The sequence below is a fragment of the Silurus aristotelis genome (assembly GCF_946808225.1).
Source record: "Silurus aristotelis genome assembly, chromosome: 3".
Taxonomy (NCBI): domain Eukaryota; kingdom Metazoa; phylum Chordata; class Actinopteri; order Siluriformes; family Siluridae; genus Silurus; species Silurus aristotelis.
Window position 1 is genome coordinate 10,691,457 of NC_139576.1, and position 66,135 is coordinate 10,757,591.

Here is a 66,135-nt window from a genome sequence, read left to right on the forward strand (position 1 = left end):
CATTCAGGTATTTACAGTTGATTATTAATAAAAAGCCAGTCTTCGTCTTCACCGTCTTGACCCAGTGTTTCCACCTACAGAATTTAAAATAGCATAACATTTGTAATTTATAATAAAATACACTCACAGTGATCAAATCAGCCAATCATGTTGCAGCAATGAAATGCAAGATATGATGCAGGTACACGTCAAGAGCTTCAGTTAACGTTCATATCAAACATCAGAATTAAGGAAAAGGTGTGACCCATGTGACTTTGTGACAGCTCTGTGTACCAGAAAGGCTGGTTTGGGTATTTTAGAAATCTCCTGATGTATTTCACAAATAGTCTCTAGAGAAGTAATGCCAAAACACCTGAATGAGCAGTGCTGTGGGTATAAACCCAATGGTCAATGAAACAAGTTCTAGCAAAATGATCAGACTGATTCCAGTGGCCCAGGATGATATCTCATTTCAATCTCTCATGATAACGATAATGAGCAGAAAAGTGTCTTGGACCAAACATAAAACCTTGAGGTGGATGTGCTACAACAGTAGAACACCACAATAGATAAAGTTCAAACCCATCTGGTAAATCTCTTCTTTTCAGAAGGAGTTTTAGTCTGAAGGCCCTCTGGCCACGAGATGATTTTTGCACTGCTATTTGTAAATTCTAGAAAGTGTTGAGTTTTATAATCCCAGGAGATAACTAGTTTAGAAAATACTCCAGAATGCAACATCCATGACACATTTAAAGTCACAGTGATCATGCGTTTCATTCTGATGTTTGCTCTGATCTAATGTGCCTTGTATCTGCTTTTTATTTCACTATTTCACTGCTGCTACATGATTAGCTGCATTAATTTGTAGGTGTTCATAATAAAACGGAAGGCGAGTGCATATTGTCACATGAATACTTGGATCAATACTTATATTAATAAGAAAATGTAGCAAATGGTTTATTTATATGCACGTATGTTACCTTAAGAGGAAGCGATGCACTGACGGCACTTGTAGAGTTTTGGATTATGCGTCCTTATGTGGTTTCTCACATTTTTCTGTCTGAAGAATGTTTTACTGCACAACTGTAAGAAATGAATAGAAAGAAATGTCATGAGAGCATACAATCATGCCGATTTTGCATGTCGATTTGTTAAGCTTGCAACGACCTTAAGAGAACTCACTAAAAACAAAGGTGCAGTAATGCTGAAGGGCTGAGTAAGGTACTGATACAGCACTGCTAACAGAGAGGGTACAGCAGAATATTCTTAAAGAACTTACAGGACATGGCCAGTGTTTGCCTTCAATGTGCCTGATTCGGTGCATGATGAGTCCATCGCAGTCTCTGTAAGACGCTCGACACTGCAGGCAGACATGTGGTCCACCAGAGGACTGACCACGAGGACCTTTTTGCTGGTTAGAGCGAGCGCGTCGGATGGATTCCAGCATAACGGTGCGCCGACTGCTCACAGGATACAACTTGTTTACATTCTTCGAAAAGAAAAATTATTTTTATTTTATTGATAATATATACTCACACACCAAAGCTTTCAATGAAAACATGCTGCTTTTACAAAAACAAGCTTGAGGGGGAAAATTTCTTTTATAAATAATTCATTTATTCACAAGTTTCAGTGCACACAATCTCAGCTTTACCTTTGTCTTTGGTGGCTCTCTTTTAACCTTACAGCTCCCTTTGCTGTCTTTGAGCTGTATATAGCTACTGTTAGCTTTTGACTGCTCAGACACATCGATCTTTTCCTCTTCCTTCTTGACTCGCACAAGCACCCTCTGAGAAGAAGTTGTTGACCTGTTGCCAAGCCCAGCCCAGTGAGGTCCATTTAACCCAGATCCTTCTGATGTGATCCGCGCTCTAATCCGATCCCTTCTGACAATGCCAGGTGATGCGTTGCTATGGGAGGCACTACTGTGGGAGACGGAGCGAGTCAAACAGATGTCCACACTCTCCTCCTCCTTCTTGATTCCACCTGATGGTCGGCAAAGGCCGAAAAGAAAACCTTGGTCTAAGAGTTTCACTGGTGGTTTACTCTGACGTTTCCCTAAGTCGGAAGCCTCACTATTTATAAAGGGCTGGGTCAGGGGGAGTGGGTCTGCTGGCTCTTCTTTTATCACTCTATAAAGAGGATTATTGTAGTGCTGGTGGTTTGTATTGGAAAAATCCCAACCTCCTGTACCTTTTAGATCCGTTACCTTGTCTTCTGTTCTCTTTCTGGGTGCCATGTTCTTTTTGTTCTCTCCGACAAGGTTTGCTTTACAAGCTCCACTTCTCAGTTTGGTCTTTTCCTGGACTGACTTGTTTTGTCTTGTTGTTTTGCGCTTGTCTGTGGTTGAACGTCCAGTGTTGTAGCGCAACATACGCTTTGGTTCTGTGGTAGTGATTCGAAGTGAGCGATCTACTGGTGGACATGTTTTAGGAGCTGATACCCTGGCTTTAGAAGGAGCTACTTTGGATCCCAGGCTGCGCCGGATACCACTGTGGGAGGGGGCGGTTTGTGAGATAGCGTACTCATGGGGTTCCGGTTTTGTCCTTTTTGTGACTTTCTTTGGAGGGGCATGCGCTCCTTGTACCGCGAGCCTTTCTCTGCCTGGGGGACGAGGTAACGGTTTGCTTGGGCTGCCAGAACGGTTTCTTAAAAGACGCTCATTATTAGTCCCCCTGGTGTCTGCATTCATTGTTTGGCTGCGTGTGGTCCTAACATTTAAAAGCTCTATTTGACCATCGGTGTCATTTTTCCTTCTGAACTTTTTGTCCATTGTGACCTGGGGTTCTACTTTTATTATTTTCTTCATAAGATCCATTCTGGTCATATCACAGAGGGACATCGAGGAGCTGACTCCCATTAAACCTCCCAGACCAGAAGTAATTCCCCCAAGACTTTGTGCACGGGGTTTTCTGCGAGCTGTGAGACAGTAGTCACTTACTTTCAGCTTCCTAAGTCTCTTTTTTTGCCCCCAGCCTGAGAGCTCTTCGGGGCCAGGTACAAGGGACTTCCTCTGCAAGCCAAGAAAACTAAGTAGTCGATATTTCTCCTGAGCACGAGGACTGTGCACTTCGTCCTGTGGTATTGCACTACAAACTTCTACATCTTCTGTCTCCTGCTTCACCTTCACTGGGGTGACTGGACTCGGCTGAGACCGAGACGGTTCCCCTGAGAGATCACTCTTTACCTTGTATATGCGCTGATAAGAGGAGGACTTGCGCTTCCTCTTGGTAGAGAGGTCAATTTTGGGTAGGAGCCTACGCAAGGCTAATGCAGCTCCTGGTGTGGAGCGAAGCAATCGACGGGATGGAGAGGAGGATCGAGTGGAAGTAGAGGGAGATGTTGGGGTGACTGATGATAAGGGACGAGGGGACAATTTCCTCTTGCTAGATGGAGATTTAAAGTCCATAAGTTTCATCCTGCGAGTTGGGCTGCAAGGAAAGCCATCTGTCTGGAGACTGGAAAGAGCCTGGCTTTGGAACTGGGCAGGTATCATTTGATCATTGCCTTCTTTGTCCGACTCATCAGTCCCTTCTACTATATGTATTCTGCTCTGTGATGTGCTGTTCCAGGATGGACCTGAGGCTCCTTCTTGTTCTTTTTCCCTTTTACTTTTAAACCCTGATGTCCTTCCTGAGAAGGAGCTTTGGTTTCTTAAGGTGTTCGAGGAGGAAAAACCAGGAATGACAGAGGTCACATCTGTGGCGTTTAGCTGTTTGGGGGATTGCTGTCCAACCTCTTGCTCGCTCTGTAGAGCAGAACAGGCCTCCAAGGCTGGCCACATGCGCAGATGGCGAGCCATTGCTGCTACCTCGGTCAGTGTGCCCAAGTTCAGAGTCAGCGTAGATGTATAGGAAAACTCAAGCAAGGCCAGCAAGCTCTCCTCACTGAAATCTGAACAGCATGCACAATACATGATTACAATTAGGAAAACTTAGGAACACTTCATGCATTCTTTACATGTGATGTGAAAAAAAATAAAAATAAAATCAGGCTCTCCTCACTCAATTCCAGGTCAAAATATTGCTAGAATTTTGCGTATTAAGATCCTACATACCATAAGTATATAAATAAATATATATACATAAATAAATTTTTAAAGAAATTGGTTCAAACAGCTAACCTGTGAGGTCAACATGTGGCTGAGGTTCAGTGGTGAAGTCCATTTCACTAAAGAGTTCTTGAAAATACTCGCTCACAGCTGCCAACACGGCCTTGTGGGCAACAAACGAGTGGCCATTACCAGTTTTTAGTGTGATGTCACAGAACAGCCCAGCCTCTCGTTGGCTATTCAGCTTGCTCAAAACTTCGTGACTGTGTGACTTCACTATCTTAGACATGCTCCTCATGTTTGAGCACTGTAGGCACAGAAAAGGGCAAAGCAGACAAATGATGAATATCAAAACCATCATCAAAAATAAGGTCATGTCCCAACCCCAAAAAAATAAATTACCTTTGCTTTTTCAGTCTGCTTTAAATGGCATTCCTCACAACCCAGAACAAAGTCTCTTACCTGAAAGTACATTCCTGAAAAGAACACATGTGATGGATTAACAAAACAAATGACAAAACATTGCAGCAAAAATCTGAACAGAAATATTCCAAAAAAAATGTTTTCCTCTTTTTGACATTTACATAAAACTTAAAACAATACTTTTCATATTGCATTAAACAATGATTACACCACATCAAAAGCCGGCCAATTGTTCTTTTGGATGATGCGGAAACGTACCTCATTCCTGACTAAATGTGCCTATTAAATCATATGTTTGAATTCCTTTTTTTTGAGTTTGGACCATGCAAACTTTTGCACGCTGCTACGTTCACAATAAAGCGTTTTGTCCATCTTTTGCTGAGTAATCAAATTTATGATACTCCTGGAAATGTACCTTCCATCCCCAAAAACACAGGAACTAACACCAATATGAAGGATGTTATGTACTCGCCTCCGCAAACAAAACGGGACCAATCAAAACACTTTTAATGGTCTTAACAACAAACACTGGTCTGGACATGGGCAAGAATTGAATAAAGAGATAAAGTAAAAACTTTGAGACTTTTCTCTTTGATTTCTTTTCATGTTTGAGCCTTGGGTTTATCTTGCCCACAGTTTTTTTTACATAAAACTATTTATAAATCTGTGTTTTCCATTTAATGGTAATGGACTCAAACAGTTGATGAGTTGAATTTTGTGATGAATTTTACATCATCAGGAATTTAACTTGGTGAACAAAAAGACTAGATAATTAAATTTTCCTGTTTCTAGCTTTTTGCTAAAAGTAAAAAAGTTAATATTTCTACAGGAGGTCTCAAGGGTGTGTTTGGTCCATTCTTGCCTATTCACTGAACAATGATGGGTTCTGTAAAAAAATTTATAAAAACGTGATATTTTGCCATCGCAAGCTTTTAAAAGTAAAAAGTAGTTTTTACTTTGTTACTGTACTTAAGTAAATTTTCTCAAGAATCTGTACAGTATCAGAGTATTTTTATTTTGGAAAATGATATCTTCAATTTGTTATCTGGTTTTACGTAACGACTTTCTACTCCTATATATTTCAGAACAACGTGCCAACGTGTCACAAGATCACAACCGTCACCTGACGATTCTAAGAGTACCCTCAATGTGCCTTTAACAATAGAAAACTATGATGCGCAAAAGAATGGAGCACTGAAATGTAAGCATTATTAAAATATCCTTCTCACGGAGCAGTACTTTTACTTTGGATACTGAAGTTCTGTACTGAAGCAGGAATATGGATATGAATTTTCAGGGATTTCAACTTGTGTGGTGAATCTGTTTATTTCTAATTTCCAGGTTGGAGTATGGGACTGTAGTTGAGGAGCATTCAGGGTGCACCAGCGCGTTTCTTCACACATAAGTCAGAAGCCCACCCTTTAAGGCGTGCACATCTGTCTGCCAAGATAACTCCGACAGACGTTCATACGTCAATAACACGGAGCACTCGTAGATCTTGCATCTGAGCGTGAACACTTTGGTGAGATATCCACATCAATCCAGTGACATGCAAGAGGCTCAAGGAGGAGGAGTGAAGTTACTTGAGAAGATCTTTAAATGTCCTGCTAATGTGTGTGCCTGTTTGAGACATTCTAATTTATCCCCACAAATATACAGGTCACAGAAATAGTGAATAGGCTTTTAAATCCAGAGTAATATGGAAATCTACCTTCCCACCAGTAGTGCTCTGCCACTAGCCGGTACGTGTCCTCCAGGGTGTGGTGAGGGCTCCCGGGCGTCCTTGTGTGGAAAGCCAGGATGGAGTGGAGCCTCTTGTCTTCATCCAGCACCTCTCGGTACTGCACGAAACCCTTTTCCAACCTCTTACGGTACAGAAAACCGCCCATGGTCTCGAAAAATGGTGACGAACGGACGTTGGAGGAAGACGAGGCACCACTGAGGGGTCCAAGGAAATGCTCCTGTTTTTCTTTAGGATACAAGCTATCATCATCATCATCATCATCCACAACAACAGCGTGGTCGTGGTTTCCGGCCATTTCCGCCGGCTTCCTGGTTTGAGTCTTCTATTTTTTATTTTTTTTCCTTTTTTGTATTTTTTTTAAACAATACCAGTGCTACACGTGTTTATACACTCCGTCAGCATACAAGCAACACAACATGGGTATGATCAACCCCTGACCAGACCTTTTAAATAAAGGATGCTCAAGAAAAAAAAAAAGCCTCACAAGCGTGTCATTGTGTTAAATAAACTAGCAAAGCTCTAAAGGTGAACTGACGTGAACCACGGTTGATCAAAAATGTCAAGTATAGAGGTTATTAATCCACAGTCTCTCAGTGTGCAACAGGGAACTCCATCCAGGGTCTGGGGCAGAGACTCATGATGAGCAGCACAACTCCATCATGGCATTGCAGGAGCCCAGACAGCAGCACATCAAAACTGAAGTTTCTCAACAACTTTATCCGAGTACTCTTCTTCTAGCAGGAAAGCAGGAACACTAAAACCATAAGAGGATGTCCTGTGATCCACATAATCTGAAATGGATTTTGAGATCAATGTGCATGTTCCCCAGATGCCCCTGGGTGATGACGAGGTATCTTTTGATGACTTGCCCTCAATATAAAGGATTATAACTAGAATAAATTTTTTTTAAAATATATTAAAAATGAGGCCGGTAGATCTCTGTCGGTGTCAAATCCATACACAGCCTAGGTAGCGAGCTAGAACCGCGCACAGCGTCTTCTTGTCTCGTGTTAACTTGTGGTAACTCCGGTAATAGCAACACGCTGCGGCTCTCCGTCGCCCAGCATCGGGACTCCGACGACCTAAAGACACTCCGGGAGACTTGGCAAAAAAAAGTGACGAAAATCTAAACGCGGTCCCACCCTTTCCCAAAGAGTCCCACGAGCCTTTCCACGCCGAAAAGTCCCGCGCGCACGTCCAAATAATCCGATTTTGTCCTTCTTGTATTTAAAATTTTTTATTATTTATTTCAAAACTCGTCACCTTCTGCTGGTTACGGATCCACAACCGAACATCGCTTCGACGCCCAAACGCTTCGCCCCGCCCTCCGCTAATTCCTATTAGTCGACTCTTTAAAGAGCCGCTACAAATCACCTTCCTATTGGTCCGCTCCGTTGTCAATCAACCGCTCTCTTTTACACTCACTTTTTTTTTGCTTTCGAGATCAAGATAGGTTGTTGACGTCAGCGCCGCCTCACCGACTGAACCTGGTTAAGTTCATCATTATGGAAATTAAAGAGAGAGAGAGAAAGAGAAAGAAAGAAAAGAAAACGTCGTCTCGTTTTTAGGTTTTTCATTCGACATTTCCCACTATTTTATAATTCTTTAAGAATCGTGGGCACGAAAGGCCCTCTGTGTAATGCACCATGGCCGGATTGCAAAGCTTCCCTGATTATTTAATTAATATAGATAGCATCGTTCATCTACTCCTTTGTCAAACCCATTCCTTGTCAATTTAACCTGAAAAATCAGGCAATATATTTACCCATCTGATTATAATATGGACTAGGAAAAAATTAATTTCTATTAAGGCTTTATCATTATACCTTACAGTTCAATCCACCTGAAATAGGACATATTCGAGTTTGAGCCTTGTCTCTCTTTTCCTCTCTTTTTTTTAAACGAAACCAGTGCTATATGTGTTTATACACTCCGTCAGCATACAAGCAACACAACATGAATATAAGCAACACCTGACCAGCCCTTGTAAATAAAGAACGCTTCACAAGCCTCACAAAATTGGCATTATGTGTTAAAATAATGGCTAAGCACTAAAAGGGACTGATGCGACCCAATTCCAATGAAGATATCAGGTGAATCCAAAATATCCAGTATATTAATCCACAGTCTGGCAGCATGCAACAGGGAACTCCATCCGGGGGTCTGGGTCTCACGATGAGCAGCACAACTCCATCATGACACTACAGGAGCCTAGACACCAGCACATTTACTTTATCTGTCAATTTATCCTGACAAATCAGCTGATATATTCACCCATCTAACTATTACTTGAATTAGACAACAACAACAACAACAACAACAACAACAACAAAAACTGATTTCTTTTGAGGCTACTTTCTTATAAATGTCAGTTTAAACTATCTGATATATGACATATTACATCATTAGCAATACGAGGACCTGTATCAATCATTTCACTGTAACCTAGAAATACCGATTTTCAAAATGTAATCAGACAAATGTGGCATAAAAAAATAACTATAGAAATAAATTTAACAATCCCCAGGTGTCCTCGTGTGGAAAGCCAGGATGGAGTGGAGCCTCTTGTCTTCATCCAGCACCTCTCGGTACTGCACAAAACACTTTTCCAACTTCTTACGGTATAGAAAACCACCCATGGTCTCGAAAAAGGGTGACGAACGGACGTTGTAGGAAGACGAGGCACCACTAAAGGTTAAATATAATGGCTAAGCACTAAAACAGACTGATGCAAACCAATTTCGATGTAGATATCAGGTGAATCCAAAATATCAAGTATATTAATCCACAGTCTGGCAGCATGCAACAGGGAACTCCATCTGGGGGTCTGGGTCTCATGATGAGCAGCACGTCTCCATCAGGCAATATATATATGTCTATTACATTACAAAAATGTGGCATAAAAAAAAATTACTATAGGAATACATTTAACAATCAAATCAGACTCTACAGACTTTGAAGCCATTGTAAGTGGTCCAAGTAAAATCCCTTTTATGTATTTTAGACTTAGTATAATGTTTAAAGATGTTGAACCACATCTATTTAGGAATTTAGTAGAAAGAGCCGCATTATTATATCATGAACCAGCTACATGTATGTTACAGGGTTTATCTTGATATCTGGATTTTTATTTTCTATAAGCCCGAAAGCTTTTTAAAGAATTTAAAAGGGAGTTCAGTCCCTTTGTTAAGCATCCAAAATGGGATTTAATCAGAAGCCTGAACAACCAAAGGGTTAGAACAAAACAAGACAAAAACATTTCACACGGTTTTATATTTTCGCACTGCTTATCCTTTTTTTTTAACAAACTTAGAGTTTTTATGTTTTATTTTACGGCAAAAGATTATACATATTTTCTTATTTTGTTATGTTTTTATTCAGGTAAAACGTCACAGAATTCTCCATTCTTTACATGATGCCAAAACAAATGCAGTAATAACCAATACTAAAAGATCAAGATATACAGAATGGTGTTATCCTGGCTCCCAAGTTAATTATAGTCTGCAAGTGTTTAGTTAGAAAATAGAATACGCTTCCTTTTTTGTGCCGTTCTTATTTTTTCGTTTTGCAGTAATTTTGAAAAGATGTATTCAAGTAACCTTTTGCTAAATGGTAAAGGCCACATGTAAAGGTCACATTGATTTCTTATTCAGGACTGAGTATTTCTAAATAATAGAGAGAAACAAGTAATTAAGAAGAGTGAATGCATTGGGTTATTCTGCAAAGGCCCTGTTGTCCAGAATAATGTGCAACATTATAGAGGTTAATGTTACAGGTCTGTAATTCATTTAGGGTATAATAATCCTCGCTAGGGCGCGTGGGATCTCTGCAGTAAAGGTCTTGTACTAGTCACTTGCAAACTAGGAGTTTACTTCATATGATTACCAAAACCACCTTTTGTTGTTGTTTAGAGCATAGTCAGAGTTGAAAACGCTATTTGCAAGGATACAATTCAAGGGTTTTTATAAAAATTCAAAATGGCCACAGATTCAGGGAAAGTACATTCAAGTGGTGAAAGAAAATGTAATGTATTTTTTGTATTGTTGTAAAAAAAAATATATATATTATTTTCTTATAATAGCTCAGAGTGCTTTTCCCCTTGATTGGGTGATAAGCTGGGAAAAGGGATTTGGCACAATGATAACAGATTGATGTTGACTAATGCACTAATGCCTCTGACCTTGGTATTACATGTAGCCTCTAAGGAAGAAGACCTAAGTGCCACCATAAATGGATGACATTAGTTTCAAAGAGAGGCCTCTGTATGAGTTTATTTATATTAAGGATTCTGCTATTTCAGTTCAGTGCTAACACTACAACGTCTGGTGTTGATTTTGTTGTCCTGGGCACTAGATTTATTAATTATTATTTATTTATTTTTTTTTACTTTAATGAACTATAGGTGTAGGTGATCTATCCAGCCCTCACCCACAATTTTCTTGGTTTCAGTTGTTACACCTCTGGCATTTACCTAAGCCACTTAGTCATGATAGTGTCTCAAGTAGATGTTCTCTCCCTTTATTAATATTAACCAACATAAATGAGGATCTAATTAAATTCTTAAATTTTGATTGAATTATTTTATTCATTTGTCATTTGACCTTCTACTTGAACCAGATTCACTTAAGCTGTTCACATGTTATGCTCTCTTTGAAAGCATACATGCAACATTGCATCAGAAGAACGTGTTACAGAGCAGGATGAACATTCCTTTGTAATATAAAACTGGTTTATAATTGTATCAGTCAATATTTAAATATTCCTTTCAATGTAGATCTGAACTTGGAATTACATTCAATCAAAAAGAAAGCACTACCCTAAAGCATGATTTTTTTTTGCACAAATTGCTGATAAAACAATTGTAATGTTTACATGTACAGTATGTACTATTTTATGGACTATTCATTTGCACTATTACAAATTCTCTGCTCTGGTAAATTTATGTGGTGTTATGTAGCACCTTGGTCACTGTGTTCTGTAGTGTATATGATTAGAATAACTTTAAAAGCCCACTTGACTTGACTTGACTTGACTTAATATGGACAAAATTCAATCCATAGTAAGATCTATATCTACAAGTTTATTTATAGTAGGGATTCTGCTCCCAGATTTCTTTCATGGTCTAATCAATACTGTTAACACCCAGGGGTTTTAGAGCTGAGTCAGGCAACCTATACGACTAAAGGTTTGTGAATTTGCTAGCTGAACATCCTAGTTTGGATCTTCTCTTAGCCTACACTCTTCTGGGAAGGCTTTCCAATGGATTTGGCATGTCAGGATATACAGTGGTGTGAAAAAGTCCCTGATTTCTTTTTTTTTTGCATGTTTGTTACACTTTAATGTTTCAGATCATTAAACTAATTTAAATATTAGTAAAAGATAACACAAGTGAACACAACATGCAGTTTTTAAATGAAGGTTTTTATTATTAAGGGAAAACAAAATCCAAAACTACATGGCCCTGTGTGAAAAAGGGTTTGCCCCCTAAACCTAATAACTGATTGGGCCACCCTTAGCAGCAACAACTGCAATCAAGCATTTGTGATAACTTGCAATTAGTCTTTTACAGTGCTGTGGAGGAATTTTGGTCCACTCATCTTTTCAGAATTGTTGTAATTCAGCCACATTGGGGGGTTTTCGAGCATAAACCCCCTTTTTGAAGGTCATGCCACAAGATCTCAGTAGGATTCAGGTCAGGACTTTGACTAGGCCACTTCAAAGTATTCATTTTGTTTCTCTTCAGCCATTCAGTGGTGGACTTGCTGGTGTGTTTTGGATCAGAACCCAAAGTTCGCTTCAGCTTGAGGTCACGAACAGATGGCCGGACATTCTCCTTCAGGATTTTTTGATAAACAGCAGAATTTATGGTTCTATTTATCACAGCAAGTCTTCCAGGTCTTGAAGCAGCAAAACAGTCCCCGACCATCACACTACCGCCACCATATTTTACTGTTGGTATGATGTGAATGTGGTGTTATTTTTCACACCTTCCAAAAAGTTTAGCTTTTTTCTCGTCAGTCCACAGAGTATTTTCCTAAAAGTCTTGGGGATCATCAAGATGTTTTCTGGCAAAACTGAGACAAGCTTTTATGTTCTTTTAGCTCAGCAGCGGTTTTGTCTTGAAACTCTGCCGTGCAGATTATTTTTGCCCAGTCTCTTTCTTATGGTGGAGTCATGAACACTGACCTTAACTGAGGCAAGTGAGGCCTGCAGTTCTTTGGATGTTGTTGTGGGGTCTTTTGTGACCTCTTGGATGAGTCATTGCTGTGCTCTTGCGGTAATTTTGGTCGGCCGGCCACTTCTGGGAAGGGTCTCCACCGTTCCATGTTTTTGCCATTTGTGAATAATGGCTCTCACTGTGGTTCGCTGGAAACCCAAAGCTTTAGAGATGGCTTTATAACCTTTTCCAGACTGATAGATCACAATTACTTTCTCACTTGTTTTTGAATTTCATTAGATCTCGGCATGATGTCTAGCTTTTGAGGATCTTTTGGTGTTATTATAACACCCAGTCTTATAGTTTTTTTTAAAGTGGCCTTGGCAAATGTCTTTATGAAGCTCACTTTGTGCATATGCACATTGTCATGTTAAAACAGGTTTGGGCCCTCTAATTCCAGTTAAGAAACATTCTTTGTTTAACCACAAACATTTGCTGTCCACATACATTTAGTCACATATTGTAGAATAGAGTACTGTATATTGTATACTATATACTGCAAAAAGCCTACAACATAGTCGTATGACAAGCAATTAGCTAAGTTCATATCAAAGACAGAGATATCTAAAAAATCAGAGACGTCTTATTTAATGCAGTTTTTTTAAATACTTTATATTGTATAAAATGTGTTAATGTTTGCTTTTAAAGGCATCTATGATAATGATCGGGATGACAGGGAACGCTTTAATGCAATACAAGTCTTAACCTTTAAAGTGCAGGGTAAAAGTGCATTAAAGGTACAACTAGATTACGAGCATAACCTAATATAAGTATTAAGCTGAGATAGCTCAGATATTAGAGCTTCAGGCAATGTTCACATCAAACATCAGATTGATGAAAAAAGTTCGATCCCTGTGGTTTTGATCCTTGCATGATTGCTGGCATGGGTTGATATAAATATTTCAGAAATCACTGATCTCCAGGGATTTTTACTCACAACAATCTCCATAGCTGGAGCATTCATCCCTCTGGTGAATAAGAGCTTCCTGAAGTGATACAATAATCGAGAGTTGTTTGATATACTCAAAATATATTTTATTATAAAAATATAATAATGATGTTTATCCAAAAATGAATTATGGAAAATTATCAGCCACATATACACCATATATATATATATATATATATATATATATATATATATATATATATATATATATATATACAGTATATACAGTATATATATGGTGTATATGTGGCTGATAATATAAAGTATATTTCTTTTATTATTTAAATTAAAAATAAAAAAATGTTTAAATGACTATATTTAATGTTTTTGAATGAATTGTTGCAAGAATCTTTTAAATAATTTTTTTTCTCAATTGATCTAAAAAAAGGATTGAGGCAATTTATTGGATGTACTTGGCAGGCAATTCACAGACATGCCCACAGGCACCATGTAAGAGACCACTGATCTAGAGTTTACATAAAATGATGCAAAAAACATAAACCTTCGAGTGAGCGTCAGTTCTATGGGTGAAAATGCCTTGTCAATTACAGAGGTCGAAGATAATGTTCCAGATTGTTTTGAGCTGTCATGAAGGACAAAATAACTCATACAAACACTTTTTACAACCCGTTATGAGCAGAAAAATATCTTAGCCCAGGCTTACCCAAACTGAATAGATTAGACTGGTCTTTTTCTAGTTTTCAACTGTCCAGATTGGGTGAGTCTGATAACCTTAGATTTCTGTTCTTGTTTGGCAGGAGTGGAACCCAGTGCAGCCTTCTGCTGTTGTAGCCCATCCAATTCCTGTTTCAGTGTTTTTTTGTCTTCTGTGATGCTTTTTTTTCTAAAACCACAGTAGGAAATAGAGCTCTACCCAGAGCTACTGGTCTTCTCCTCTAATCTCTAATCAACCAGATATTCATCCTGCAAACTCTCCACTCTCAGAAAGTTTTTATTTACTTATTTATTTTACACAATTCTCTGTAAACTCTACAGACTGTTGTGTGTGAACATTCCGAGAAGGTTGAATAAAACCTCAATTGATCAAGTGGAGATCCCATTTGTTCCTGTTCTGTTTGATGTGAATATTAACTGAAATGTATGACCTGTATCCTCACAAATGTATGCATTGTGCTGCAGTCATGTGACTGAAGGATTTGATAACTGTATGAATATTCAAGTATGTAGGTGTTCCTAATAAAGTGAATGGTATAAAGATGTATATTGAATGCGGGAACATATCTAACTCCCCACTAGCCTGATTTTGACCCTCACTAAAATAGATAATATGACAAAATATTGATTCCTAGTGCAAGAGATGCTCATATCCGATTACATAGATCCTTATGTGCTCATTTTAGACTCTCTACTGGAAACCCACATAGGCTAGTGTTTGGCCTTGTTCTTTTCTACTTGTATCTGTTCATATACAATTGATTACACACAACTCTTATCTTCCCACCCTCAGACACCCTCATATATTGATTCATATCTCAGTATGTTTTGCTGTTATCTGAAATCTACGTTCGTCATCTTCATTAAGAACTCTTTAAAAATACCATCCGACAATACTCAAAACCTTTGGATATTTTCGATGAATGTGCGATCTCATTGTTTAGCATGCTAGCCTATAATCTTGAAGGTTTTTTCCTTTTCAGGATCAAGATGATTGCTATTTGAAGAAACTGGTTTATGTTTATATTACCTTTGAGCCACTGAACTCGACCCACTATCTCTCAAGATACATAAAAATATACTGATTTGTAAAGTCTGGAAATTTTTCATATAAAAACTCCAAATCAGACTGTATTCGGGCAGAGTTCAGTAAATGTGGTGTGCATGTGTCGTAATTTCTTGAGAAATCCTGATTCATAGCCTGTCATGAACATTTCCTGTTTGTTTCCTGTGTGCATTATTGCTCCAGCTAATCTGTATCTTCATTTTGTTGCTAATATATTTTATGTCACCTGGGTCATATAATCCTCTTGTAATCCAAGGATGGTGTTTAATACTGGTTTGTGTGTGAAGTTTCTTGGCAACACCTTGTTTCTATAAAAACCACAGCAGACCTCGGTCTACATTAACCTTGTATGCACATAATTCGACTATAGCAACTCTATGCTATATCCACATTCATTGGAAAAGGCAGAATGAAGTGAACATCTTCTTGCCCCAGACACCTCAATAATACAGCGTGCAAGCAGTGACAGCATGACAGCACTATCCAAATGTTTTGACATATTGTTGCTCAGCAGGAACATTGAGAATTGAGACAGGAAGACTGGCATAGCATAGATTACTATCTACACTACTGACAATAGTAGACACTTTCCCATTGCATATGTGGTGATAATATGCATCATTTCAATAATAATGTAAAACGCAGAACACTTTTTTAAATTATGCATAATAATCCACCACACCGCACCACAGGGATACTGATAGGAAGCATGAGGAAAGTGACAAATGCACTCCAATGATAACAGTGTTACATCTCAGCCAGATTTATTTCTGATATGTTAGTACAGAATGATCAGGATATTTACATGAGTTGGTCTCACCATTTTAATAAATGCACATAGAAAGACTTATTTTTATAGTTATCTTTATAGCCCAAATTTAATCAGATAGAAATAAATAGAAAACTGTGTTTCATTGTTGTGTCTAAAACACAAGTTCTGCTGCATGTGACAAGTGTACACAAGCAATGGATATGATTATTATGGGATGTCATATAGTTATTTAATTACTTAAATACTAATTACGACTGAAAGAGTCAACTGAAATTGCCACATTAAATGGGTAATAATACAATAAATAAAAAATACAGATGGCATAAAACCTGCAAGAACAGCATAAGACTATGCTGTACTGCTATACTGACCAACAACTTAAACCATGAATGTTAATGATCTTATTCACTTTATTGAACTTTTTATTTATTGCTTTTTTTTTTTGTTAAAACCTCCTTAATAACACAGTTAAAGCATTTCTATTCCACTTGTGATGGTAAGTACTTAGTGATTGTTTTTCATTCCCTTTTAGGTCCGGGCAATCCTGAAATAATGTCTTTAAGATTTACAGCAAGGTTAATTATCTTGATTTTGCTCTAGATGGAAGACATTTGAGATTGAGATTAACAGAAATGACAGATGAGAATGTTATCTTACATTTTCTGATAGTTACATCTAGTTGTGTAAGTATTTGGAAAATTACGCTTTTTATTTGAATCTTTTGAACGAAATGTGTTGTTTGAACTGATATTTTTGTTAAGTTAACCAGAAATACTGGAACATGCGAATAATAGGTGTTTCTTACTTCAAACATTTGTTGAATTAAGCTCTGGGTTTCACATATAGGAAAGCTATACATGACATATGAGATATATAAAATATGAGATATGCAACCAAAAATTGTTACAATGGCCACCTTTTAAAGTAAGATTTTAACATCCCAAGGTAAAAATCTAGAAATTACAAACTGAAGGAAATCCCAGATGTCTTAATTGCATTGCATTGCAAAACCAAAAAGAAATGCTCTTGCTGTTCCAATACTTCCAGAGGTAACTTAAGGTTAATTGACAGTGAAGGTCATGGCATTTTATGCAGTTTATCCATTTATTAGGTCTGTCTAAAATCATGGTGGTAACTCTGTGTTTTCAGGATAAGCTACAGATCAACCATGAGCCTGACATGGACAAAGCAATTGCTTAAAGATGAATGAACAAACACCTTTAAATTAAACTGTCTTTAAGATCATGAACATGTACCTGCGGCTGGAAAGGTTACTATGTGATTATACGATACACAATTAAAGGTTCTTTTATTGCCAAACAGGGGTGATTAATTAAGTTTGGACAGCTCAACAATACACTAAACATTAAAGTGCAAAGATGGGACAATACATGCAAAATGTATATTAATATTTGGCTACTGACTGCAAATTTAGCATAATATTTACAAATGTTGCATCTAAGATACATATTGGTGAGGCAGAAGGCCATTAAAAACAACATAAAGCCAATGTATTTTTGTAGATTATTACAATTAGTTTTGCATATTTGTTATAAAACAAATAGCATTTAACCTTTTATTTTAAAATAAACCAATCATGGATATAAATAGTCTTCTCCTACTTCACTAAAAATGTTGGTAGACTGAACATGGGGCAGCAGGAGTCCTGCCTCAGTAGTCCTTGTTAAAGTTACCATTTTTGACCACTAGTTGCAATTCTGGATCTAAATGGTTGATTGAACATCTAGAAAGATAAGAAAATAATAATCAGCTTATACCTATCAAATAGCAGCCATTTTTAGAAAGAATTAGTCAAAGGTAATTTTATTTTAATGGTATTAAAATTGGATAGATGTATGAATTAGGAATTCATAAAGATGAACATTTGTTCATTTACATTTGCTGCATTTAGCAGACGCCCTTGTCCAGAGCGACGTACAAAAGTGTTTTGAGTCTCTAGCAATAAATAAATCTACACTGCTACGTTAGATTACAAACTTAATATAAATATAACTCTTGAATTCTACAAACCTGGAAAGTGCAAATTTAAGTGTTTCAGGAAGAAGTAGGTCTTTAACCGTCGCTTAAAAATCAGGGTCTCCGCTGTACAGACATCTAGGGGAAGTTCATTCCACCACCTCGGTGCCAGAACAGAGAAGAGCTTTGACGTATACTTACCTCTCATTCTGAGAGAAGGTGGTACCAGTCGAGCAGTGCTGGAGGATCACAGTCAGCGTGGTGCAGTGCGATGGCGGATATTCTATAAGTTGAGACTCTGCCCTCCAGTTTAACAGTGACTACACATTAATACATATTTAAAAAGACATCTTGTCCAAATAATAATAATTAAAAAAAAAGTAATGGAAGCTGATAGGTACAAGTAATACAAGGACAAATAAACAAGTGTTCACTAAAAATAACTTCTTTCTCTATACAAACTAGAACAAAACTAACCTGAAAGTAATAAATGCATGAACAAACCTTTTAGTCTGCTATAGATAGTTGGGGATATATGAATGGCAATAGAAAACAATTCATCCTAATGGTCTTAATCCCTCAACGTATGCTCTTTGTATACAATGAATCATCCCAGCATTTCAGATGTCCACATAATTGCAGTGCTTCCAGTCTTACAAACAATGTAGGAGTTGATTAACACCACTTCACAGAATAGAATTGAATATAATAAAAGCTATAAGGGCTCTTTGTGTTGGCGGTTGCTTACACATGATAATGGAGAGAAGGCGTGAGGTATGCAGCAAATTAGAGTATGACTGCAGAGGCATTTCCTGACAAACTCATGACTAACATCACTCCACACACACACACACACACACACACACACACACACACACACACACACACACACACACACACACACACACACACAGTGTGCATTTAACTGCCACCACACAGTCATTGTATCCCCTTCACCCAGTCTCATGTTTTATATTCCTACACTATAAAGTCAAAAGTATGTGGACACCTGACAACCGACCGTCTAGTTTCAAAACCTTGGCCAATTATATGGAGTTAACAGCCTCCATATTTTGGCTTTTTTAGTTTTCCATACGTGGAAAGGCTTTTTACTAGATTTTGGAACATGGCTTTGTGAATTATTGACCATTAAGTCAGCGCTGCGGCCCAGGTTCGATTCCTGGTCAGGGAACCAACCCCAGCCATTAGGGTTGCACAAGCTCTTAGTGCCGGTCCTAAGTCCGAATAAATGGGAAGCATTGCGTTAGGAAGGGCATCCAGCGTAAAAACATGTGCCAAATCGAACATGCCGATCATGAATACAGATGATCCGCTGTGGCGACCCCTAATGGAAGAAGCCGAAAGAAAGAAAGTTTAGTCACAAGAGCACAAAAGGTTGGGCAATGATGTCTTACAAGAAATTGTTCCAATTTATCCCAAAAGTGTTGTGGTTGAGTTCAAAGATCTGTGCAGACCGCTTGAGTTTTTAACACTAACCTTGGTAAACCATGTTTTAATAGACCACACTTTGAACAGGTTTGAGCATGTCCTCTTAATGCTAACGCACACAAAGGCATTCTGGACAAATGTGTGTTTTCAAAGTTTTGGCAACAGTTTGGGAAAGACCCATATGGTTAACTGTCTATATACGTTTGGCATATAGCCTTAAGATGTAAAGTCGGGTCTATAAGTATTATGACAGTGACACGCTTTTTTCTTTTTTGCCTCTGTATGCTACCAAAATGGATTTGAATACTGATTAAACAATTTAATAAAATGTGAATTAATAAAATATATTGTATGAACCAATTAGAAATTACAATACTATATTGCATAGTGCCTATATTTTAAAGGGCTCATAAATAATCAGCCAAAATCTGCTGTATCAGTGAAATATAAAAATTATTTTTAATGCTTGAATGCAAATTCTTTGCAATAAATGAAATCTGCACATCAGAAGTCAAACAATACTGCCAACTGAAAGCTACTGAAACTGAGAGGTAACCTTTAAAAACAGGTCAACCAACTTAGAGGTGTATCAGCATACTCACATGACCAAAGTTTATAATCTGCTATAGAAGTTTGATAAATAAATACATTTGTAAATGACTAGCACAGCTGTTTTTTTGTTCGGCCTGAGCTACCAAATTTAATTGTGTAGACTTTCTCTTTCATGAGCTTCATAGTGCTCTCTGGATACCGTGGCACAAGTAAAGAAGCATGGGTTCAGCTCCAGGATCGGTTCAGTCCTGAGCTCGGGTTACTGTCTGTGTAGGGTTTCATGTTTCCATCGTGTCCACATGGTGCCCTACAATGGGATGGCATACAAATCAGGGTATGCCATTATTATTATTTTTATTACTCCTACTTTTTTCTAGGAACTATTTAGGTTAGGGTGCATGTTTTTTGGGGGTGGACATTTTTTTTCTATTGTTCACATCAACAAAATGGTTTAATAGACTTAACACTGATTACACTATTAGAATAAAGTCAAAGGAACCCAGGCAACCATAATCTACTCCATAGCAGTCTTTTTGGGAGGCTATTCATCTGGTTGTGGAGCCTGGGTTTGCTGTTACAGTCGTCACTATTTTCCTTCAAGCTTTCCGATCCGCTAATCACGGTGATCGTTTTAACACAACTGATTCTAGCTGACACTAGCAATGTTGGTCTGCCTGGTTTCTACCACACTTCCTTAACATTGAGCATAACTTGTTGACGTTATTCTGGAGGCTAATAAGCTAGGTGTATATTTGGCACATACTCAAAGCTGCTTTACATTACACAACATATAAAAGAAAGGTGATATTGAATCGAATGATTATAAAAGGTATACACATCAGAACAAACATTATGTTGCAGGTAGTATGAATGAAAGTATAAAAAAAAAAAAAAAAAAGAGTTTCAAAATAAGATCAAGATATTTGCAGCGGTCTGATGCAATAGTAACCTCCACAGTAATGTGGATGACTAAATGGGAGTAAAGTCCATGTAAGATAAGTTTAACATACAGCAAGGAATGTTTTCAGAAAAAAACTACCACTAGCAAGGTTACACTACCTAAAGTTTGAAAATATTCAAGTTTCTTAATTCTCAATTTTAATTTAACCCGACATACCCTCCCTAATTCTGGTTGTGGAGTACCATTTGTTCTGCACATGGATGTTTTTCTTGCTCAAACACACCTGGTTGAATTGGGGAAAATACTGTTAACTAGTTTACTGGTTTTATCGCATGTACTGGGAAAGCATGGAAAACACAGGTGACAGGACAGGAGTTATGACAATACAAAGATTAGAAATAATTAGGCAAATTCTAAATTAAATTGCAATATTATTATTATTATTATTACGGCTCTAACAGAAATTTGTTGCTTTCAACTTAATTATAAGCATTGCAAAAGCCCACCCCTAACAATTTGCAGACACAATAAAATCATTGTAATCTCTTACAACTCTTGCAACAGCTGATACACCTGACTGAGTTCGGTCACAAGTGTCCTAACAACTATTTCAACTATTTGTCAGGTATGTCATTTTAACTGAAACGCAGAGTAGATCAATGTGCTCGGATATGAAGGATGTTTGTGATGCGGCACCACACATAAATTGGGCTTAGAGCTAAATAAAGGATACATTTAACAAAGCAGGAAGCTTTAGTACAAATAACATAAAATAAGTGAGACCAGTTGTCTAGAGGAAAAAAACAACAGCAAAGTGGATGGTAAAGTAGGCATCTAAATGCACTAATTTAAAAAGAAAACTCAATTCTCCTGTCAACTGCACAAACCTGTACTAGGGAATGTCTTGTTTTTTTTACATTTTAAATGGATTGTTACCACTTCATCGCTTTGCATGAAGTAGTGTCGTCTGAACAAAATCCCACTCGCTAATTTAGAGGCAGAGCAGTTTAAACAAAGGTTATCTAGTCATGTTTTTAATTTCGACTGAGGCCACAGTTAAATATAGTGTTAAATCGTCCCTGAAGCTGCTGTATATATCACATTCTCCATTCATTAATCAGCTTGGAAGTTATCATTCTAAAACATGACTAGATGTCTATATCTAGATGTCTATGTCTGAACATGTGAACATGTTCATTAGATATAGCTAATATGAGAAAATTATGAATTTAATGTAAAAATATACACTTTCTAGCTTTAAAAAACATTTGTAACTTTTCATGCCCCTATGGTTTCTGTTGAAAAAAGATGTAGTATTCAATTACAATTTAATTTTGATAAAATGTCTAAAGAAACACCATATTAAGAAAAGATTGTGGACAACTGACCATCACATTTATTTGGTTCTTTCAATTGCCTTAGATGCTGTTCAATGCTGCAGAGTTAAGATTTTTTTACTTCACTGGAACTAAAAGACCTAAACCTGTTCTAGCATGACAATGCCTCAAAATGAGGTCCATGAAGACATAGTTTGCCAAGGTTGGTGTGAAGGAAAAAAAAAAAAAAAAAAAACTTCCACAAAGCCCTGACATCAGCCCCACTGAACACTTATGGGATAAAATGGAATGCTAAATCCACCCCAGGGCTCCTCATCTGACCAAAGTAACTGATCCCAGTAATGCCCTTGTGGCTAAATGAGCACAATCCTCATACCTATACTCTAAAATCTAGCGGAAAGCTATCCCCAAAGAGTTATTAAAACAGCAAAGGGAAACTACATCTGGAAAGGAATGTGGGTGTAATGGTCAGGCATCTACAAACCTTCGGGTGTATAGTGTGCAACTGAGATAAATAAAAATTGACTAAGCAATCTGAGAGGGTCAGGGCTGATCTCAGAAAAAGACATATGTAGAAGTAAGGAGTATGTAGTATACCTGAAAGTAATAAAGCCTGTTTAGAGAACACAAATGGAACTGAAGTGGGTTTATCAGAGCCATTTTTATCTTTCAGCCTTGCATAAATGACTTTCTAGAGGTCATGAGATTTGTATACTACATTGAGCATGTTCGAAAATAATCAGAAAATGCAATACACATGCATGCTCCTGGTAGTCAGGTTTTCAAAAAGGGTTCTGTAAGGGTTAACTTGAGAAAGTAAGTGTTCCAAGCTTTAGAAAAAAGTTTGTACATGGAACTCTGATACACTCAACGGATAAGCTGTGGTTATAGAGACAGAGGGCCTCCTTTATCAGTCTTTTAGTAAAAGTTGTGTAGATGCCCCCCCCACCCAAACGTCAATGGTAAATTTGCAAGTTTCTTCATACCCATAAGTTAATACATGATCACCCATAAATGAGCACATGTAGCATAAAAGACAAATACCACAAAGAGCTGACTAAATAATGAAAGTGTCTGAAGGCACTAAAAGTTATCCAGACACAGACACAGCGTTACAATGAATTCTTTTAAATAGTCGTTTGTTTTGGTCAGAATGAATGGAATCTTTGTTTTTATCTATAGATTTCTCATTTGCTTTTTAAGACATAAAATGAAAGTTTAACACATTAGATTTATGCATGCACATCTTTCAACTTGGCATAATTTATATAATTGCAGTAGCACATAACCAAAAGGATTTGAAGTTGTGTTATTGATGAAAAATTCTCAATATAGATATATATAAACACTAATGCAGCACTTGGATAGGGCCCCATTTATGCATACCTACATCAACCATCAGAATGCAGGAAAGTAATGTAACTGATGATTTTGTGGTATGCGTGTTGGTGCCAGACTGGCTGATCTGACTATTTCTATAACTGCTGTTCTCGGCTTTTCAGGCACAGCAGTCTCTAGAGTTTACTCAGAATGGTACAATAAAGAAGAAACATCCACTGAATGCCTGTTCTGCAGACAAAACCAGCTTGTTGATGAGAGGTCACAGGAGAATGGCCAGGGGGATTCAAGCTGGGAAATGATACAGAACCTCAGATAACCACGCTGTACCATTTCGGTTGAACAATAAAGAAGGAATACAAAAGCAGAATGTGACATTAGGTTCTAATTCTTTTAGCAAAGTACAGCAGCCTGAAGATACAGGCTCATCAAAACCAGACAGGTCTGATTTCTGCTTAAAGACACAGATAGTAGGGTCAAAAATTGGCCCCAATGGCAGTAATCTATAGACCCATAGTAATCACCTGTGAACAGTCCAGGCTGGTAAAGGTGTTTTAATGGTGTGAAGAATGTTTTCTTGGAACACTGTGGGCCTGTTAATACCAATCAATTAAATGCTACAGCCTATTTGAGTATTGTTGGTCACCATGGGAATCCCCCTTCAAGGCAATAATAACTCTGTTCAGCATGATTATGTACCATGTCATAGCAAAAGACGTCCCAAACAGGTTTCATTAACCTGACAATGCGTTCGGCGTTTTTCCGTGGCCTCTCCACTTATCATATCTGACATTTGGCATGTGGAAACACTAGATTTGCATCATCACATACCAGAATTTCAAAGATGTTTCTTGTTGAGTCCATGCAATGAAGAAATGAGGCTTTAGAGCAAAGTGAGTCTCTCCAATGTATTACTAGAGTGCTCAGTGAGTGTTCATAAACATGACCTAACCCAAACTATCCTCCTACACATATACACACTTATAAAAGGATATGAAACAGAGTTTGGAAGTTTTAAGGAAGAAAGCTGATTGCAATTGCTACTATTAAAAGGGGAAAAGGAGGACAGTGAAAAGTATTTTAATGAATTCATTCATCCAACAAAGTTTGAATCCAAATAAAACCTAAAAAGGTAACAGCTGATTCATCATTGAATACTTACTTTCATTTAGTAGAAATTTCTGCTTAATCTGCACCCCACATTCTAAAACAAAAGGGTTCCACATTTGACACCTTCTATGGTTTGTTTTTGCCACCACAATTTCAGTGTGTTTCGTTTTCTGCACAGACGAATCAGCATGTTCTCATAGACAAAGAGGCTACATTGTGACAGTTGTTGCCGCAAACAAGAAAATACAACCTGCCCACTAAAAAGTCATCGTTTGAGCCTTTATACACCAACAGGAATTCTTAAAAACTAGTATCCCAAACTTGATCCCTGGTAATTACTTCCATATCAGTAAATCAGTTCAGTGCTGATGAACCCATTGATGATACAACAATTTAGAAATAGCTTCTAAACTACAAGTAATACACAATGCAAAACCCTCAACAGGATAAATAGACAAGATAAGACGCTTTGCTGAACCAGAAAATAATAAATGCATCCGGTTTTCTTATTCTAAATTACACTAAGGGTTTGGCTGAGTTTTCATTTCAACGTGATTGTGTCCAAATATGCACTTCCGGGATACTTTTTGAAGAAGTTCCTGCATAGATGAACACAGTTACACAAAAACATGGGAAGGGATTGGTCAAGAATCCATGCACTTGCTGCTGGACACCTCTGAGGGCTCAGAGCTTTGAGAAAAGCTGGAGTCTACAATAGGACCGGAAACTTCGTCTGTTTTAGGCCGCTTGGACTCAGGAGGCTTGCACACCGGATCGTTCGAAGGAGATGGTCTCTCTAAAAATGAAACAAAAGCTATTTGGTACTTGTACAAACAGAAATAATACTAATTAAAAACATGCAAGTTCTTTTTAATTTATAATAAATAGCATGCTGTGGTGTAGAGAACCTAAATGCAATTGTGAATACAAACACAAACTTGACTATCATTTACTAAATCTCTCATTTTGGAGAAAGGGAAAAAAGAAGGCCTCCTAACTGACCATGTTTGGCCTTCTCAGTAGAGGATGGAGCGATTAAGGTCTGAGGTGAAGCTGGAGATCTGGAGTTAAGTGGTATCAGAGAAATTCTCCTGTGTGAACAAAACAGAACAGAGAGTTAAATTCATTTCAGGATCTCAAACGCATCTAACATTTAACCTGCTTCGCCACTATGCACAGACTTGTAAAACAGGATTTATGACAAATGGAGACCTGAATTTGAGCCAAATATGCATTTAAACTCTATTATACATTTTTTAGTATTTAGTTATGGCCTGGTTTATCCAGTGTTTTGGCTTTTTCTTCAGCAACAGTGCAGAGACAGAAATCTTAAACATTAACAGCCAGATTTAACAAGTAATCAATCCTGAAAATCATTTTTCATATTGACTGAATCAGTTAAATAAAAATTTAAAGGAAATCCAAAATGCAGTTCACTGGCCTACATAACATGAACTTAAAGAAAAGAGGAAATGCCCTTTTAACTATAAAGAGAAAGAGGAACAGTGTATAATATCTTCCCAAATTACATGAACACCTGCACATGGCAAGAGTTATAGACCGTTGCTGTAATCTAGCGTAATATGGACTACCTAAATAATTCTAAAGTCATGATGATTTGACGAACAATTTTTGAGAACAAATCCTCACTTATTGATGGTCCTCATTTGCTGTTATGATTTAGATCATTCCAAGTCTACTTGCGTGTATACGAGAGAAACAAAAACACAAAAGTAAGCAAGATATTGTGAAGTTTCACGTTTCAAAATAGCTGCTACTACTGCTTTTACCCACCTACATAATTATGTTCACATGTTCAAAAACCAACAAAAAACAGTTGAATGTCAGTCTATGAGATCTCAATGGGAGCTATGATCTAGCCATGCTAATCTTGTAAGTACAAACCTAATAAGGCAATAAACAATAACATAATGTGGTCAAAAGTATGTGGGCACTTGACTATTACACCCTAAACTGTCATTACACAAATGTGTAAGCACAAAATTGTTTTAGGATGCATGACGTAGCGCCATTGTTCCTCACTGAAACTAAGAGGCCCAAATCAGGTCCAGCACATTGTCCTGACCTTAACCACACGGAACTGGTGCACAGAATGCACTATAATCTGACATCAGTGCCCGACCTCCCTGATGGTATAAAGTATACCATTTGTGCCTGTGATTTTTAACCTACTGCATAACATTATCTATAACAGGGTGGAATTCATCTTGGTGTTTGTGGATAAACTACAATAGACCAGTTAAATTCAGCTCTTCCAAACCTCACTAGTTCACCTTCACGGACAATGAATCCTTTAAATTGTTGCCTAAATTTTCTCAAATTTTACCCATTTATTGCCTTTGGTTTATAAAACAGACAGTTTGTTACCTAGGGGTGGGTCCTTTAGGCGTTGTGGCGTTTCTGGCAGTGAGCGGGCTGCTTGGGGTAGTTTTGGGAGTAAGAGGTCCCCGACTGGGCAGAAGGGTGGAGGGGGTAGATTTGGGCATGCTGGGACTACCAGTAGGAGGGGCAATGGGTGTGGCAGGAGATTTTGGAGTGCTGGTTTTGCTCCATCCTTCCAGTGTGTTAAGGGTAATACGCCTGGGCTGTGATTTGGCCTTCCGGCCTTGTGCAGTTTTCTTCTCTTCAGGGGTAGCTGATGAAGTCTCTTTCTCCTGTGTGACAGGTGAAGGGTTGGTGCGGGGCACAGGTGAAGCTGTTCGTCCGTTACTTGTTCTCTTGCTCTTTTTCTCGCTGGCAGTGAGCGGAGTGATTATGGCCAGCGGTGGCCGCTCCTTCAGAGGCGTGCCAAGCTCCAGGTCATCGAAAGACACAAAAGAGCAATAGCCATCCGTGGAAGACACAGCTAGGAATGAGCCATCACGAGACCTGAGGTCACATGGAAATATGAAATTAAGTGCATCAGAATGACACAAATGTTCACATGGATCTCAGATATAACATCAAATTTCAGGTATAAAAACAAAAATGGATGAACAATTGTATTGGAACATTACATTTATGTCTCATTTAGTAAACACTGTTTTTAAGCAAACAATTATTATTATTGTTTAAAAAAATAATAATTTTTAAAATGACAATCAAATAAATAAATAATAAAAAAGCATGCACCCGTACTGTTTTAAAACCTGTAACAAATTGTTTTACATTTTATTTTATTTTATTAGTGATGGTTTTAGCATCAGCAGGTTTAATGTTGCTAATGAAGAATTGCATTTATCGCCTCTGCTTTTTACAATTTTCTCTTTGATTTATTGCCCATAAAACATTTCTAAATTCATTTGTTGGACCAGATTTGAACCTTTAACAAGCTGGACCCAGTCTACAGGATGCATGTTTGACACCTTTGTGCGATAACAAAAAGCGATGCTAATTTACACAATTTTAGCCCACTACTAAAATTGCAGGTCTGCTTCAATCATGTTAAAAAAAAAAAAGAATTAGCATAAACGATAAAAAAAACTTGTGAAACCACATTTAAGGTCAGTTAACATATTTAGTACTATTTATGCCATATAAAATAGAAATTGGACATTTTGGAAAAGATTATATATATACACACACACACACACACACACACACACACACACACACACACACACACACACACACACACACACACACACACAAATGTAAAAAAATATATAGATTGTGGAAAATTTGTGGAGAATAAATGATTTAATATCTACATGCCGCTGAGATCTTATTGAATGATGCCTGCTGACTTGCTTAGCCAAATAAAATGATGCATTTAAACCTGCTGGATCTTACCAGCTGAGGTCACTCAGGGTGTGGTAGTGGATATTGGACAAGTAACCAAACGGCAATGTCTGCTGGGTGTCGTAAAAAAAGATGGAGTCTTCAGATGCCACTGCAAACACCAAGCGATACGGAAGCTGCAACACATTGGGCAGCGACTGCACTGACCCATCTAACAACAACAGAGAAAGCAAAGAAAAATAAATTAAATAAAAAGTCAAATAAAAAGTTACATAAAATAAATATTTAACATTTCTAAGAAAGGAATTAAACAGGCAACTTACCTTCAAGCTTCTTAGTTCTGAGCTCAAAGTACACAGGGCAGCATCGAACAGCGAGAGTGGCTTTAGCGGGACATGGTAGATGGGCTATGGGTCTGATACCAAAACACGCATTGTCAATGTTGAGAAGAGAGGAAAAAAAAAAAAACCCAAACAGTACAGCCGCAACATGAACTAAAGCACAAATATCAGCTAATAAGGCACAAGGCAGCTAATATGCAATAATAAAATGCAAGCAGACAAATACTACCTTTTAAAGCTCTTCCTGGAGAACACATAGGTGGTGTTTGTTACGTTCTCTCCCGTCTCCACACAACCAGCTTTGAATTCACACAAATCAGCATCATAACACAATGGCATTTTTTTTTCCTTATATAAAATTAATAAGGGTTATATTTCCTAAGTGCAGTATAGCTGCAAACATACCGGGTGCCAGGAGGAAGGAGCCGTCTGGTGTAAAAGTGAGTCGTCTGAAGAAGGATCGCATACTGTCATCGTGAAACATCCTGAAGTTCTTCACCTGTAGGATGCGTTATAAAAAGGTACAGGAATGTTATACTACAACTTACATTGACCAGGCATAACTTTATAGCCACTGATCAGGCATAACATTATGGCCACCTGCCTAATATTGTGTTGGTCCCCCTTCTGCTACTATAACAGTCCTGACCCCTTGAGCATTAACAGCAATAACTTCTTTATCAATTCATCTGTTGGATCAGACCACACAGACCAGACTTCGTTCCCCATGTGCATCAATGCGCCTCGGCTGCCCAGGACCCTGTCACCAGTTCACCACTGTTCCTTCCTTGGAGCACTTTTGATAGATACTGACCACTGCAGACCAGGAACATCCCACAAGAGCTGCAGTTTTGGAGATGCTCTGACCCAGTCGTCTAGACATCACAATTTGTCTCTTGTCAAACTCTCAAATTCTTACACTTGCCTATTTTTCCTGCTTTTAACACATCAAAGAGGACAAAATGTTCACTTGCTGCCTAATATATCCCACTCACTAACAGGTGCCATGATGAAGAGAAGTGTTATTCAAGTCACTGGTCATAATGTTATGCCTGATCAGTGTATATTTTATATCGATACATAATTTATAGACATAAGAAATAACCACTAAGAGTATTTTTTCTGTTGTCCCAGTGAGGGATCCACATAGACTGCTGGATTAAACCATTTACAACCCGAATTCCAGAAATGTTCAGACGTTTTTTTAAATTTGAAGAAAATGAAAACTGAAAATATTTAAAAATATTTGAAAATATTTAGCTGGAAGAACATCTAGCAACTAGTCAAGTTAATGGACATCAGGTTTGTAACATGATTAGCTATTAAAGGGATGTATTAGAGAGGCGAAGGCTCTCCAATCTGTGAACGAGAGCTTAAAAAGATTGTGGGATACTTTAAAAACAACGTTCCTTAATGTCATTGCATTGACTTTGGAGATCTCATCTACAGTACAGTTCAAACTGTTTTGAAAAGAAGAGGAGATGATACTCCATGATAAACATGCCCCCATGCAAATTTTTTTGAGACCTGTAGCTGCCATCAAATTTGAAATGAGCGCATTTTGTGAGCAAAAGTGTAAAATATCTCAGTTGAAACATTTATGTTTAAATTGTGAATAAAATATTGGCTCAGGTGATTTGAAAGCCCTTTAGTTTTCATTCTATTTAAATTTATAAAACGTCCCAACATTTCCGGTAATCAGGTTGTAAATTTTCTATCTACATTTTTACTGTTGATTTAAAAAAAAAAAAAAAAGTCATTCATATATAAATATTTATATTACAATTCTAATACATTTAAAGAAAAGTTTTTTTTTAATAAAACTATTTTTTCATTAAAATTAACCATCGCATCTGCAAAGTAAAGTGATACAGACCTCCCAAATATGATATAAGCTAAGTGATGTTCTAAATATAAGCAGCTCTCAAGCAAGGACGAAAACAGCGGACAGAAGTAAAACTGCTAAAATATCTATAACATTTTTAGACCGATGTTTCCAGATGCCTCAAACAGGAAAATAGTTCACGCACCAGACGTTCTCATCACGAATGCAGGTTAATAATAAAACAGTCTGGAAAGTGATGGAGAGTCGATCACCACATATAATTGGCAAGAAATACAGGGTGTCCCATATACAAGTCTGCACATACAAGCAAAATAAACAGTTTATTCTATATATTAATCTCATGATAAAAAGACCATACTGACACGGTCCTCATGGCAGAATCTGAACGCTGTCGCAGGGACATTGTGATGGACTTTAACAGGAAACATGGTGAGCACATCACACATGACACTGTTGCCAAACTGGAAGCCAATATTGGGAGAGATGAGATGAGAGATCAGTGCGTACTTACAGAGAGATTTTTGAAGAAAGATTATGTTGAGGATGTTTTTGCTAAAAACTGTTAACTTCCCCTGTGAATGATTATATTTCACATTCTTCTGTTTGAAGCTAAAACCCAGGAGTGTTTACATTGCTGCACTTTATTTCAGGTGATTCTCAGTATGCATTATGCACCCAGTCAATGTAAATGAATAAAGGAACACGGTGGGAACTTTTTTGTTCAGCACATCAATCCATGTAAAAGCTTTGCATGTTGCTAAAAAAAAAAAAAACATTTTTAATTATATTTACGTGGACGCTAAAATACCCAATTATCCTGTCTATCTGGAAAATGCTACAAATGACAAGAAAGCTATAAGTGTATCTTCTGCCAATTCTCACCAAGTATAAACTGAGAATAAGCAGGCCTGTATCTTGCACTTGGCAAAGTTTTACACGGAGGTCTTCTGTTTTTTTGGCTAAAAGCACAAAGACGTGAGAACGGGGGACAGTATAAAATGTTCCTAATCATAATCAAACCACACTGACCTCTCCTCCCTCTCCAGCGGAGCCTGATGACATTTTACTCACGCTGTAGGCCTTTTTCTTTGTGTGCGTACTGTACACACGCATAACCCTGAAAGAAATACAAATTTTATTACGCAACATCATAATAAAACTCATACTATTCATAACCTAGAATTACCTGATGCATTTATTGAACTGCTTTCAACGCATGCACATTACCTATCACAGCTGAGTGTGCTAATATATTGACCAAGCGGGTCCCAGGAAACACCTTGAACATAGCTCTTATGGTCATTAAAGATGTAGATCTTCTGACCTGCATGAAACAAACACCACACAGGTAAGAAATACAGCTCAGCATAATTAAAAGTAGTCAAATTAAAATGGATATGTGGCTGCTGAATGTTAGATTGTAATGACAGATCATTACCCTTCTGTATATCCCACATGATGGCAGTGTTGTCCACAGAGCCAGAAACCAGGAAATTCCCATCGCTTGTCCATGACAGGTCATAGACATCCTCAATGTGCCCCCTGAAACACGAAGGCAGTAAGCGTCACTTTAAAAGGAAAGAAAACACCCACTCATACATATACACACATTATATTTACACACACACACACACACTTTATATTATACAGAAAATCCATGTAACCAAAGATGACCTGAGCGTCTTGACGACATTCCAGCTTTCCTTGTTCAACTGCGAATCCTCATCCTCCTGGAAAGACAGTGCTTGCTCAACCTCTTTACTGTCATTAATCTTCCACAATAAGATGGCTGCATCTGAATAAATAGACAGACACATTAGTTATATAACACTGTTTTTCTGAGAAAGCATTCCTATTAAATAGCAATGCCAATTTCCATTGTTTAAAGAGAGATTATTATTAAGATTCCGTTTCCATTTGTTACTATTAAGGTTGTAATATAATACAAATATTTTATTTATTTATTTAGTACTGCCCTAAAAAAGTTATTTCACACGGCAGATGATTACATACAGTGCCAAAGACACAAATATAAAACCAATTTTACAATGGTTTACAAATGAAAGGGGTTCACTACCTGGATGATCAAAAACTGTTTTAATGTTTTGTGATGGTTGTTCATGAGCCTCTTGTTTATCCTGAACAGATAAACTACCTATTCTTTTTTTTTTTTTTTTTTTTATGAAAAAAATTATTCTTCCAGAAAGGCACATTAATTGGTTTTCCAGCATCTTCTGCAAACTTGACCCCTTTTTTCCAAAATTGCTTATAAGATCTTGAGAACCAGCTTTTCACACATTGGACAACCGCGGGACTCGTACACGACCATTACAAGGGATAAAAACCTATTGATTTCCAGGAGGCAACACAATAGAATAACATATGAAATCTTTATGATGATGATGATGATGATCATTATTATATTATTTATACACACGTGCGGCAAAAAAAGGCTCTTATTATTATTTCTTATTTATTTAGGTTTAGATATTTTGCCAATTAAAAAAAAGATTCAGTCACAAATATGTAAAATTGGATCGTTTTTTTTTTTCCTCATAAAATATTTTTTATATTCCATTAAAAATATTTCTCACTGGTTTAATTGGCTTTATTTTGTCTACTTTTAAGACTTGTGTGAAGAAAAAAAAAACAACTGATGTTTTGGGTCATATGCAGAAATGTATGCAAGAAATATACAGGGTTCAAACACTTACACGCACCACTGCATTTCCATCCTGACAGATAAATAATTACAGCTGTATCAGTGAAATATGCAAGAAAAAAAAACAAAAATAAAGCTTGAGTGAAACTTACCGTCTCCTCCAGAGGCCAGCAGCTCTGCGGTTGGACAAAAGCGAACTACATTCACGGCTTTTGTATGTCTCGCCAAATTCGATAGGAACTCAACTACAGCTTTTCCATCTGGCCCCCTGTCCACACGCCACATCTACACCACCACAGGTAAAGGGGAAAACATTTTTATTATTTTAACTACCCTGTGACATATTTGCATCCAATATAGGCAGCTTTTAGTAAGGCCAAGCAGAACATTAACGAACCTTTAGGAAAGAAATATGGAAAAATATTTTCAGTTTTAACCAGTTAACACCAGACAAAATACAGAAGTTGTTTTATAAACACTTCGATCTATTTATTCCTGCTTTCTTCATAAAGACAAATGCTCTCACTGTTGATCATGATATAGGGAACCTAATTTGTAGCCGGAAGTGCCTTTTGTATCGGTGTTCATTCAGAAATGTGCCATTTGTGTCATGACGATACTCTTGTATTCATATTGTACTGTGCTACACACAGCATGAAACAGAGTTTGTGCAAAATTTACATCACACTCAAACCAAGATTAATAAAGGAGGGTGTTGGACAGGGTGCAGCTGCGTCCTTCTGTAAAATGAGCTGCAGATGTGCTATAAATGCAAGAAATATCCCTCCAATCTGATGTTCACACATGGAATAAGATCGTGTCGTTTCTCCAATACTAGAGAATATTTTTAGTGTGTGTGTGTGTGTGTGTGTGTGTGGGGTGCATCCAAGAAAACGCAGCATACTTACACGCACTGTGGTGTCCACTCCAGCTGTGGCCAGGCGGTGGATTTTGCTGTCAGCATTCTGTTGAAAATCCAGACTGTATACGGGCTCCTTGTTGTGCCAGGCAATTTCACATGTTACCACCTTCATCCTGGTCCAAACAGAAATGCTTAATTAAAAAGAGAGAGAAAAAAAGAGAAATGCTGAAAACTGATGATGAGGAAAGAGAAGAAGTAAGGTCAGGTGGAGTCACACTATACAGTCTATAAACTTTTCGAATGATTTCGCTCTTCCGGTCAAATTTATCCACAGGGCTGCCGTTATATCTTTTCGACAAGCATTTGAAAAGTACTTGTTCAAAAATATGTGGACAAATAAATCACTTGTATAAGGTTTCTCCCAAAAATGTTCCCACAAAGCTGGAGTATGTGTGTGTGCAAAATATCTACTTTATATGCAGCAGCATTACAGTTTCCCTTCACTGCAACCAAGAGGCCAATTATTCCCATCCATCAATCACTGATCACCATTATTCCCATCCATCAATCACTGATCACCATTATTCCCATCCATCAATCACTGATCACCATTATTCCCATCCATCAATCACTGATCACCATTATTCCCATCCATCAATCACTGATCACCATTATTCCCATCCATCGATCACTGATCACCATTATTCCCATCCATCCATCACTGATCACCATTATTCCCATCCATCGATCACTGATCACCATTATTCCCATCCATCGATCACTGATCACCATTATTCCCATCCATCGATCACTGATCACCATTATTCCCATCCATCAATCACTGATCACCATTATTCCCATCCATCGATCACTGATCACCATTATTCCCATCCATCAATCACTGATCACCATTATTCCCATCCATCAATCACTGATCACCATTATTCCCATCCATCAATCAATCACTGAATTATTCTCATCAAATCACTAATTATTATTCCCATGTACAAATCACTAATTGCCCCACCTAGGCAACTTTATTCTTCTTTAAACTCCCTTCTTCGTAATATGCTCATGTAAAATCGGGGAAGTTTAATAAAGAATAATGAAAGACGCTATAATCTATTACTTTCAGTTCTCATAAAACTCGACGCTATTCAAAATATATTTATACAACATCTGTTTTCTTCATGTATCCTGCTCTGATATGCGAATGAGCCCGTGCCGCCATCTAGCGGCCTTGTGAGTAACTGCAGTATCAGCTACTTTCAACTGAAACAAAATCACAACACTGAGAATCATGCATAACAACTTAAACAAAAAAACAAACTCTTTAAAGTCAAGCCAAAGTAAGAATCATTCGGTTAGATAGGCTTTATCAAACATCTTTAACACTAATCATGCCGATACCACCTACAAAGTCTTCAACAAAAAATACAGTCATTTCCATTACCATAACCAAAAGGGACACATTCATGACAACAAATTGTAAATATAGTAAAAAGAAACAGAATAAAACTAAACCCAAAAATGCAACATTTAATTTAAATACACCAACTAACCCAAGCTTGATTCTTTAGATAAACAAAAGATATCAGACAAGTATTTGGGATGTTGGGAAAATCTACACCTTCACCAATCTAGGCTATATTTATGCATAATAATACAAAAACATAAAATTAAACTCTGAAATAGCATTCAAGTGAAAAAGCGGTGACAGAGTGAAATCTGTCCCGACACTCAGACCAGCAGGCCGGAGTTCAGCCTGAATCCTGCAAAAACACACTTCTTACCTCCCGTAACCATGTGACTTGTTTAAATGATAAATATATACCTCAGATTTAATCATTACAAAAATGTTTACACACATTCAGCACATATAAAAACCAATTTACCTCACAAATGTGCACAACTATAACCGAGTCCGTGTAACAGAACGTCTGGTGCACAACACTGCTTTTCCCGCGCGCGTTTATACACTATACGCCTATTTCCGCCTTTTCTCTGGGATGCCAGGTCGCTGAAATTAAGGCATTTATCCTCAACCATTATCTTTCACCACTTGTTCACATGGGATGCCAGATCGTGGAAATAAAGGTATTTATCCTCAACCATTATTTTTCACCTCTTGTTCAAATGGGATGCCAGATCGTAGAAAATTAAGGCATTTGGACCCAATAGTTTTTTCCACGGTTCACGGTGCGATTGCATATCTAATTACTAGTATACATATTATATGGTTTAATTATAAATTTAATTATTACATATATAATAAAAAATTAACTCAACTCACCATAATGCAGAATCAGTGAGAACTTCACTTAACAATGCACAGAAGAAAATGCGACTGAAACAAGTACAGGACACTGGAATGAACAGAATTTTATTTTAATTTATTTAAGACACTCTGTGACTGCAAAAGTCAAAAACATGGAAATAAATGTAAACATAAAATATTTATTTCTGTGCAGCCTGGTATTAAAGAAATCAAAATCTAAAATTGTAGTAAAATAAATATTAAAAATTATTTTTTTTCTGTCTGTGTAATTGTATTATATTTAATTGTATATTTAATTCAGGAAAATATTTATTTTAGCTGAGACAATTGTGTGAAATACACTATATTGCCAAAAGAATGTAGACACCTGATGGTCATATCCATTTGTGATTCTTCCCTCTTAAATCTTGAAGCACAGGATTGCCTAGAATGTCTTTGTATGCTATTGCATTCAGGAATGGGATTCCCCAACTTACTTTACACGTAACATCACTCTTAATAAATAAATGCATTCACAAACTGTGGGTTTATTTGATCTATACCAGCAGCCCCCAACGTTTTTTGCACCCGGGCCAGTTTTACGCAAGACGATTTTTCCATGAACCGGGGAGGTGCACATAACCAAACACAATAATGTGCATATTGCATTACTATTATACATATTATATGATTTAATTATTACATATAGAATAAAAGTGTAACTCAACTCACACAATTGGTGGAAGCTTAATTTATTGATGCATAGAAAAAACTGAAACAAGTGCAAAAAATTGGAATTAGCAAAAATGTTAATCTTTTGAAATTTTGGAATGTCAATAAAACTTTGTTTTTATTCTGTCTTTGTGGCCTAATACCAAATGATCCACGGCCTGGTCTGCAGCCTGATCTGCATCCATACTCTATACCAGAGGACTTCAGTGTTTATCAGGTCAAGGCCCCCCTCAGGCATTAGAGACATGGGGCAGGGACCCCCCCGAATACAAATTGTGTCAAAAATTCTAAACTTAAAAAAAAAGTATGTATCTAACATATTTTGCAATTAAAATCAAAATGTATTAAGTTGCTCACAGTTGTCTTTTATTTTAATAGATTTGCAGTTTAATACATTTTCCTTTTACTATCATGGGGACTATTGTACATTTACATGAAATTCAGCTTTTCAACTGTCAGGTTGACACATACATTTACATCTGCTTTACATGCTTTACACAAGTTTAATAGAACTTGAATAAGATAAGCAGCCAAGAAAAGGAAATGTGCAAATATATACATTTTTTTATAATTATAATATTTGTTAATTATATATTTTATCTTTGATGATTTTTTTTAACAAAAAATATTTTTTCCGCCGTGGACCCCTAGAGGTTAGAGATCCAAACTCTATATAATAATTAGTGTCTAGCAGACTGTGTGAATCTACTGTTTGTGCTGGAAAGAATCATCCCCAGCTTTTCTTTTTATTTAATATTTACATGACTGTTGGTTGTGCTGTTGCACTTGGCCCCACAAACAGTCCAACATAATCATACTTAATATATTTGAAAGTAATTTGTCAACAACAAATAGTTTCATATGGAGGCCGAAACTAAAATACTTTTAACCTTTTTTGTTGTTGTTGTCTTTTAAATCTAAAGACAAAATAGGCATATCCCTGCTAGAAAATGTATACCCAATATTTATTTTGTGTCTCATATATTACAAATCATATACAATATATATTTTTTTATAGTTTCATAATTATTATTATTTTTTTTTATCTAAACAGGCTGGGAACAAGCCAGGAGAAAATCCCTTCTGTTATTACCCATCAGTGCTTGATATCATTGATTAATATTTTTAAGGAAACATTGTCTTTTAGCGAATCTGGCAACCTTCGCAGTCGAGGCGAATAAAAAGAAAGAAAACTTTTACATAAAGGGTTGCCGCGAAACCCTAATTATTATATAAAGTTTGCAAAATTTATATGATATGTTTCTGGACTATTATAAATAATATCAATAAACTAAAGTTATTTAAAAATCATTTTGAATAAACGTAAATCAAATATAATCTAAGCTTTAACGACCCCCACAAAATGGTTTGTCCCAATTGATAAAGGGCCAAAGAGGCTCGCGGATCAAAATACAACAAAGACCCGGATGCACAGCAAATGGTGCATACTGCATCGTTACAGTATGCATTATTTGCACTGCATCCGGGTCTTTGTTGTAGAGTAAATAAGTATTCTGTACTAATATAATATATATATATATATATATATATATATATATATATATATATATATATATATATATATATATATATATACTATTATTAGATTTATGCATTAGATTTTTAGTGTTTAGTTTTAGAAATTAGATTTATGCATATTGTGCATATATATTATATATATATATATATATATATATATATATATATATATATATATATATATATATATATATATATATATATATATATATATATGCACAATGTGCATAAATCTAATTTGTCTGTACTTGTTGCATTTTTTTTTCTTTTAAAGAAAATAACCACACCATGCACAGATACATATTCATCTTTATTTAAAATAGTTTGAGCTCAGGGACTTAATACTGTAAATAGAATACATTGCTTCCTTTCATTATACATATCGCTCTACTCTCTCTAACCCATTTATTGCCCATTTCATTCAGCCACAAAAGATTTGTGAGATCAGGCTGTAAGAGCTTTGAGAGTAACACCAGAGTTCTTCCAAAGCAAACTTGACTAACCAGTCTTCATAATCCTTACTTTGTTTATAGAGTTTCAGTGAAAGGAAAACTGTAAAGCTAAAACATACAAATAAATTTTAGAAAATTTTTGCTCAGGTGTTCTTATAATTTTGCAAATATACAGTAATTTAAGTAAGTACAGTAATTTTTTCTTTTGGACCTGCCTGCCATTTCTATTATGCTGTATTTGTTTTGCTTAGTTTTGGCCAAGCTTGACAAGATTGACGATACATTTCTAAGGAAAATAATAGTAAAAATAATTAAAAAGAAAATGGAAATATAGAAGAAAATGAAACCTACACATGAGGTAAATATAATACTACCAACTAAAACATAGGGATGTGCATAAGCTTATATAGTATAGTGATATAATTATGCCTTTATTTTAAAATAATACAAACAAACAAAAATGTATAGCTGTCTAAAATAGCTGTTTAAAAGTTTTTTTTTTTTTTTTTTACCCAAACACACTGGAGCAAAACTAGCAAAAGCTTATAAAAAAAAAATTATTTTGGTATTTTTGCTTTTAAATGATTAATGTACTTTAAAACTTGCACTCCTGGTCACTATCATTTGTATGTATAAATTAGGTGGAAATCCCATTGATGACTTCATGATTGGAATTCACCTGCTGAAGGTCCAGAGCAGAACATAGGTGACTAGTAAAGGTGCCACTCACTAAGTTGTCTTAGGCTCAGCCTGAAAAAAAGAAAAAACATCATTAAACATCGGTATCAGATTCCAGAGAGAAGGTGTGTGTGTATAGGTTTGTGTGTATGTACAAAAATCTGTATTATGAAACATTATACTGTAGAACACCTACACAGTTTCTGCATTATAAATCATTATCTTCTTGAAAATGTGCACAGCTGAATCAGCCTCTTTTCCCACTTAGTTCTTAGTACTTCTGACAAATATCCATAAACTGTCAATGGAAATTAATTTCAAATTGCACTTTGATGTTGCCCCGTGTTCACCCACACTGTAAGGAAATCTAAGGTACTGACTTGTCGATATAATTAAATCAACCAAACAGTTAGCATGTTTAGCTATATATATATATATATATATATATATATATATATATATATATATATATATATATATATATATATATATATATATATTTCACTTTAGTTGAGTATAAATACAAAAACTTTTTAGTCAAATGTAAGCTGTGTCTTTCTGGTTCGAAGCTCGTATCTACTGCGATAGCAGCACCTCCAGAAACTCCGTGCCTCGACGAAGCTAGAAGCTAACCCAGTGTTCTGTTCTACATTGTTGATAGTTTTCATACTTAAGCTGTGAAAGGAACATGTTTAAGAGCTCAACACAACAGCTTTTATGATGCAGAAGCCACTTTAGTTTTTGATTGTGAATATATTATTCAGCTTGTTTTGTTATTTATTTCAGAAATCTTTGAGATATATTCAGTTACTTTTTGAACGAAGTTGGCTATAAAATGTGTGTGTGTGTGTGTGTGTGTGTGTGTGTGTATATTATATACACACACACACACACACACACACACACACACACACACACACACACACACACACACACACACACACACATTTTATAGCCAACTATTCCTTTATAAATCTCACAAATACATTTCTATGTGGGTTGGTTGGGTTGGGTACACACATTCAAGGCCAATTCCATGTATGTATACCCTGTTTATAAATAAGGACCCAGGGCTATGGCTATCTGTCCCAGATATTGTAAAAAAAAAAAAATATCATATAAACTGCACAAACAGAAGTCTTACCATTTCATACCACATGATCTGCACTTACCTTGACTATTACACCTTCTCTTTTAATTTCCTTTAAATCTTTTATAAGGGTCTCAAAGCAGGTCAACAAATTGCTCTTCTTTTTTTTTAGACTGTCCACCTGTGTGAATTTTGTATGAAAGAATGAGAGCAGGATATGAAACAAACTCCCACTATCACTATTATACTATATTTATTTAATTATTTAGTTGAATTAAGTTTTGTTTATCCATATAATAATTATGAGTTGTGACTCAGATGTTTACCTTTCCCTTTAGCTCTTCTTGTTCTTTTGCGTTTTCTTCCAGAATATGTTGGGTTTGCTTTATCTCCTCTTTGAGCTGGAGATATAACTCTTGATAACCGTGCTTGTTCTCAGAGCTGGTCTGTGTCATTTGATTGATCTGCTCCTTGTTCACTGAGTTCTTGTCAGTCACATCATTACCACTGGAAGTCGGTTCTGTTTTATTGGCTTTCTCCCAATCTCCCTCAATAGAGTCAAAACATGTAATGGGAATTAAAGGAAACAAAGGTGAGGCTGTGGATGTTGTTGGACCATCTGATATGTTGTAATTTCCCACTTTGGCTTTCTTCTCTGGGTTCTCTTGAAGCAGGTTTAGGGCTGTCCTTTTCCTGAAAAGAAGAAAAAATGATAGAATGTATGTGCTTATAATGTCATATGATTGTAAAGGTGTATAAGAAGAAACAGAGTGACTGATGACATTACCTTTCAGGAATAACGGTAGAGAATAAATCACTAAAATCTGAAGTGTTATCTGAAGAGCTGGAGCCTAGAGAGATAAAAAAATATATAATAAATAAAAAACCACCAACTACAATATATATATATATATATATATATATATATATATATATATATATATATATATATATATATATATAAAAGAAGAAATTACTAAGATCTGAAGTGTCATCTGAAGAGCTGGAGTCTAGAGAGATAAAAAAAATTATAATAAATAAAAAACCAACTACAAATTATATATATATATATATATATATATATATATATATATATATATATATATATATATATATATATATATATATATAAATTACTAAAATCTGAAGTGTTATATATATACTAAATAAAATGTCTACACACATACAGGTTCATCTCAATAAATTTATATATATATATATATATATATATATATATATATATATATATATATATATATATATATATATATAAATAAAAGAAGAAATTACTAAGATCTGAAGTGTCATCTGAAGAGCTGGAGTCTAGAGAGATAAAAAAAATATAATAAATAAAAAACCACCAACTCACCAACTACAAAATATATTTATATATATATATATATATATATATATATATATATATATATATATATATATATATATATATATATATATATATATATATATATATATATATATTAATTACTAAAATCTGAAGTGTTATATATATATATATATATATATATATATATATATATATATATATATACTAAATAAAATGTCTACACACATACAGGTTCATCTCAATAAATTTGAATGTAATGGAAAAGTTTATTTCAGTAATTTAACTTAAATTGTAAAACTTGTGTATTAAATAAAGTAGTTTAAGTCTTTGGTTCTTTTGATTGTGATTATTTTGGCTCACATTCAACAAAAACTCACTAATTCACTATCTCAACAAATTAGAATACTTTATAAGACCAATAATAAAAAATAAAAAAATTGTGAAATGTTGGCCTTCTAGAAAGTATGTCCATTTGATGTATACAGGTGCATCTTAATAATATTAGAATACCATTAAAAAGTTTATTTATTTTAATAATTCAATACAAAAAGTAAAACTCGTATATTATATAGATTCATCACACACAGACTGATATATTTCAAGTGTTTATTTCTTTTCATTTTGATGATTATGGCTTACAGCTAATGAAAACCCAAAATTCAGTATCTCAGAGAAATAGAATATTGTGAAAAAGTTCAATATTGGAGACTTGTGGCATCACTCTCTAATCAGCTCATTAAATCTAAACACCTGCAAAGGTTTCTTGAGCCTTTATATGGTGTCTCAGTGTGGTGCAGGCTACACAATCATAGGGGAAGACTGCTGACTTGACAGGTGTCCAGAAGATGATCATTGACACCCTGCATATGGAGGTTAAGACTCAAAAGATCATCGTTATAGAAACTGGCTGTTTACAGGGTGCTGTATTTAAGCACATTAATGGTAAGTTGAATGAAAGGAATTAATGTAGAAGAAAAAGGTGAATCAAAGCCCATTCAAGAATCTGGGGAGATTCACATGGAGTGGACTGCAGCTGGTTTGCACAGTCAGGGAGTCATGTCATCTGGTGGAACATAATTTCCAGAAGGCCAACAATTCACTAAAAATGTTTTTTTGATTGGTCTTATGAAGTATTCAAATTTTTATGTTATAGTGAATTGGTGGGTTTTTGTTAAATGTGAGCCAAAATCATCAATTAAAAGAAATGAACACTTGAAATATAATCAGTCACTGAGTGATGAATCTATATAATAAGAGTTTCACTTCTTGTATTGAATTACTAAAATAAACTGTATTATATTCAAATTTATTAAGATGCACCTGTATGTACTCAATACTGTCTCAATTTGGCATGGCATGGAGGTGATCAGTCTGTGGCACTGTTTAGGTGGTATGCAAGCCCAGGTTTCTTTGACAGTGGCCTTCAGCTTATCTGCATTTTTTGGTCTCTTGTTTCTCATTTTCCTTTTGATAATATCCCATGGATTCTCTATGGGGTTCAGATCTGGTAAGTTTGCCGGCCAGTCAAGCACACCAACACCATGGTCACTTGGTGCTTTTGGCAGGTGGGAAATCCTGCTGGAAAATGAAATCAGCATCTTTATAAAGCTGGTCAGCAGAAGGAAGCATGAAGTGCTCTAAAATTTCTTTCTAAACAGTGGAACAACACCAGCAGATGACACTGCACCCCAAATCATCACAGACTGTGGAAACCTAACACTGGACTTTAAGCAACTTCAACTATGAGCTTCTCCACCCTTCCTCCACACTCTGGGACCTTAGTTTCCAAATAAAATACAAAACTTGCTCTCATCTAAAAAGAGGACTTTTAAATGGTTCTTCTTCTCTTCAGCCCAGGTAAGACGCCTCTAATGTTGTCTGTGGTTCAGGAGTGACTTAACAAGAGGAATACGACGACAACAGTAGCCAAATTCCATGACACGTATGTGTGTGGTGGTTCTTGATGCCTTGACACCAGATTAGTCCAGTCTTTGTGAATTTCCCCCAAATTCTTGAATCGATTTTACATGACAAGCCTGTGCATCTTTTTCTTCCACACTTTTAACTTCTATTTAACTTTCTGTTAACATGCTTGGATACAGCACTCTGTGACCAGCAGCGTCTTTGGCAATGAATGTTTGTGGCTTCCCCTCCTTGTGAAAGGTGTCAATGATTGTCTTCTGGACAACTGTCAGATCAGCAGTCTTCCCCATGATTATGTAAGATAGTGAACCAATCTGAGAGACCATTTTGAAGGCTCAGGAAACCTTTGCAGGTGTTTTAAATTGATTAGCTGATTGGCATGTCACCATATTTAAATTTTTTGAGAATTGGTGTTTTTTTTTAATTTATTTTAATAAATGGGATGCAAAATCACCACAATTGAAATAACCAAAGACTTAAACTACTTTAGACGGTGTGGACTGAATTTATTTAATACACGAGTTTCACAATCTGAGTTGAATTACTGAAATGAATAAATGAGATGCACCTGTATATATGTGTGTGTGTGTGTGTGTGTGTGTGTGTGTGTGTGTGTGTGTGTGTGTGTGTGTGTGTATATATATATATATATATATATATATGAGGGCTAGAGAGAGAGAGAGACATAGAAAAGATATGCACCTGTATCAGTAGAGCTGGGTAATATTGAGTTACATAGAGGTATAATGGAGCTCTCCTGGAAAAATAATACGTATTAAGGTCACAGGTAGATGATAAATTAGAAATATTTCTATTTCTATTCCGAACACTGTAATAAAAGCAACACTACATTATTTTTCTAAATTAGTTTTCTGAATCATAATTTAAGAAGACAGCAGATGTCCTGCTCTATGACAATTAATGATATTCATTAATTCACTGATTGACTTATTTTTTGACCATATACATCTAAGCCAAGATTATCATGGGTATTTTATAAGCCTAAGCGTATATAATCCAATACTAATAATTTACGCATTACTATAGTACTATACTATTCATTTATGCTACAACAGATGCTAATAATTTATGCTTAAACATATTCAGTTGATTAACAATCAGTAACCTTGGCAGTGAAACTAAAATAAGATGTATCTATAATAAAGAAAAGCTAAGAGACTATTAGGAAATTCTTCAACAGTGATATATCTTGCCTTCAGGCCATTTCTTGCACATTTATATTTGCAAGATTCTTCCTGCCTCAGATGTAGCATGAAGCCAAACTACAAAGCACATCTCTGCAATATTGACCACTATTTCACAGCAGACACAATTTTTAATTGTAATCATGTTAAAACACCATGATGTCACCTGTTGTCCGGTGTTCTCGTCCTGCAAAATCTTGCTCTCACTGTTTTAAAATACAATAATTGAAAAATTTAAATGCAAAATTGTATTTAACATAGATTTTTAGAAATATTGGCTTGAACCATAATTACAAATGCCTAAACCAAGTAACATTAACATAAAGAACATTACAGTTTTTGAGCAAAATGTAACAGAGCCATACATAAATCAAACAGAAAATGCTTGGGAACTAAATAACTCAATTCATAATCGTAAAAGAATAAAAATTTAGAAATCAGTAGATAGAAAACTCAGAAATATAAGACTTGGTAATAAACTGAGCATACTGTTCACAAAGTAATGGTTGAATGATTGTGATTATTTACTGTGACTGTGATTAGTGTAATGAAGTCCAGAGGTGGAAGTGACAAATTGCATTTCCTCTCAATATTGTAATTGAGTTGTTTTTTGTGTAAGTAGTATATATATATATATACAGTGCCTTGCGAAAGTATTCGGCCCCCATGAACTTTGCGACCTTTTGCCACATTTTAGGCAGTAATTTTTTGTGAAGAATCAACAACAAGTGGGACACAATCATGTAGTGGAACGAAATTTATTGGATATCTCAAACTTTTTTAACAAATAAAAAACTGGAAAAATTGGGCGTGCAAAATTATTCAGCCCCTTTACTTTCAGTGCAGCAAACTCTCTCCAGAAGTTCAGTGAGGATCTCTGAATGATCCAATGTTGACCTAAATGACTAATGATGATAAATAGAATCCACCTGTGTGTAATCAAGTCTCCGTATAAATGCACCTGCACTGTGATAGTCTCAGAGGTCCGTTTAAAGTGCAGAGAGCATCATGACGAACAAGGAACACACCAGGCAGGTCCGAGATACTGTTGTGGAGAAGTTTAAAGCCGGATTTGGATACAAAAAGATTTCCCAAGCTTTGAACATCCCAAGGAGCACTGTACAAGCGATAATATTGAAATGGAAGGAGTATCAGACCACTGCAAATCTACCAAGACCTGGCCGTCCCTCTAAACTTTCAGCTCATACAAGGAGAAGACTGATCAGAGATGCACCCAAGCCACCTGGGAGACACACCAAACATGTGGAAGAAGGTGCTCTGGTCAGATGAAACCAAAATCGAACTTTTTGGCAACAATGCTTGGCCTAAAAGCAACACAGCTCATCACCCTGAACACACCATCCCCACTGTCAAACATGGTGGTGGCAGCATCATGGTTTGGGCCTGCTTTTCTTCAGCAGGGACAGGGAAGATGGTTAAAATTAATGGGAAGATGGATGGAGCCAAATACAGGACCATTCTGGAAGAAAACCTGATGGAGTCTGCAAAAGACCTGAGACTGGGACGGAGATTTGTCTACCAACAAGACAATGATCCAAAACATAAAGCAAAATCTACAATGGAAAGGTTCACAAATAAACATATCCAGGTGTTAGAATGGCCAAGTCAAAGTCCAGACCTGAATCCAATCGAGAATCTGTGGAAAGAACTGAAAACTGCTGTTCACAAATGCTCTCCATCCAACCTCACTGAGCTCGAGTTGTTTTGCAAGGAGGAATGGGCAAAGATTTCAGTCTCTCGATGTGCAAAACTGATAGAGACATACCCCAAGCGACATACAGCTGTAATCGCAGCAAAAGGTGGCGCTACAATGTATTAACTTAAGGGGGCCGAATACTTTTGCAAGGCACTGTATATATATAAAATGCAAGGGGAAAAAATAGTGCCCCAGAAACTTCTGCACTGACTGATTGAAGGGCGCAAGAACAAACCCCTGGCCATATTTAAGCATCCACTTAAAATGCAAAAAAAAAGCAAGCGCTTTATTATGTAGTTTAAGCTGTGTTTGGCTGAGTTGACCGAACTGGCATTTTCTAAAAAGTAGACATCAAACCTGCTCATGCATGTTGAGGTAAGTTAATAATATCTACATCTTTAGTTTACATAACTGTTGTACTATTGTGTTGCATCAGTGTGTGACATTGCTAATGTTGGTTAGCACCATGGTTGGAAATAAATGGGAACTTGGGGCAAAACTGCCAATGTACAATTAAGCTAGCTCTATTATCAGTATCATGATTTCAGTGTCATTAAATGAATGAAAAATGTTTTATTTTTTAGAGTAGATCTGCTGAAGTTGCATTAGATTTGAGCATAAATGTATAACCAATCACACATTTGTTGAGAATGCAGTGTCCAATTAAAGTGTTTTGATTAGTCACTGCGGAAAACGGCAGAGTTGTCCAATGTGTGCGTTCATTGTCAGAATTCTGGATCTGCATTTTCCATTTCTTTCATTATAACAAATTACATTATAACAGAAGATTTTTATTTATTTTTAGCTGGAAAAGTGCTTAACTCACATTAGACTTAAGTAATGGACTGTAGTGGATTATTTTTTTTTTTTTGTTATCGCACTTTAATTTGTAAAGATGTTCCTTCAATTAAAAAACAGCTAGTTTGAGATATATAGACCCTTGTCCTTTTTAAATTAGATTAAATTCCACTACCCCACCCCACTGTTAAAAAATTTGATACATTTTAAAATGAGCTACTTTTTACTTTTACTTGAGTAGATTTTTAGACCGGTAACTTTACTTGTACTTATATAAAATCTCATTGAAGTAACAGTACAGTGCTTGTATTAATCTTTCCAACTCTGATGAAGTCCAGGTGTGTGTATTCTAGATTTCAGGAAGAGAGCTCCTCCTCTGCAGCCTCTCACCATTAAAGGGACTGAGGTGGAGCAGACTGTAAGTTATAGGATCTTAGGCTTTACATTGCAGTGAATTTTAGCTAGGCTAAAACACAGTAACACAGTGAAGAAGCTGCATTTTATTTGACTGCTTAAGAAGATGGGTTGACAACCCCTCATCCATGTCTATAGAGGCCTTTGTTGAGAGCATCCTCACCAGCAGTATTACTGTGTGGAATTGCAACACTACCCTGGCTGCAATGGCTCATAAATCCTGCACATAGAGTCATTGGCTTGAGACACCAGGCATGTCACAACAGCTTCTTTCCAACTAATGTTAGGTTTGTAGCACAGGATATTAAGGAGGGAATAAAGTACCCAATTCCGCAATCCTCCACTCTGGACAATTAAAAATCTGCACTCCCTATCAGTATAGACAATTAACCTCTCTCATCTTACAACCCATTTACACCTTGGACAACTAGCAAATTCACTGACACCCCAACTCTATATAATGTTTTTTATGCGTAATATTTTTGCTTTGAGACTGTTTGTGTACAATCATGTATAACAGTGTTATCATCATCAACCACAGGTGTGTTAATCTGGGGGCAGTACCATCTCACTTCTGTCAACCAACAATTGCAATATTACTTATTTACACAATGTGTAATATTATTTTACACTAACTAAACTAATTATTTATTTACTTTCACTGCTTTTCAAAATATCTATATTATAATTAGAAAGTCTATTTGTTTATTCTATTTTGTAAAAAATACTGTGTAAACCTTTTTATGATTAAAGCCGACTCTGAGAATAGCACAACGTACATGCTCTGCAATGTACTTGTACAAATGGCAATAAACTTGAAACTTGAAACTGAGTTCACAGAGTTCAGGATGGCTGTTAGGTGCTGTAGTTTTAGGTGGTAATGCTTATAGCCATCTTTGTATCATAACTGCATGGAAGTCTGAAGCTATTATTTTTATTCAATTGAATTATTCAAGCAATAAAAGTGAACTTTTCAGCAGTCTAATGAGCCAAAAGGAAGTCTCTAAATGGAATGTAACGAATGAGAAACAAAAAGAACCGGACATGTGAAACAATGATCACACTGAATCCAGTATTGATCTGACTGCTTCCGTAAGTAAACAACTTTCTATTAACATTACTTCTGTCAGCAATTTGCTCTACAGTAACTCTTCAAAGAGACTGGATCAGATAGTTTAGAGATGCTCTGAACCAGTCATCTTTACTTAACAATTTGGCCCTTGTCTTATGTTGCTTATATCCTTATTCTTCACCATTTAATAATCAATGTTATAAAATTAAATACCATTTATTTTGTGAGAATCAAAGTTGTTCAGTTCACCTGTCAGCTGTTTTAACACTGTGGCTAATGAGCCAATATATGCATAATTCCCCCATTCCATACTTACTCCAGATTGTGGATTTTATGGTAATTTATTTTATCGTCAGAATCATCAGGCTCTTCTTCAGCTTCACAACTCCTGAGAAAATCAATCACATTAGTTAACACACACACACACACACACACACACACACACACACACACACACACACACAGAGATACAAACCTGAATTTGGGGTCAGGGTTCACGTAGCCAAAGCACTTTTCATTGAGCTTTGAACTTTCAGTGCCATCAGAAAGTTTTCGCCACTTCATGCAACGACTACAATAAATCGAGACAAAATCTGGCTGTATCCTGTATGTCCACAAAAAGACACAAATCCCTTAATTCACCAGCCCTCTTGCTTGTGTGTGCGTGTGTGTTTATATATACGTGCCGTTTTGTACTTACACAATGTCCTCATCGACGTGATTATATCTATACTTGTCTTCCTTCCAATATTTCTCAAGCTTACTGCCTAGATTTAGCATGGTTTCCCTACACATACACAATAGCATGTTTAAGTACATTGTATAAATATGTACAGTAATGTGGCAAATCAGAGTGTTATAAAATAATTGGTCTAACCCATAGTGTAATAATATATAATATATATTAATATAACTTATACTGATTCTGTGATCGGAGTCCCTTTTAACTGCTATACACAAACCTGTATTTATAGATGATTCTTAATGTTACTCAAACATACCTGTAGATTTCTGTATTGTCAAAGTCCTGCTTGTTGAGTGTTGGTGTGAGGTAGTTACACTCAATCACCCCAATAACCCCTAGTCCGATTCTGTCGACCTGGTTGGAGAACACACAAAACACTCTGGAAATTGATTTGACTAAATACTATATGATTTATGAATACATGCATAATTTTTTTTCCGTAAGTATTTTGTTGCATAATTAAATTCTAAATTATAATTAGCCCTGAATACCTACGCCCAAGCACAATTATCCATAATCTGGAATTGTCTGTTACAAACATTTGATAGTCCATGCTTAGATTGGCCTTGAAGCACATAAAACTGAATCTTGGTTCAAAATAATGCTAGATGTAAATATAACTGGGCTTTTTTGAATTGACAATGATATATAAGTGCATCTCAATAAATTAGAATATAATAAAAAGTTAATTTATTTGAGTAATTCAATACAAAAAGTGAAACTCATAGATTATATAGATTCATCACACACAGACTGATATATTCCGAGTGTTAATTTCCTTTAATTTTGATGATTATGGCTTACAGCTCATGAAAACCCAAAATTCATCTCAGAAAATTTCAATATTGGAGACTCGTGGTGTCACATTCTAATCAGCTAAATGTCATCGCTAAAGAAGCTGGCTATTCACAGAGTGCTGCATCCAAGCACATTAATTGAATGTTGAATGGCAGAAAAAATGTGATAGAAAAAGTTGAAACGAAGCCCATTCAAGAATTTGGAGGAGATTCACAAAGAGTGGACTGCAGCTGGAGTCAGTGCTTCAAGAGCCACCACTGACTCCAGCTGCAGTCCACTCTTTGTGAATCTCCTCCAAATTCTTGAATAGGCTTCGTATCCATGGGCTACAACTGTCTCATTCCTTGTGTCAAGAAGCTCCTGAAACCGAGACAACGTCAGAGGTGTCTTACATGGACAAAGGACAAAAAAAAACTAGACTCTTGCTCATCTTTCTGCATTTTGCATTTCATTTGGAATTCAAGGTCCCAGAGTCTGGGAGTAGAGAATAGAGGCACAGAATCCAAGTTGCTTGAGGTCCAGTGTAAAGTTTACACATTCAGTGGTGCTTTGGGGAGTCATGACATCTGCTAGTGTTGGTCCACTGTGTTTTAACAAGTCCAAGGTCAGCACAGCCATCTACCAGGAGGTTTAAGAGCACTTCATGCTTCCCTCTGCTGACCAGCTTCATGGAGAATCTGATTTTATTTTCCAGCAGGATTTGGCACCTGTCCACACTTCCAAAAGTACTAATGCCTGGTTTTAGGACCATATTATTCATGGTCTCAAACTTACCCAAACTAAAGCCAATGGAGAATATATGGGGAATTATAAAGAGGAAGATGTGAGGCACCAAAAACGTAGAAGAGCTGAAGGCCGCTATCGGAGCAACCTGGGCTTCCATAACATGTCAGCAATGCCACAGACGGATCGCCGCCGTGCCATGCCGCATTGCTGCAGTAATTCATGCAAAGGGAGTCCAGACCGTGTATTGATATCTGTACATGTTCATATTTACCAGAAGTCCAACATTTCTGTGTTAAAAATCTTTTTACTAATTTTTTATTGGTCTTAAGTAATATTGTACTTAAGGGAGCTGTTAGTAGAAAAAAGCAAGTGATTTAAACCTTTAACAGATACAAAATATCTGTTAGGATCTTTGCTCAACAAAATATTGGGCGGTCTGCCAAAATTTGTTTGATTCAAATGAAAGTAAACATAAAAAATAATATCAGTATGCACAGAAATGCTATTAAATGTTATATTAATCTTTTAGACATTTTATCCATAGTATTTTATACTTTATGCAAATTAAGATAAATGTTTTTATTGTAAAAGAAATGTTGTTCCAAAAATTATAGAGAGAACTGTATGTGTTCATCTATACACCGACTAGGCATAATATTTTGACCTGTTCTTGGGTGGGATATATTAGGCTGCAAGTGAACAATTTGATCTCAAAGTTGATACGTTAAAAGCAGGAAAAATGGGCAAGTGTAGGGATTTGAGCGAGTTTGACAAGGATGATTTCTAGACGACTGGGTCAGAGCATCTTCAAAACTTCAGCTCTTGGGCTGTTCCCAGTCTGTAGCGGTCAGTGTCTATCAAAAGTGGTCCAAGGAAGGAACAGTGATGAACCGGCGACAGGGTCTTGGGTGGCCAAAGCTCATTGATGCACATGGGGAGCGAAGGCTGGTCCGTGTGGTCCGATCTAACAGCTTTTGTAGGTTAAATTGCTGTAGAAGTTAATGCTGGTAATGCTCAACTGGACATGATTGTTTTGTTATTAAAAGGGATGATCAACACAATATTATGCAGGAGGCAGAGGTGGGAAGTAACGAAGTACAAATACTTCATTACTGTACTTAAGTAGATTTTTCTGGTATCAGTACTTTACTCCACTATTTATTTTTCAGACAACTTTTTACTTTCAATCATTAAATTTGAACAAATATCTTTACTTTCTACTTTTTACATTTTCAAAACAGCCTTGTTACTTTTAGTATTTTTTCCTCTCATTGAGCGCTGTTTCCAGCCTATCAACCCTTCATTACGTGGCTTTTTCACCATATCACTGGTGTATTATTTCCTGGCTATCAGACGTAGACGTAGGCTAGCGGAGCTAACAATGAGCAAGATTACAAGTGGAATGATTAATGTGAATTCAGAGGGAGTCACCAATGTGAAAATAAATAAAAACAAAGACAGTTTTTAACACCCATGCCCATATATAAGGGAGATGTTCGAAATTATTGGTGTAAGAAAGTGCTGGCTTTCAAGAATTCGCCGTCAAATTTGAGAAAGCACATACGGGTAATATAATGTTTTACTGTTATATCTTTATTTTCATGAGCCATTTTAATGTTTAAAGTTTTTTCCCTATCATTTTGTTTGTCTTTTATATAAGGGATGCTGCCACATGTTTTTTTTTTTTTTTTTTTAAATAAGGATGTTCTTAATGTTCTTCATTTCTGTAGTATGTAGCTGTCATTAGAAATCTGTGGTTTAGTCAGATAGTTTCTAGAACTGCTATACAGGTGAAGTATAAATTATAAACTTTGAACCTTTCAGGTCTCCTCACCTACATCAGTACCTGCCTTTCGTAATACCATTGTTACTGATTAACACAAATATCCATAAGCACACTCCAAAATCTAGTGGAACATCTTCCCAGAAGAGTGGAGGGAATTCTAAGAGCAAATTGGGACTAAATGTTTAAGTCAATGCTCAAAAATGACATACATACATACATACATACATACATACATATATATATATATATATATATATATATATATATATATATATATATATATATATATATATATATATATATATATATATATATATATAATATAAATAAATGTCATCTTAGTCTTTTCTCTGCTTGTACTCTATATGGTGGTTGTTCGGCCTGGATACATTCAGTTTTTTATTAATACATTGATATGTGAGGTTCCGTTACCAGCGTGACACTACAACAGGTAGTAGTAACGGCTACTTTTTACTTAGGTACATGTCAGAGCCCAAACGTCTTTACTTTAACTTGAGTAAAAAAGTGTAGTCAGTACTTCAACTTTTACTGGAGTCTTTTAAAACATAAGTATCTGTACTTCTACTTATGTAAACAATGTGTATACTTTTGCCACCTCTGGCAGGATGTCATAATGTTATGCCTGATTATCTTTCTTTTCGGCTTCTCCCGTTAGGGGTCGCCACAGCGGATCCTCCGCACGTTTGATTTGGCACATGTTTTACGCTGGATGCCCTTCCTAACGCAACCCTCCCCAATTTATTCGGGCTTGGGACCGGCACTAAGAGTGGCTGGGGATGGTTCCCTGACCGGGAATCGAACCCGGGTCGCAGCGGTGGGAGCGCTGCATCTTAACCACTAGACCACCAGGGGACCTAATGTTATGCCTGATTGATGGTCATAAAGTTCTGCCTGGTCAGTGTGCATTCTTGCTTGGTTTATAGCCTGTTCCATTCTAATGTTGTATGCAGATTATCAGACAAAGATGAGAAGTAACAAAGTACTAATACTTTGTTAATGTAGATTTTTCAGGTATCAGTATTTTACTTCAATATCTATTTTTCGGACAACTTTTTAATTTGACTTATTAAATTTTTACACAAATATCTGTACTTTCTCCTTCTTACATTTTAAAACCAGGCTTGTTACTTTAGTTTTAATCTATTAGGTGAAATGTCAATATTTTTTCTTCTTCTTGTGCACCGTTTAAGTCCATCAACCAATTTCATGTCATAGCATGCATTTTCAACTTATCACTGGTGTATAAGTTCACATACCAGAGACATTGGCTAGCTTATGAAGCTAACAATGAGCAAGGCAGTAGGCAAAAAGGTGTCTGGCTAAAATGGATGAGACAAAGGGAGTCAGCGATGTACACATGACTGAGAACAGAGACATTCCTGATTACTTAAACATCATCTTTTCTCTGCTTGTGTTGTATACGGTGGTTAATCAGCCTGGATATATTCATTAGGTAACAAAATGTAAAATTTGTGATGTATTAATATATTAATATGATGTAAGGTCAAATTAAAAGGGTAACACTAAAACAGGTAGTAATGGCTACTTTTTACTTAAGTACATGTCAGAGCCCAAACTTATTTACTTTATCTTCAGTAAAAAATTAAAAACAGTACTAAATTGTAACCAGAGTCTTTTAAAACATGAGTATCTGTTTATAACAAACTTTTATAAAGTGTATGATCCTCACCTTGCGCTGACAGGCAACATGTTCGTAGGCTTTGATGAGACGGTTTTTGTGGTACATCATCAGTCCGCAATGATCTTTGTTCTTTGAATTGTAGCCAAATGTGATTGGTACTGGCTTCTAATGTGACAAAAGACTTAAGGATCATGGTATTTAATTTTTTTTTTTTTTATATAATTTACTAGCTACATTTCTACACACTAAGTTGGTTTGATATTTGGCAAAAAGGATACAAGTGGAGGAACACAGGCAGGTTTGTATGAGTCCCTAAGGACTTGCGATAGAGTTTTACTGACATCCCAAGTTTCTACCTTGCTCCCTTGAAGGATGATCTGCATTTTAGGCTTGAGGTACAGGATACTACAGTATGCCTAAAATAAGAGCAAAATAATCTCAAATGTGACTATATGTGGACTGGCAGTTAAGAAAATCCTTTAACAAAAGAAAGAATTATAATTATTACCTATGAAATGTGTCCAGTTTTGCAATTTATAAAGCACACCTTTTTTAAGGCAAAATATATCTTATTTTCTCTGACATAATCCCTGCTATAATAAATTAATTGTAATATTGTAATGTGTGTGCAATTTGAATATTATTTTCTTTGTTTAATGTTGATAAATGTTAATCTGATTATGATTTAAGCTTTTACCAAATAAGAAACGAAGAATAATGAATATGAAGCTCTGCTGAAGCCTCGAATTCTGCTTTTTAAAACCCAATGTTAAGTGAAACAACAGTAAACACTACCAAAATTTCAACAATCAGTGGTGGTTAAATTCTTACCCGTAGTGAATATTCACTCTTGGGCACCAACATACGATCTTTAGGTTGCGTTTTGTTTATCTTCATTAAGCTCTTGCACACATTAACAGGGATCTGGAAGTCATAGCGGTCCTTCATGAAGTCAAATTCTAGCTCACCTGAAGATGTTCTGCAACAAAATATTTTTTTCATCAAATCATTAATTATACATAGGATAAATAAACACTTTTATGCAATTTGTCTTCCGAAATTATTAATATTTGGTTGATTATTAAACAGACACTATGAATACATTGAAGACACCCATTTCACCCATTTCATACACCCACCTACACCCCCCCCCCCCCCACACACACACACACACACACACACACACACCCACACACACACACACACACACTTACATACCTGCATAGGTTCCAGATAATGATACGGGTTCCACTTGAGCCGGCACGCAACCGTTCAATAAAACTAAACTCAGACAGCAGTTCTTCCTTGGTGTTAAACAGAGAATATTTCAGGATATCATGAAGAGACTCTGCGTGTTCTGGTGTATCACTGAGTGATCAACAATGTTAAGAACCAAACTGCACAGAGGAACCTTTAACATCTGAAAAAAGCATTTACATGACTATCTGTGTCACTAACAGGCTCAACAGTTTAGAAACATTTCTCTCTTGCTTCTAGGTAAAGGATATCAATCTCTCTAGTTCCGGTGAACATGACCATAGGCACTATGACATCCTGTGCTCTTGTTTCCTCGAGGTAAGTCTGTGACAGGAGACCCACACACATGGTGTTGGCTTTCTTTGAGAACACTATGACATCCTTCCCCAAGCGCATTGAGCCGGACTTAAATCCATTACCATAAAAACCCACTGGAACATGACCTTCTGAAGTCTGCTTATTACTGAAGCCAAAACTGACAGAGAGAAAAAGAGAGAATTTGGATGATCTGAATCTCATTTAAAACATATTGCAGACTTCATGGACACACTCCTACCTTAGCATTTGGTGCATCGTGTCATAGTCCATGCCTTTTCCATTATCCATGAAGATGATGCAGTCATGGCCTTTAAACTCTGTTTTATTAATCCAGAAATGCTGTGCACTGACATCTGGGTCATAAGCATTGTCTAAAATAGGAAAAGAATTAAACACTATCCACTACTACTGTATATTACAACATAATCACATGCGTCTCTTTCACAGTGAGAAGCATTTACATACTTAGTCATCTCTAAAGCATGAAAGTAACCCTGAACTTTATTCAAAAATTTATTTAGAAAATTACCGGATTCAATCACATCTGTCTATGATTCACTCTTGATGCATGTCAAGATGTTTGCCTCGGTCACATGTTTTACCTACATCTGCTACCTTCTTAAAGGGGCTCTGGTTTTTCAAAGCAAAAACCAATGAAGCCTTGGTTAAATACCAGTACATAAATAATATGACTGAGTGATAATCTCTAATGTATTTATTTTCTTGCTTGCAAATGATTTTTCAAACCTGGCTTGAATAAACTTTGTATAAAATGATACCCGGTAGTGAGACAGTCAACATTTCATCAAAATCATTTTTAGAACTTTACAAATATAAACACACCTGCAGAAATCATGCACAAATCATTTTATGTTGTTCTTTCTATGTGATTTTTCAATTTCGTCCACCAAAATATATACCTTTGTATAAATAAATATACTGTGGTCATTATACATTATACATTCAAGAGTTTCAAACACACAATAGACATAGATAGTACAAGATGCAACATGAGAAACAAAATCCAAAACAGTTTGTATATATGAAGTTGGCTTGGTAATGACCACCCAAACATTCAAAAGTAAGTAACCATGCAAATGTTGGCACAAGAAGCCTCCAGAGCATGGCCGCAGGAAGTGGGGGTGCTGGGGGTGCTGCAGCACCCCCTATTGGCGAGAGAGATATTTTTTTTTAATTTAGGCCTATTAAAAATATTTTGCACAATTGATAAATTCCTTATTATTTTAGGAAATGATAAAATATATTCCATTAGTTTTTCTATATAGAAAGCTTGAATTGTCTACTTTTAAACAAAACAATTCAAAACGAAAATAAACCAACTAGCATATGCTTATTATGTATTCCGTATTAAGTGTGCATTTCTCTCTATAGAGAAGATGACGAGTGAGCATCGTCAACTTCATCTTTGCAGCCCGACACTGACACACAAAAAAAAAAAAACCCACTTTATTAATAAACAATTCAAATGTCTCCTTGCTATATTTGACAGATTCATAATCATTACTTTTGCCGGTTCTTTGTGACAGCTGTTATGTGTGTTATTGGCAGCGTCACCCTCTGGTTACAGCACCAGAACATGGAAATTTTATTATAGAGAATGATCGCACAACAGACATTAGAACATTAGATATTCTATAATTAAATCAACTAATCTATTATTCAAAACTAGTGTCTCATCCCTGTATGGAATCTCTTTTTTCTTTTCCCATATCTTCACTCGCGTCTCACCCATTTCCAAAGGGGATTAAACGTTTCTTCCTTTGTTCGCTTTTAGGTCGATTATTTTCGTATTCTTTACTGTGGTAAAGTAGAAAAAACGCTGTACAGACCCTACATTTTTACTTGTAAGTCAAATTCTTTTTAATAGCCTACAGTTTGTGCTTGTTATTAATTAGACATATGATAATTGGTAAGGCAAGTCAAGTTCATTTGTAAAGTGCGTTTCACACGCGCGGGTGATTTTAGTTTGGCTTTCTCTGGCAGCGCGCAAACATAGCCTAAATGCCTTGCCCTTGTGGAAGATCAAATTAGCTCTTCATACCTTTTACAACAACGTGAAGATATCAGAAAAAGAGATCGGTGGTCTCTTTCCTGCCCATTTTGATGGCCCTATTTTGCACAGGAGTGTAGGCTGGGGTGTGTTCTGGGAGCTGTTACAATGTTTATCTTACAAAGATTCCAGTGTAGAGGAAACACTGCCTTATATAAAATTTATTAAAGCACTTACCTTGCCCAGCAGACAGAATATTGTCCACAGTTCACTGCATATGCAGCGTGCATGGTTTACAAAAATGGTTCGATAATCAGGTGAAAAAAGAAGAAAAGCATTAAATATAGAAACAGCTTCTGCTCACCAATCAGTTGTGCTACAGCACTAAAAAGCCCGGGATGGATAGTGGAGATTGTGTGCAGGTACCGTGGACTGATCTTTAGGAGGAAAACATTATTTAATAATTTACACGTAAGGTAATTAGAACAAACAAGAGACAGACAACACAAAACCCTGCATTCTTCTTCTCTGTCTCTTTTCTCTTGTTCTGACCTGTATTTCTTTGTCTAAAATACATTTCCCTGTTAATAATAATTCGATATTTTAACCATTTGACATCTAAAATTTTAAGGTATCAGTCTCGTAAAAAAAAACTAAATCAGATATGTTCATTGACCAGCTGCCTATATATTGCTAAAAAAAATGCTCCCAGCATAAACAATAACACCTAAAATTACTTTCTAGGTTTTCTTTTTCTTATGACATATTTATGTTTTTCAATTTCATATATTTTGCTTATACATATCAACTCCATACTGTATAGAAAAAAGGTGTACTGCAAAGCTCAATAAGTACATCATAGTAAGTTTTGTTTTGACATTTGACTCTCCACTTTGATCTTTGAGGAGAGTTATTCTGAAATGAAACTAAAAGCTATTGTTCCAGTGAAGTTTAGAGACTCAGATTCAGAATCAGAAAGAGCTTTATTGCCAAGTATGTTTGCACTTACAAGGAATTTGTTTTGGTGAAAAAAAGCTTCCAGGTGCACATTTTTTAAGTAATATGGAAATAAAAGTACAAAATAAAAAAAGTACAAAAAGTACATATTTAGATTAGTAAAAGTGGTATTGCACATATATTTTATTTTATTGCACAATGCGGAGAGCACAAAGTGTTCATGTTTTCTTTCTTTTTCAGAAGAAATAAAACCACATCCACAGGAAATGGTTTAGTTGTTGTGCAGTAGTGTAACTCATTGTTATTTCATATCTTTTTTTTATTGAGAATCAATCAGTTATTTGTATATATTTTGCTGCAGTTCTCACCTCTCAAAAATAATCATGTGAATTGGGAGCAGGAAAAGCTTATAACACAGGGGTCTTCAACGTTTTTCAGGTAAAAGACCCATTAAACAATAGAGACATGGGGCTGGGACCCCTGATACAAAACGTGTCACTAATATTAATAGAAACCAATCATATTATGCTAGTTATGTTAAGACAATTGGAGCTATGTTGTTGTTGTACATGCATTATTGTCTGTATATTTTCAGATAGATTTATGCATCATAACAAACATACATTTTTTTGCAATTAAAATCACAATTTATCAAGTTGTTCACAGTCTTTTATTTTAATAGATTTGCATTTTCATACACTTTCTTTATACTATCATGTAGTGCTACATTTACATGAACTTCAGCAAGAATTGTAATAAAACTTTAATTTAATAATTATAATGTTTTTTTAATGAAATATTTTATATTTAATGTTTTTACTCGTGTTTATTTTTTCAACCAAAAATATTTTTGATTTAACATTAATTCGCTATAACAGGTATAGCAGTAGGGTTAAAAGCCATATTAATCACATTTAGTGCTACTAAATGAAGTACTACAAAATTTTATTATATGTATATATTTTTTTAGTAGACTAAAAGACCATTTGTAATTGTTTAACCTTGTTATATTGCTTAAAAGTACTTACCCTGCTTAAAGGCATTCCTCTACTTGTTAATGATGAAATTTATTTTATTCAAAACTGCTGTCTTTGTCTTTGTTTCTCTTCCCTGCACATTTAAGCATTGGGGGAAAAAAACTACTGTTATACTGATTTTAAAAGCAACTCCTCTTGTGGCTTACCACTGAAACTGAACACTAATTACACATTCAGTGTTTGGTTACTTTTCACTTTTATCAGTGTGGTTTTCCGCACAGTAGATGGCAGTCTTGGCAATCAGAGACACGTCTGCACTACAGTTCTACAGTATGTTCAACAATATGTTCATTTTAAGAAAAGTTATCATTTTTTTTGGAAATCTGTCCTGAATTTGTATAAATAATTTACCCCAGCTGTGAGAGTGGGTTAAGAAAATTTACTTTTGTGTATATAATAGTAAAGGTTAACCACATTATTCTGTGTGTTTCATTGGGTGTTCTTAAGTGCTTTATGCATGATAACTTCACATCCAGTGGGTCTAAACCATTTTTTAACACTTAAGACACACTTTATGAATTTCACTGCATTTAAAAATAACATCAAAATGTCAAGGATTTATTATTATTATTATTATTATAATTATTATTATTATTATTATTATTATTATTATTATTATTATTATTATTATTATTATTTCCATTTTTATTTAATACATTCTTTCAAGTAAATTATTTTACATTTACGCCATTTAGCAAATGCCCTTTACCCAGAGCAATTACAATGATCTATTATCTGTAAATGTATGCAACACAAAGTTGACTAAAACATCACATGAAGCACTTCCATTATTTGTTGCTTGTAACATTATTTGTAACTGCTTAGAGCTTCTATTGTGCAAAATTTTTACTATGCTTAACAAAACTCCAAACCTCTATACTACAACCACAACTGTGCCACCTACATCATCTGGAGCAGTTCAGAATCAATATTTGTCTAATAACATGAAAAAAAACATTAAAATGTAAATAAAATACAACCTACTCACCAGAGATGCAGACTCATAATTTGTACCGCTCCTCAGAGGCTGTTATCCAGTGGTACCGCTCGTATTCACTGGTCTGGAAGTGGTAAACATACCCTTTCCCGTGCTGAGACAAGCTAGCTAGCTACGGGGTTGGCCGACCTCCTTACGATGTCTATCTTGAAAATGTATTTTTAGGTATTTCCACAAACAAATCAATTTCCCTTATTCCGTAGGCATAAAGTGTAACTCAGATGTATTTATGTGTTTGGTAAGCTACTCGTTTATTATAAAGCATCGTTAGTGATTCCTTCCAGTCGAAATACAGTAAATATATTCTCCCGAATAATTAAGGAGACTGCATTTATTAGAGACACACACATTTATTACAGTATAACTGTTTTTAATGCAGTGCCATTTGAGGGCATGAAGATCATGGGCATCTAATATTGCATTTTGCTAATTTTGCATTTCACCAGATACTTGGAATCTTTTGATGATATGTATTGTAGATGATGATATATTTAAAGTCTTTACAATTCTACTTTGAAGAACATAATTCTGAAATTGTTCGACAATTTTTGACACAGTATTTAACAGATCAGTGACTCTGTTACATTTTAAATTTTACTATTAAATTCTAATTCCCTTTAAGGTGTTCAGCAGCACAATATTTGGCACTAACTAAAGTTAGTCATGACATCACTTTCAAGTGCATTGATTGTACCACATTTGTGAGAATAACATTTGTGCTTGAACACCCATCTAATTAGTAAAGATGACATTTGCAGCTGTCATGGCGCAGACCACGCTGAGACAAAGTAAGTAATTCTATCATGTTTATTGGTTTATGAAGCAACACCAGAGTTAGACAGAGTTACGAACTATGAAGCGGAGTGAGTCCAGAAGACGGGTAAAATCCGCGCAGCGGGTATAATCCTTGGAATGGGGATAATCCATGGAACGGAGATGATCCACGGAACAGAGATGATCCACGGGACAGAAATGATCCGAGTGGGAACCAGTGGGAAATGCTAGCGGTCAAGGCTCCATGAGATCGATAGCATGACATTCAAGAACCGACAGCCTGTGCCTCTGGAACGGGCATTTATAAAGGTGCATAGCTAATGAGTGACAGGTGTCTGTAGTTAAAGCAGGGAGCGGCAGAGATAGCAGCGGTGGATCCCTGACATCACACCAGGTGGGCCAGGGCACTCCGAGGAGGGCCGCGCCAACTATCCAGGGTTGAAGGAGGAGGCCTGAAACGCACCGCCAAGAAGCCACCCCAAGAAGGACCCAAGGCGGAGCGACGTCCCCTGCGGAGATCTGAGGCGGAGTGACGCCCTCTGCGAGGATCTGGAACAGAGCGATGCCCTCAGTGGAGGTCTGGAACAGAGCAACGCCCTCAGCGGAGGTCTGGCACGGAGCGAAACCCTTGGTGAAGACCGGAGGCTGAGCGACGTCCTCGGCAGAGATCAGAGGCTGAGCGACGCCCTCAGCGGAGATTAAAGGATCAAGGGCCAAGCAACGCCCTCGGCAGAGATCAAGGGCCGAGCAACGCCCTCAGCAGAGATCAAGGGCCGAGCAATGCCCACGGTGGAGTCCAGGAAACGAGCGACGCACATGGCGAAGTCCAGAGGCCGTGCGACGCCCACGGCAGGGTTTAGAGGCCGAGCGACGCCCTCAGCGGAGTTCAGAGGCCGAGCGACATCCTCGGCGGAGGTCAGAGACCGAGCCAAAATCGCCTTCATTCGCGCTCCATGTCTTACTAGCCCGAGAGAGCGCGTCCCCAGAAAGAAGAGAGATGGAAAAACGCGATCTTGGCTCGTTCGGTGGGGAATTGGGGTGATTGTGCTCCAATAAACTGCAGGTGCTCAACAGGAACCTGCTCCATTCAGCCACGAGTGACAGGTGTCTGTAGTTAAAGCAGGGAGCGGCAGAGATAGCGGCAGCATGACAGCCGCCGAAGGGGGGGCGTGGCAGGTGGATCCCTGACAGCAGCCCTCTTTTCAAACAAAGTTTTCAACAGTTGTTGACAACAATGAATAGCATAAAAATATGAAAAAAATAACTATGGAGAAAAGCAGACTACAAAGACAAAAACATCACACAGCGTGAGTTCTGATGCAGCTGGAGAAATAAACGTAAATTCCTTTTTAAACTGGTTTAGAAGCTAATAAAAGCATTCCCAAGCATAAACCATTTTACCGTCTAATCATAAACATATTAGTGCAAATCAAACTCTCTACATGTTCACCTGCATAGGTTCCAAATGATGATGATGCCACTTGAATGACAACCCATTAGTGACACTAAATTCAGACAACAGCTCTTTCTTAACATTAAACAGAGAATATTTTAGGGTATTATGAGAATCCCCTGCATGCTCTGGTGCAGTACTGAGTGATAAACAAGGTTAAAGTTCAAACTACATAGAATAACCTTTAAGAAAGCACATATTTACCTTTCAATCTGATTTGCAAATTTGTCCCATCACACCGGCAGGCCAGACATTCCCTCACAATCCTCAACCTCATCATGTGCAATAACAATAATTTAAAACTGCGCAATATTACCTATGTGCAATATGTCTTATAGCATAACTACTTACTCGTGGTCTCTTTTTTCTTTTTGTATTTATACATTGTGTTGTGTATATACTGTATACTGTATTATGTCTCTATATCTTATCATCTAATTCATTTTAGTTTTGCTGTTGTTTACTATTAAGCTGCATAATAACATTGCAGTTTAAACGGTTTTGTATCTCTAAGCTTTGTGCATTGTGTTTATATATTCTTTGCTTTGTTACTACAGTAATGAATACTCCTATATCACAAATTTCTTGTCCAATGCTTTTGTTCAACATTTCTATGAAATCTATCATGTTTCTAGGTAAACATATTAGTCAGTATGCTTACAGAGTGGTTCCCAGCTATCACTGTATGAAGCTATTGTACAGTTCATATCCAGTTCTAACTGTGAGCTTAACTGTAACACTATATTATTTTACACGACAATTTAACACAATACAACATTGCATAACATTTTCATATTCAGCAAAATGTTGAACACCTAAATGCTATATTATGAATAGAAATAAATTTTTAAAAAGCAGGGACAGAAAAACATTAAAATGAAAATGTATATATTAATCTTAGAATTAAACAAATTAAATGATTTACAAAGGACACAGAAAACAATAGTTTGACACATAAATGATCAGTGGCTGTTTATACACCGACCAGGCATAACATTATAACCGGTGAGTGAATAACACCGATTATCTCTTTATCATTGCACTGTTATTGGGTGAAACATTTGTCCACAAGTCAATTCAAAAGTTGTCCAGTGGTGAACCAGAGGCAGGGTCATGGGCGGCCAAGGCTCATTGATGAACGTGGGGAGTGAAGGCTGGCCCTGTGTGGTCCGATCCAACAGATAAGCTCCTGTAGCTAAATTGCTAGAGAAGTTAATGCTGTTAATGCTCGACAGGTCAGGACTGTTGTGGGAGCAAAAGGGGGAGCAACACAATATTAGGCAGATGGTCAAAATGTTATATCTGATCGGTGTATTATGACAGGCATAATTTTATACAAACTAACAAATGGCAAATGATGCAAATGGCAAGGTACATACTAAATTATATATAGTGCCATCTTCACATCCATCCTAATAAACAAGACAAAACATGCTGAGGTTGAGAAAAACAGAACATGCAGTGATGATCTGTGTTCACCCCTCCAGGCCAAAGCAAGGAAACTGTTCCAAACAATGAAACTTACACTTACACGGTTATACTGTTACAAGTTACACATTTTTTATTGAGAAAGCAGTATAATCATGTCCCAAACATCAAAAATATTTAACAAAAAAACGATTTATTTTGATGTAATTAAATAATAAATTTGAAACTAGTATTTGGAAAATAAACCAACTTTAATGTTGAACAATTCAAAATGTATGTAAAAACCCTCAAAACTTATTTATTTTAGTTTTCACTAATAGAGTAGTTCATATGTTGCATATAGGAAGTTAAATAGAGACAAATTAGTAAAACATAAACAATAACCTGCAAAGTAGAATATACACATCTTAAATACACTTCAAAATCATATTTAATTAATGATCTTAACCTGGAGATGAATCTGATCCAAGATGGCGGCGCGGAGGTAGCTTTCAGCGGCCTCTCCGGATCCAAAAATGGAACACCATATTTAGCCCGACCTTTTACAATACATGGACACCAGAGTCAGCTGTGTTCATGTGTACGACCACCAGACACTGTTACAGTAAAGGAATCATGCAACCAATAATCTGCATGATGAAGTTATTAATAACCTTTGCGACGTCGGCCGCAAAGATCAGGCCCCCAGCTGCCAGCTCAAAATCAATGTCAATCTCCCTCGGTCTGGGGCTCCCTGCAAGATCTTACCTCGAAGAGTTTCAATGATCATGAGAACAGTGAGGAATCATCCCAGGACTAAAGGCTGCTCACATTGCTGCAAAATGCATGCTGCCGCTCCGCTCCCAGAGAGCACTCTTTAGGTGAAACTTGCAGAGGGATTGGGGATGGGCTTGCCCCTTTTTCCTTCTTTACTGGCTGGGTTTACAGATGTTCAGAAGCACAGCGATCGGTGGTTTCTTCCCCTTGTGACC

At 36.3% G+C, this 66,135-nt stretch overlaps 3 protein-coding genes across 5 annotated transcripts in view; all 3 read right to left on the reverse strand.

Moving 5' to 3' along the window:
* The window catches only part of LOC310723629 (uncharacterized protein), an 8,444-nt gene extending 911 nt beyond the window's left edge, over positions 1–7,533 (reverse strand). Inside the window, exons 1-7 of one of the 2 annotated variants that reach the window (XM_083536954.1) lie at positions 6,165–7,533; positions 4,433–4,506; positions 4,103–4,337; positions 1,634–3,873; positions 1,259–1,468; positions 960–1,062; positions 1–74 (exon numbers count right to left, since the gene is read on the reverse strand). The exon at positions 1–74 is cut by the window's left edge and continues 911 nt beyond it. In XM_083536954.1, coding sequence (XP_083393080.1) covers positions 961–1,062; positions 1,259–1,468; positions 1,634–3,873; positions 4,103–4,337; positions 4,433–4,506; positions 6,165–6,492 — 3,189 coding nt within the window. In that variant the 5' untranslated portion in view covers positions 6,493–7,533 and the 3' untranslated portion in view covers positions 1–74; position 960. The remainder of the gene's footprint in view (positions 75–959; positions 1,063–1,258; positions 1,469–1,633; positions 3,874–4,102; positions 4,338–4,432; positions 4,507–6,164) is intronic. The other variant, XM_083536955.1, reaches the window with a different exon arrangement.
* Positions 7,534–24,494: 16,961 nt separating this feature from the next.
* On the reverse strand, positions 24,495–36,056 carry chaf1b (chromatin assembly factor 1, subunit B). Of its 2 annotated transcripts, none has more exons than XM_083537028.1 (14): positions 35,888–36,056; positions 34,039–34,165; positions 33,283–33,415; positions 32,143–32,263; positions 31,907–32,010; positions 31,696–31,792; positions 31,498–31,585; positions 29,028–29,121; positions 28,852–28,921; positions 28,605–28,696; positions 28,333–28,492; positions 26,929–27,429; positions 25,543–25,631; positions 24,495–25,336 (listed from the first exon to the last, which is right to left on the reverse strand). In XM_083537028.1, exons 2-14 carry the CDS (start codon positions 34,162–34,164, stop codon positions 25,185–25,187), a joined length of 1,827 nt encoding a protein of 608 aa, XP_083393154.1. In that variant the 5' UTR covers position 34,165; positions 35,888–36,056; the 3' UTR covers positions 24,495–25,184. The 2 variants fall into 2 exon arrangements, with proteins under 2 accessions (XP_083393154.1, XP_083393153.1); XM_083537027.1 differs by having other exon boundaries at positions 34,039–34,183; positions 35,888–36,009.
* Positions 36,057–38,811: 2,755 nt separating this feature from the next.
* Positions 38,812–60,682, reverse strand: LOC310723653 (MORC family CW-type zinc finger protein 3-like). The gene is made up of 18 exons (XM_083537004.1): positions 60,504–60,682; positions 58,883–58,955; positions 56,746–56,878; positions 56,441–56,664; positions 56,151–56,304; positions 55,764–55,911; positions 55,211–55,348; positions 54,981–55,097; positions 50,216–50,313; positions 49,915–50,001; positions 49,690–49,818; positions 49,531–49,602; positions 45,380–45,419; positions 44,711–44,765; positions 41,528–41,591; positions 41,067–41,433; positions 40,823–40,921; positions 38,812–39,722 (listed from the first exon to the last, which is right to left on the reverse strand). The coding sequence occupies exons 1-18, from the start codon at positions 60,516–60,518 to the stop codon at positions 39,702–39,704; spliced, it is 2,034 nt and encodes a 677-aa protein (XP_083393130.1). The 5' UTR covers positions 60,519–60,682; the 3' UTR covers positions 38,812–39,701.
* Positions 60,683–66,135: the final 5,453 nt, after the last annotated feature.

Coding starts and splice junctions, on each gene's coding strand:
- LOC310723653 (XM_083537004.1), bottom strand. Junction 50,002..50,215: donor GACAATACAGAAATCTACAG/GTATGTTTGAGT, acceptor GTGTATGTGTAG/GGAAACCATGCTAAATCTAG. Junction 44,766..45,379: donor ACGAGAACACCGGACAACAG/GTGACATCATGG, acceptor TTATTTTTCCAG/GAGAGCTCCATTATACCTCT.
- chaf1b (XM_083537028.1), bottom strand. CDS start 34,164: ATGAAGGTGGTAACATGTGAAATTGCCTGGCACAACAAGGAGCCCGTA. Junction 28,922..29,027: donor CTCCTTCCTCCTGGCACCCG/GTATGTTTGCAG, acceptor GTGAATTCAAAG/CTGGTTGTGTGGAGACGGGA. Junction 27,430..28,332: donor ACCCTGAGTGACCTCAGCTG/GTAAGATCCAGC, acceptor ATGTGACCTCAG/GTCTCGTGATGGCTCATTCC.